We start from the raw sequence: 71,200 nt of genomic DNA on the forward strand, positions 1-71,200 counted from the left end.
ATTAGTATTAGATTAGATTAGTGATTGCACCATTGCGCATTGGCTAAACATCTATCAAGGTGGGAACATCTTGTAAGACCAAATGTAAGCCGGGTCAGAAAACCCCAAATCAAACAGACTCTAGTGCTTATTAACGTGAGCTCTAAAAGTAACACCACAACTATATATAATTCCCATAAAAAAAACACATAGAACTATAATTTACATTAGGAGTACTTCTATCACAATTCACAACGGTTCATGACGTTTTTAGATCCCCCACACATAGAAGACTGATTTACCTAGATTATCATACACAAAAGTGGTAACATCACTCCAAATGTACTTGTGGGGATCACCACAACTAAGCCAGAAGCTAACCTAGAAGCTACATGGACAACCGAAGGTTGGATAACATAAGAACTAGTAGAAACTTGATAAAGAGCTGAACTTCATCTCGGACTTGGTTTTCTTACATCTCAAAGAGGCCTTGCCCTTGGTCACTACCACCAGTCGTCAGCTCCATCCCCACCATCATCATCGTAGCCACCGTCAAAACCCCCCGCGACGTCATCGTCGTAGTAGTCATCACCGTCGAAGAGGTCATCACCAATCCCAGCACCGCCTATGTCGTCATCACCACCCCCTCCGTTGCAATCATTGCCGATCTCATCGCCCTTGCCGTCTTCATCACACAGAAATTCAGCATCGTGCTGGCCTCCATCATCCTCATCTCCGCCCTTGTCCATGGACAAACCAAGGTTCTCCTCCTCATCGTAGTACTCATTCATTTTCTCCGCCGCCTAGACGGACACACATAACGCAAAGTGTTAATTGAGTCGTGGCATTCCACAAAAATGCATAACGGTGGTGGTAGTTAAGTTCGCCGGCTTACCGTGTCAAAGGTGCCATGGTCAGTGGGAGAGAATGACACACCGTGCTCAGACGAACAGTCGTAGTATTCATTCGTGGCATGCACGTCCTAGATAAAAATTCATAGCGGCGCATAAGCCGTGACATTACAAAGTGAAAGAGAATGCGTAACGGTGGTCGAGAAGTTTGCCGGCTTACCGTCTCGAAGGTGCTATGGCCAGTGGCAGAGAATGGCTGCGCGCCGCCCCAGCCGCCACCGCCCGCTCGACCTGCTGCTCCCTTGGCACCTCCTGGGCCGGCCCTGCCCGCGCCCACCGCGCCTCCTCTCGGGCCGGCAGTGACCACGCCTCCCGAGCGCTTAGCATTGCCGCCGCCGGCGACCTTGGCCTTCCCTTCCCCGGCGGTGGCCGCCTTGGAAGAAGGCGTAATGGCTAATGATCGGTAGGTTTGCCAGCTTACCGTCTGGATGGTGCTATGGTCGGTGGCAGAGAACGTCGGCGCGCCTCCCCATCCCCCACCGCCCGCGCCAGCTACTGCCTTCGCGCCTCCCCCCGGTCCGGCCCCGCCAGCGCGTTTACCGTTCCCGCCGCGCATGGCCTTGCTCTTCCCGGAGCCGGTGCCGGCGATGGCCGCCTTGTTCACTCCCAGCTTCTTGTGGTAGCCCTTCCCCATGAACGGAGTACCGCGCCACGCACTCGATCGATCTGCTTCCTTGGAGTCTGCTTCGATCGCGTTTCCAAGGCTAGGGGGTGCGAGATCCGCGGAGGTCGTGAATGCGGTTGATTGCGGGGAGAGGAGGAGGTGGAGAAGAGAGCTCCGAGTAGAGACGAGACGGTAAACACTATTTACCCACCCACGATCTATATTAAAACGCTGAGGAGAGTTTCTCTATGCGCGCCGCTTGTTGCATGCATGGCACGGAGGGGCCGTGCGTGGCTTCTCGGTCGATGGACACGCATGACACGTACCGTACCGGCGCATGCATGGACTGATCCACTTTGGGCAGAGACAGCTGAGAGGTCACCATGGTCGATAGGACTTGGGACTGACCACCGACCAGGACATGTCACGTAGCCATGGATAGAGATCTCTGCAACAAGGGACGCTGACTGAAGGCACTGATCACTTACATACATCGGATTAGACTAGCAAGCAAAGCAGGCACTGTAACTCTACATGGTGCCTTTTGTCATTTATCCCGCGCGCCGCGTCATTAGTTTTAGCGAGGCCACAACAAGTTCACTTTGCTTATATCCAGTCTACTATTCTGATCGTAGCATAGTTTACCTAGTTTGATTCTTCTACAGTTAAAGATACGTATGCTGTCACACACACACAGAAAGAATTACTTGGCATATCTTCAATTCATCATCAACTTCATCTGCGACCGTTGTTTGTACCGAGATCAAGCCTATAAGCTGTAACTACTTATTATAGATGTAATTGTTTCTTCAACTTGCTGGAATATGAAAGTATTAATTATTTGATTCTAGGTTGTTCAAGATTTTCTTGAACTATGACCCTATTTCTTGGAATTTCTATCCCATCCCTATTAGACAGAAATGATCGATGAAAATACATAATTCGGACATGATAGCCATCAATTTTCACTACGGGCAAAACTTGCCAGACCAATGCCGGATCTAAGATCCAACGGTCCAGGAGCCCGTTTCACGGTAACAATGTGAAGCCTGGTATCACCTAAAACTTCCCCTGCCACATGGAGGCGGAAGGCCAACTGTTGATCCACACTATTTATTGAGGAAGAATTAATGTGGTATCTCATAAGCACTAGGTGTCGTATGGACGAAATGCAGACAATTGCCATCTTACATTTATCTTTGAAGTACATTTATGGCCATGGTTTGTATCAAGATCACATGTATAGACTAGCTTACAATGGCAGGCTTTATAGCCCGCTTACATGACAATTTGGCATATGTGAAGAAGAGAGATATATAAAAAAAGTAAGTGAAATTGGGCTCTAAAATGCAAGAATCTAGTTATACGTGTTTTTAAGGAAAATACAATAAATGTGAAGAAAGAGAAAGAGAGAAGGTAGAAAAAGTACCAAGGGAATCTCTGATGCATACCCTCAAACCACATGCAACCGTCCGGACCGAACTGTCTGGTTGTTCGAAATCCCGCAAACCGGAAGCTGGCGAAGGGGGCTTTGCAGGAGTCTGAACCGCCTTCACATAGGACTCCGACACCCCGACCCACTAAAAGATGAGGCGGAGCTCATGCATTTGGAAGAATGAATTTGTGGCATTGATATTACCCTTTAAGAAGACATAAAATAAATAAAAACTAAATAAAAATAATTTATAGTCTTCTATGAAACAATGAATTAGTGCATTAGTATTACCCTCTAAGAAGAAAGAAAGTGAAATACAAACCAAATAAAAAGATAATGAAGTTTCTAAGAAAGAATGAATTAGTGGCATTGATATTGCCCTTAAAGAAAAAACCTAAATCAAACAATGACAAAATTTGCATGCAATATACATAGAAATTGCGCTTTTTTGTATTATGCAAGAATAAACATATGATGGTCATTTTTTCTAAGAAGAAATGAATTAGTGACATTGGTATTACCGTTAAAGATTAATCAAAATAAAATAAAAGCAAAAGCAAACTTAAACTAATGTATTTATCTGAGGAAGAATGGATTTGTTGGCATTGATATTACCCTTTAATAAGAATGAAAATGAATAATAATACCAAAACAAAATTAAAATAATGAAGTTTGTTAAGAAAAATGAATTAGTAGCATTGGTATTACCCTTTCTGAACAAAAAATTGAAATGGATATAAATCAGATAATGAAATAATTTGTACACAATATGCACAAAAATTGGAATTTTTAAAAATATGCAAAATAAGCATATACTAGTTACATTTTCTAAAAAGAAGTTTCCTAAGAACAGAATAATTAGTGACATTAGTATTACCTTGAAAGAAAAAGGAAATAAAATAAAAACTAAAACAAAATCAAAATAATGAAGTTTTATAACAAGTGACATGAGTATGACCCTCCAAGAAGAAATAAAATCATTATAATAAAAAAGAACTTGCACACGAATTAGCATTGAAATTGCACTTTTTTGGATGCAAAAAATAATCATATAATAGTGCAATTATTGCACATAGTGTATGGTACTCGAGAGCGGCGTTGCGAAGGCCGAGCGTCAGATAGCTCGGTATCTCCTTCGTGGGAATGGGCCTCGTGATTGATTCTTGTAAGGCGTTTTCAAGGTATACGGGTCAGTATACATCTGCGTGAACAGTACAAATCGTATGTGAGTTGCACATTGTCAGGCCCTGCTCGCACAGGTTAAATGGATGGGGGCATGTCTGGGTTTCGAAATAGCACAGGATAAACCTGCCACGGCTGCAGAGTTGCAGCTGCAATAATTGTTGAACCGGCCCAACGTAAATGCAGCTTCAAAAAGTATCACTTTTCTATTCGCAATTTTCTGTGTATGTACTGTATGCTCATCTTTTTTCACATACACTAATACTCAAATTAGTGTGTAATTTGCTACTGATTGCAAATAATTAACTAACTATGCCTCTTTTTTAAGAGCTCTCTTAAGATGGTTCCCTCTTACCCCATAAGAGGCAAGAGAAATATTTTATTTGAATCGTCTCATCAAGGATATGTTTGACCACACTAAAAAATGTAACACGGCAATTACTTTTCAAAAACAAATGTTTAAAATGTTTCCTACATCTACTTTTAATATAATAAAAGTTCGCATTCGAGCCCCGTACGTATATGTTGTATCTGCCATATGAAGACAAATAATTCTCGTGTTGTAAAATATGATGCATATTCATGTGATCGTAAAAATATATACACGCACTACAAAATACATTATTATTATTCGTCATCATCGGTATCTGTATTTGTATTATTATGGGAGAGCCAGTAAACAAAATAAATTTACACATGCAATGTTAGGAACATGTATGACTTTCTCTTGTGTGAGGAATATACAAAACCTTCTCCATTATACATTTTCTTCTCTAACAAAAAAATTGTGCAAGAACACTGGTACATATGGTAGCTTTGTTACAGAAAAATTCTGATGGTATTTTGACTGCTTTTTGCTACGATTTTGTTGACTAGTATTCATTTTTGGTGTTTTCTAAAAACAGATTCTATGGATTTTCTATTGTTTAGGTCCCAAACTGACAAATCAAAACATGCATAGACATATAGGACAGAACATAACAAAATTCTTATTTCGTTTGTTAGACATAATGATAAGGTGCTGAAAAACAAATCAATCATGAATCCAATGGTATTGATATGGTGGCGTATATGTTAATATAGTTTTTCACAAACTTGTTGAAAGTTTATAAAGTTTGGATTTAGAAAAACCTAATATACGAAGTAAATAAGAAGGGAGGGAGTAATAGTTATATCAGCCTTGAGAAGTTAAAATTAAACGGTCTATGTTGCTTTGAACCACCTTGAAATTTCTCTAAAAAAAGTTGTGCAGTCGATCGGGTGCTAATAACACATGTTCATTGTGGATTTCTCGATTTCTATGAAACTAATCCTCAAATTAGTGTGTGATTACCTACTGTTTTCTGAACAAAAAGTAGCTAATTGTGACTCTTTTCTTAAAAAAATGTTGTCGCACAGGATTTCTCTGTTTCTACAAAACTAATCCTAAAAGTAGTGTACAATTAGCTACCTTTTTAGCAAATAATTAGATAACTGTGCATTTTTTTCGATGCTAAAAGCACACTATCATCAGGTCGTTTTTCCCATCCTTAACAAAGCTCGACTTAATCCATCGTCTCGAGTGTATGCACAGATTAAACACAAACACATAGGAGTACACGTGATGATGTGATGTGACATGTTCTGCAAAAAAAAAAATGAAGGCGCAGCAGTATCATGTGCCTGTCGCCAGCCCACCTGTTTCTTAAATGTACAGCATGGGGCCTACTCTAAAATACGGTGATATACAAGGCTGCAAATTGCAATACATGTTGGCGCATGCATCCCCGTGCTTGTTCGGCGGGGTGGATTAGGAGCTATCTGCAGACCGGCCTCTGCAATGCTTTTTTGATGGTACTCCTTCTGTAAATTAATATAAAACGTTTTAGATCACTAAAGTAGTGATCTAAAACGTCTGATATTAATTTACAGAGAGAGTATTTGTGTGTATATATTTACACTCATCAAACATCCCAAAAATTCCCACAAAAAACCTGACTTATAAAGAAAAATAAAATGCGAAAGCAAAAACACGTAAAAACAGAAAAGACACACGGAGAGAGGGGAGGGCTGGGTGTTCAGAAGGCTACAAATAGCTTGTTGGGTCGCACAACTTATTGGACCAGCCAATTAAGGAATTGGCAGACCCAAAATAGAGAGGCCAGTCAAAATTTTCCAGTTCAAAACAAGACACATCACACAGCATGAAAAAAGAAGCACAAATCTTAAACATGAATCAACATCCAGAGAAATTGACTGGCCCAAATTTAATTTTAAGGCAACTTACATCTAGCTAAACCGGCTATATATTATGCGTGAGAACATGTACGTAACCGCATCGGCACTATCAGCACAATTTGACACTAGTTAGCAAAAAAATTCAAGATCTGACCCTTTTTGATGACGCCACCCATCGTGATGTTTTCGTTGCACAGAAGACGTCAAATTTTTCCCTGACTGACAACCTGGCGTTGCCATTCGTTCAGTGTCCGACTTGGCACCACATGAAACGCAGAGGATCATGGCGTTTACCTCGTGACAAAAACGCCAGAGGTTCTAGCGTTTTGCCCCCGGATGGAGACGCCACAGACCGTGGCGTTCACGTGTTCGTTTGTTTCCGCCGATACATATGGCTGTGTGTGTGCTGGATGCTCGTACGTGTGGATGCATGGCAAGCGACCTAGTGGCGCACCTTCCGAGGCGGTCTTGTGCGTTTCTGCCTTGTCTACACACAGCTAATCAAACAAAGAGTCTAGAATCTCAACAACATAAGGTTTGTGAGATTCACACATAATCAGTAGCTGCTTCTCTGTCATCCAAGAGATTACTTTAGTGTTGAGTTCTATTTTCTTTCTGAACTTTGTTTCATTTCAATGAAGATGGAACAGGGATGATGCCTCGATGCTTTCTGGTTCTAAAAAGATAAGTTGAAAAATTAGCATTAGAGAAGTGATTGCACCATGCGCATTGTTAGGCAGTTAGACCATCATTTACATCGTTCATTATAGGACAAGACGAAAATCTTTGTTAGCCGAGCGTAAGCCGGACCAGAACCCCAAACCGAAGAGGTCATAAAGCTTAACATGAGCATTGCAGGAACAACATACAAATATAATTTACATTATTAGCTGTACTGTTGCCGCAAGGGTTCAGGATATTGTTAAGATCCCCCATACCAAAGACTGATTTACCTAGGCTATCATACAAAGAATGGCAATACGTCTCCAAATCTCCTGGCGGGGAACCCATGCACACGCAAAAGCTAAGCTAAATGCCAAGTGGACAAGTGAATCTAAGATTATAACATAAGAACTAGCAAACCCGATAGCGAGACTTCATCTTGACACCAAGACTTTATAGATGCCTCAAGTTCCTTGGTCCTCGTTCCTGGATCACTACCACCAGTCATCAGGACCATCCCCAGCATCACCGTAGAAATCGTTGAAACCCCCGGCAATGTCGTCGTCGTAGTAGTCATCGTCACCGAAGTGGCCATCACCACTCCCGGCGTCGTCATCACCACCACCATCTGCATCAGAAACAAGTTCAGCATCCTCCACGCCCTCTTCCTCGTTGTCCATGGATAAACCTAGTTTCTCCTCCTCATCGTAGTGCTCATTCATGGTCTCGATGGCCTAGAAGAACACATAACGTATGGTGTCAAGACGTGACATTGCTTAAGAGGATAATGCATAATGGTGGTGGTCGATCTTACCTTTTCGAAGGTGCTATCATCGGCTGGAGCGAATGGGGAAGAACAGTTGTTCTCCTCCTCCTCTTGGTAGTACTCATTCGTGTCATTCACGGCCTAGAGACGAAGAATGCATAGCTGCGTCAAGCCGTGACATTACCCAGAGAATGCATAAAGGTGGTGGTCGACTACTGGTAGTTGAGTTCATCGGCATAATTACCATCTCAAATGTGCCATCGTTGGCGGGAGCGGATGGCGGGCCGTCGTCGTCGGACGAGCAGTCGTTCTCCCACTGGTTGTAGTACTCGTTCGTGACATTCACTGCCTGCATACCATGACATTATATTACTAGTACTCATAGGACGCGGGGTGTTGGCCGTGAAGTTCGCCGGCTTACCGTCTGGAAGGTGATATGGTAGGTGGCAGAGAACGTCGACGCGCCTCCCCAGCCCGCACCACCTGCTCCCTTGGCGCCTCATCCCGGTCCGGCACCGCCCGCACGGGCTGCGCCTCCCGAGCGCTTAGCGTTGCCGCCGCCGGCTCCCTTGCCCTTCCCTCCGGCGGGGGTGGCCGCCTTGTTCACGCCCAGCTTCTTGCGGTAGGCCTTCCCCATGAGCGGAGTGCCAAGCCACGCACTCGATCTTTGATCTGCGATTGTCCTTGGGGTTTCGAGGAGAAAAATTGTATGAGACCGGGTCTCATAGACCAGCTTGTGAGACCCTATCGGATGAGCGACATGTGGCATCGACAATCTCAGAGCACCCTAATCCCACTTCACGTCCCATCTCAATCCCAACTGCTGATTCCCGATTCCAGAACCCCACGTACGTACGTACATACTTCATCGCTCTAATAGGTACGTGGGACTAGGGTTTTCTTTATTTTCCTCGCGTCTATGGCGGCCACGCCCAAGGGCCTCGACGGCAGCGGCCAACCGGGACGACGCAGCAGCGAGGACCTCTCTTCCACGACCTCGCCGAAGAAGCTCGTCGGAGGCGGCCTGTCGGACAACTCGTCCATGGCGGATGCATGCCACGATGTTGGCCCGGCGGACACCATGTTCACGGCGGCCGTGCAGCAAGATGCATCCAGCTGCTATGTGATACCGCAGTCCTCCACGGCGGCGAACTCCCGGCCGGCCGGTGGCTCCATCTATGTGTAGTACTTTATTGAAAAAATCATCATGGCAATAAATGTATTTGTTTCACAAAATCATCATGGAGTTTGGGCAATGAACAATATAATTTCATGGGAATCAGTACATGGGTCGATCGGTGGGCACGAACTTGTGATATACAAGCACGTGACGGAATCCAGCTTGATACGTCTCGGCGCTGCTGTGGACAAAGCGAGTTGCTACGACCACTCACGGCGTCTTAGTGTGCAGCAACATGACCGTCGAGTCCGGCCAGAAAGCAATCATGGCATACTCCCGCCATGGTCGAGCCCAAGCAGTCCGTCTCGCCGCGACGATGGAGACAAGCAAGTGCACCGGCAAGGAGCAGTTAGACGCGTCTCTACGAGGAGTCAGTCCGGCCGTCCCCAGCGACGCCTTGACGCACGGCCGCCATGAACGTGCTGTCCGCCCGGCCAACATCGTGGCATGCATCCGCCATGGACGAGTCGTCCGACAGGCCGCGTCCGACGAGCTTCTTCGGTGAGGTCATGGAAGAGAGGTCCTCGCTGCTGCGTCGTGCCGGTTGGCCGCCGCCGTCGAGGCCCTTGGGCGTGGCCGCCATAGACGCGAGGAAAATAAAGAAAACCCTAGTCCCACATACCTATTAGAGCGATGAAGTATGTACGTACGTACGTGGGGTTCTTGAATCGGGAATCAGCAGTTGGGATTGAGATGAGACGTGAAGTGGGATTAGGGTGCTCTGAGATTGTCAATGCCACATGTCGCTCATCCGCTAGGGTCTTACAAGCTGGTCTATGAGACCCGGTCTCATACAAATTTTCTCCGGGTTTCGATCGCTTGGCTTTCTTGTTATTGTTGAGTTTGCATGCATGCACGACACGTTCGGGCCGAGCGTGCGTTGCATGGACGAAGGCCACGCGTGACACGTTCGGGCGCTTGGACAGACTGGCCAACAATCCAAAACATTAACGTGCACATCAGGGCATCTACAATGCAGACGCTTAAAGCAGGCGCTAAGAAATAAAATCCTAGCCGATCTGGCAACTACCTGTTTTAATCCCAGCATCGGCCGACAACTGACTGGCATCGCTGCCTTAAGAGGAGTCGGACGCTTAGGCTAGTTTGCTCGGGATTGTTGCTTTTTTAATACAATCCAAGCGGCTGTTTAAGCGGCCGTGCGTTGGAAGCTCAAACTTTTGCGGTCGGTGCCTAATAAGATCCCACTGTTTTTCCTCTTTAAGCGCCTACTTAAGAGGCTGTGCGTTGGAGATGCCCTCAAAGGCGCCTCCTTGCGCGTTCGCATGTACGAGTACGACAAGCATCAAAGGCGCCTCCTCGCGCGTTCGCATTCCTCGCACGTTCGCATGTACGACAAAAAAATGCATCCATCAGGCTCCCATCGGCATCGCTCATCCCCGTCTTTACTGTGGCGAAGTATAAAAAAAACTAGCGATGGATCCCTTCCTTCCCTTGAAAGGTAACTTCTACTTTTCTTTCGCCCCACATCGTCACATCAGCTCTCGCACGCAACCTCCAAAGCCTCCGCCGCCGCCGCTGCCGTCTCAGCCATTTCTCTCGTCTGCTCCTCCCCTTTCCCCTGCCCTAGCCTATTTCTAGCCCTCCGCCTCTCCCTTTCTTCCTCGAGTACGGCAGCGGAAGGGGGGCCGCGACGGGAGAGAGGTTCTCCACCCCTGACAGACGACGTCACCGCCTCCGACCTCGGCCTCGTCTGCAGCAGCAGCACGGACTTCTGCCCGTGTGTCTCTGTCTCGCTGCTCATCCTCCGGGAGGGGACTCGAAAAGGAGGGTCGTGCTCCTGGTTGGGATCTCCGTGCTCCCTCTCCTGCGCCTCCATCTGCGTTCGATCTCGTCACTGGTGAGTAGTGCTCTGCTCAGCGTGGGGATGACCTATGAGATTCTTAGTTTGAAATCTAATGTGAATCTCCTAAAAACCGATGCAAATCTGTCTTGAGAACATAACCTTCGAATCACGGAACCTTGAGATTTTCTGAAGCTTTATTCCCAAGCCTGAAAATGACTAGCTGGCTAGGTTAATCATCGCTCTGAGGAAATCAAAATCTTCTGTGGGAATGGCCCCTCTGAATGTTCTGAACCATCCCTTGATGCCGCCTCTAGGTCCGTCCAGGCCCTGCCGTCCACTTGCTGACTTCTTCTTGGCGCAATGGGTTGAGTACGTTGGTCTGTGTTGGTCTCGAGTTTTGGTCTTGTTGTAGAGGTCTTCGGCAGCGGTTGTGATGCGGCTCGGTTGCTCTGTGGCTTGCCCAATCGCCATCGGCATGAGGTTGGCCTAGGTGAAGCAAGTATTGTAGTACGCGTGGTGGGTGTGTTTGGTGGATGTGGATGCTAATTCCTGTGATTGGCATTGTAATGGCCAAAAGGCATTCTATCCGGCTTCTTTGCCGCTTCTTCTTTAATATATGATACGCATGCTCATGCTTATTCGAGAAAAATGTTCTGAACCATCCCTACCCATATAAAGAAAATGTGGGAGCGGGACGGCGGGATCTGCTCCAGGCCGTGCGGGACGCGCTACTGTCGCTCATGCAGCAGAACGGCGTCGACCTGATCTTGTGGAAGGCGGGTGAATTATTTCTGTTCTTTATTTTTTCCCTATTCTTAACATTGACAAACAATCTCAGGATTTCGCACATGTGCAATCTTCACACTCAATAATTTCTTGATATAGAGTCGAACCAGAACATGTATTAAGGGACCATGACATATCTAGCATCGGTATCTGAAGATGGCAAGATCTGGTCATGGCATCTGACTTTTGACAAGTCAGTATCTTCCAAGAAAATTAATCCTGCTCGGCCTCTTCGCGTGGTTCGTTGAGTGCTGGGTCGTGCCATTGTCTAACTGGGTGCCCCTCGCGGCCGCCGTCTGGGCGATCATTCAGGTAGCTGTTGTTTCTTTCCCCTGTGTTGGTCAGATCATAAATGGATTCATAGTTCGTTTGATGCCATCTCACTTTTAGTATAGCATGTATAATATCTTATCTTGGGCATTCACATGATACTTTGTAATTTCTGAAAGAGAAACAGAGTGTGAACTATAGCTTTTTATTTGTTAGGAAATTCTGATATGTTTTGTTTTGTTAAGTGCTAATAATGATTTTGAAAGTGAGATTAGCAGCAAACAACATTTTATCTAGGCCCCTAATGGTTATGTTTGTCTTCTTAGTTCTCACCCTTTTGTATCCGTGATGCAGTATGGGGCTGTAGAAGATTTGAACAAAAGATGGAAGCACCATATACTGAACACAACAGTACAGTATGTGATGTTTCCTTGCTCTATTTACGTTATTGTTTGTTTATGGAGATAGTCATGCTCATTTTACCTCTATAGTACCTTACAACTCCAATAAAGCCTTGGGAGGGGTTGAACAAACTTTTGATTGAAGTTCGGCCCAACTACATGGAACCGAAACTATCAAGGAAGTTCCAATCTACTGTCGAGGTGAGCTTCTGCCTGAAATTATATTTCGTGCTTGGATGCAACTTAGTAGTTGGTAGTTCAAAAGGTTTCGCAAATAACATTAGATTATACTATATGCATTTGATCCATGGAAGTTGATTATGTAGAATCAAATCATTTCAAAATTCCTTTTGATTTTGTTGATTTGAGGTAGACAGTACACCTGCTGCAGTGGACTTCGTCGTCTCATCGGCATGCTCGCCCGCGACAGTACACCTGCTGTAGCTCCGGTGAGATGCTGGAGCTCATGGCGGCGCTCACGGCGGTATACCTCATACTGTACCTCAACTAACATATTGATCTTCTACTTCTTTTCTGATCAAACTGGGAATCATACTATTCTCTTTCTGTCCAGTAAGCCCCACTAATCACTAGGTCTCATTACTCTTTCTATCCGACGTGGCATGTGAGAGCGGAGGATAGAGGCTGCCACGAAATACCCAACCAATGCACTTGTCGATCGTCTTGCTCTTATTAGGTAGTCGTTTCAATGAAAGTATATCTGCCGCCTGTTCATTTTTCAATTCACTTTCAATAGACAGTTTGCATTATCTGTTTTTTTTGTGGGAGTTGAAGCAAAGAATTTGTTATGTTTCCTTATGATGTGAATCTGAAGTGTTTCTTGCTAACTAAGAACCCTGCACAGCTAGATGCTGCACTGTCGGCCCTGAATCCTTGGATATTGGGAAGTTTGAAGAAGCATGTGGTGTAGGTATGTCTTTGCAATCAATATATATATTTACATGCTTCTGCAAATTATAAATCATGTATCCGCATGTGGTGTAGGTATGATTTGATAATGTGGTTGTTTGGATGCAAAAAGAATAATAAATCGATGCACATTTTTTATGATCAGATCGTGGAACGGCCAATGTTTTGTAATGGAGTAGCATCATTAATGCCCAATTGGACCTTTTTTGTGTGTGTGTGTGTATTGGGGGGGGGGGGGTGTCAAACTTTGTATTTATCAACTATTAGTGAATTGTCCTGCCTGTGAATCCAATGGATCGTACAGTGGACCTACGACATTGTACTATAATTGTTCTCGGAATGTTCTAAATGTTTGGTGCTTGATAAATATCAAACTTCTAGGCCCTTTCCGAATAAATTTCAGTAGTCAACAGTGTAAGTGTTCTAAAAAAAGTCAGAGGGCCAACCGATGGCCTAAAGTTACATATAATCAATATTTCATGTTCTCTATTACAATAACAGTGTTTAAAGAAATAGTAATACTAGAGTTGGAAAGCATAATGCGCCTTGGATCATGTCTCATGTCTTTTTTTCTCATTGCCCAAACACTGTTCGTTCTGCTATATGTCCCTTCTTTCAGTCATAAGGTTTATACATGTATTGATTTAACAAGATTAGATTCACAGTTAGTTCTAATGGTGTGACATGGATTGTGTTTGTGATCTTCCAGTTTTCCTGTTTCTTCCATGCATGTGAAGGACTCATATCTTACAACCTGAAAACTGAATGTACGTCGTACAAAGGCAGCTTGGCAGTTGTGGCGCTCTTATATAGTAGAAAAAAATGTTATTTGGTGAAAAGAAACATAGCCTGTGCAGTAATAAAAATAAATACACTGATCCACTTCATTTCTGAGATAAATGATTAGTGTTCAGATATAAGAGGAGATCATTTGAATTCGTCTATTGCAGCTACAAATCAATGAACAATTTCAAAAATGGAGCTGCACTATTGTTTAGTATTAGCCTTCACAATCTTTTCTTAGACAACGTTTGATTCTGCAACACAACTCCACGCTGTGACAAGCATTTCACCAATGAACACGTTTTACAAAAAATATCATCGGCCAAGCTTTATTGATTAGGGTTTAGCATAACCGGAACACAAAGAACTTTAAAATTGTGAAATCCAACGTATTCTGCAGTGGGCGTTCTGGACGGCAAGGTGATTGTTGAGGCCTCATATGGAGGCATGACCTTGTTGTTCAATTTGCAGATGGTGCCCACCGACGCTGCTACCTCCGGAAGGTCGCAGAGGAGGCCACCCGAGCTGGACGACGGGGCGTCTTTGGATGTGGAGGAGGTCCGACCAGAGGAGCGGCATGTTTGATGTATCTAAATATGTCTTTGTTAACAATTTTATTTGATAACTGTTATTTATGTTTGTTACTTCCATCCTGATGCTTCCAGACCAAAATTAACGAGCTTTACATACTGGTTTTCTCACTTTTCTTTGTAGAGCAGTCCAACTCATTACCATCTTATGTAGTATCTCTTATATTTGTGCCTTGTATCCTTAGTAGAGCTCAATCATTGATCTGCTTATATCTCCCATCCCCCAGTCTTTGATCCTTATGTTTTAATGGTTCAAATTCACATCGGGGATCATTACCTTGACCAATCTCAGTGACACACTCGAGGAAGATAAAATTATGATGGACCGTATAGCGTTAGGCATAATATACCATTGTTTTTCTGTGATTCCAAAGATGTTAGCTACTACTCCTTCCGACTAAAGTTGTACTAAACTAGCGACAAGTCTCAAAATCTTAGTTCAAGTTTCAGAACTCAAGAGGTATCCTATACTCTTGAAACTTTTATTAGGAGGTGCTCCCTTTAAATACATGCTTTTGCTCTACCCCCTTTTACTAGCAATTCGATGGTGCTGCTTGAATATTTTGTTCCTAATGCATGCAACACAATACATCCCTTATCTGCATATATCTACTTGGTCTTGAATCGGTTCAAATAAATATGATGCTGATTTGGTTCCTTCTACTTCTACAGGTTTGAATACTATGGTCAGATTTTTTTCCCCAAGAATCCACAACTTTTGCTGGTCTTGAAGAATGTATTAAGTTCATTGCAAACTTAAAGTTCAGAGAAGATATGCAAGGAAGGGCGCCGCCTCTCCCTCACCGTCCATCGTCTCAAGACACAACGTCGTCAGCAGCACCTGCTATCTATATGTATGAACTATCTATCATCTTTAGCTAATCTCTAGACACATCGCCATCAGCAGCACCTGCTATCTATATATATGAACTCTACTTTTCTTTGAAGATCGTTTTTCTTTTGGAGCATGTTAGACTTTGATTTCAATTCAATGTTGTGCTCTATCATCCACCTTGTAAGATTGTGACCTACTATCTTATAATATGCACCTATTACCTTGCTATGTCTCTTGAATGAACACTTTTCTCTAAGTTTTTGTGAACTGTACCCTGGCCTGCATATGCACGTGCACAACTGCACAGCCAAGGCAAGTGCGCACAAGAACGCACAGGAGACGCGCCCAGGGCGTGCCCCACCTACTAGTGGCTCTTCATTTCTGGCAGGGACGCAGAGGCCACTATGGATGTGACATGACTTGGACTGATCACTGACCAGGACGTGTCACATAGCACCGACTGCATCGGATCGATCAACAGGTGTGTGCAGGGTGGGACGCTTACTGGAGGCACTGACTAAGAGTATCCCTCCCGCAGAAACCGGTAGTGCAAAATCGTTTTATGGCTCCCTCTAAAAGGATTTTACGGAAACACGGAGGTTCCGGCAGAACAGAACCGTACTTGAAATTTTAAAAACTTCATCGTGCTACAAATAAAAGCATAGTTCATATATAGCACACCCAAAGCAAAACTAAATTGATGGACTCTCACAAATCTACGCCGAGGTAGTAGGCCTCGGCGGTCTTGCGGGGAGCGTTGGTGCGGGCATGCACCTCCTTGGCGGCGAGGAAACGACGGCGCCTTCTTCTCTGGTCGTCACCAACTGCGCCTTCTTGTCCATCCTCCACCGCGCGCCCTGCAGCGGCGAGCTCCTAAGCAGTGTCTCGACTGCTTGATGTGTAGGAAAAGATTGTTGTGGAGCTCGTTGAAGCCGGCCCACGGGTGGAGCTACGGGAGAGGCGCCTACTTGGACCGACGTGGCTCGACGGCGGGCCGTCTGGAGCTACCAACCTTAGCGTCGTGCCAGGCAAGCTTGTGCAACGGCGGCGACCCACCACGGTCGTGAGCAGCACCGACCATGGAGGAGGAGGAATAAACGGCGGATTCGAGTAGCGGCGAGGCGGGCAATTTTGCGGCGGAGGGATACTATTTGATAACCCTAAATCCCGGTCAGACCCATAGATATAGCGCTAGAAAGACGGTTTTAAGGGCTGCCTCTAAATTTTTTACGGGCCGGACTAAATTTCGCGGATCTATTCGAGACGAAAAAATGCAAGATCCCGCAAAATGACAAGAGTTTTATGGGCCATTGAGTTTTCGTGGAATCTAGAGATGCTCTAAATTGGTAGACAGTAATGGACTCATACCTCTAGAATATCCACATCCCATAGTTTACAAGCTACGGTACTTTCTCTAGGACAAGAAAGACTTAGCTTGGCTGAATTGATGAGTCCAAAATGTATGATAATTTTGAGAGTTATTTCGTGCCTACATGGTAGGTTTCGTGAAATTTTGTCGCGTTCGCGCACTTGTTTATATCAGTATTCCTCAGATAACGTCTTTTGGATTAAATGAGTTCCATGGAGGGAATCCTAGGAAGTTATGGTGGAATCACATCATTCAATGTAATAATTGACTACCATAAAAGGAATAAAGCAAAGGGAGAAAGAGGGAGCCCGTGCGGCCGAACCAGAGCAAAAGACATCCTAGCATGCTAGCCCGCGCGGTCATATGAAGCGCCGACGCTGCCTCCTCTTACACTACTTCCACCCAGTGAAATTGGATCGGGGAATAGACAGATATACACACCAGAAACACATCCAGAAGGCAAAACCCTAGCCTCTAGAGTCATCCGAAGGGGGAATTGACAAGGAGAAGATCGCCATCTTCACCACCACGCGTGCAAGGGGGATGCCAGCATCATCACCGTTGTCATCATCATCACCACCACTGTCATCATCATCATCATCCACATCCATCTTCACGTTATTGTAACATCAGGAGCCCTAGTGAATCATCTTGTGTGTTACTTGTGTAATTCATCCATGTTTATCATTACCGTTCTCATGATGCTTGTTGTCCCTATGTACAAGTAAACCCCTTAGTTCTCGGGCATATGGATGAACCTTGGTATGTATAGGATTTGAAGTGTTATATTTGATATGAAGTTCTCTGTTGAATGCTTAGTTTAATAAACTTCGTGAATGTTATGAAGGGTTCCCACTCAACATTATCATCGCAAATCAAACAGACAACATAGAAGCTTAACACGAGAACTGAAGGAACAACAACGATTTAAATCTACATTAGCAGCATTTCCATCACAAGGGCTTGGGATGGTGCTTAGGTCCTCCATACAGAAAATTTATTTGGCTTCCACAGTCTCATGGCATGATGTCAGTGGTGCCCATGCCCTTCCCTCCAGCGGTGACCTCCTTGTCCATATCGAGGCTCTTGTGGTAGCCCTTCCCCATGAGTACCACACATTGCTTCTTGGAGATGCAAACTTCCGATAACTTAGTGACAATGGTGTTGGCACTACAACCGCGGTGGTGCGTGTGTTGTTACTTGCATGTAGTGGGGAGGTGGAGGATATTTTGCGCGAGAACATGTCATTAAGTAACCACATCTGCACTATTTGCACCTAGTTAGATTTTTTTAAAATCTGACCCTTTTGATGGCGCCACTCATCGTGATGTTTTCGTTGCACAAGAGACGCCATGGTCAATGAAGTTTTTCCCTGGTGGACAACCTGGTTTTGCCATTCGCTGACTGTCCGACGTGCCACCACATGAAATGACGAGGAGATCATGGTGTTTACCCTGTGATAGAAACGCCAGAGGATCTAGCATTTGCCCCCGGACGGAGACGCCACAAACCGTGGTGTTAACGTGTTCGTTTGTTTCCCCTAATACATATGTTTTTTAGGAGAACCATGTATTCATTCATAGTAGTAGCAAGATACAACATACATGGCTTTTCTCTGAAAAAGTCCAAAGAGACAGCACGCAAGGAAATATACATCACCATCGCCGAAGAATCCAGCCACCGCTGTCGCCGAAGCGTTTGCCGGAGGAGAGAAACACAGGCCTCCAACTTACCAAGATTCAAGATAGTGCCAATAGCAGCCAAGCTACGTTATGAGCCTCTAAACAGGTTGGGGTGCGACCTTTGTGTAGGTACACAGTTTGGCGTGCGCCAATGGCGCATTCCCTGAGGCGGTCCTGTATTTCTATCTTGTCTACACACAGCTAATTAAACAAAAAGTCTACAATCTCAACAACATAACGGCTCCCAGCACGTTCATCATCAACATCAAATATTTTTCTACTATCTGGATGTTAAATGATTGATATCTCCCAATCGGAGATCACCATCCATCAGCTTTCTTTAGCATTTATATGTGTAATTCTTAAGGCATATCTAAATTTGCTTTACTAAAACCGTAATTTAATATATGGCCTTCGGCCTTTTTTTTTAGGAAAAAGGGAAAAACTCCCGTGGTAAGGTGAAGATCTCCATTCAAGTGCTACGACCTAGGACGCCTGAAGTTTGTGAGATTCACACATAATCAGCAGTTGCTTCTCTGTCATCCAAGAGATTACTTTAGTGTTGCTCTCATGGTATGTAAGCCTGGAGTTCTATTTTCTTTCTGAAGTTTGTTTCATTTCAATGAAGATGGAATAGGGACGATGCCTAGATGCTTTCTGGTTCTAAAAAAATAAGTTGAAAAATTAGTATTAGAGAAGTGATCGCACTTGGATGGAGATCCTCACATCGTTCATTACAGGACAAGATGGGAAAATCTTTTTTAGGCCAAGCGTAAGCCGGAACAGAACCCCAAATCGAACAGGTCATAAAGCTTAACATACTGAAGACTGATTTACCTAGGTTATCATACACAAGAGTGGTATAACGACTCCAAATCTGCTGGTGGGGAACCCATACACACACAAAAGCTAAGCTAGAAGCAAGCTCACAACTGAACCTAAGATTATAACATAAGAACTAGCAAACCTGATAGAGAGACTTCATCTTGACACCAAGGCTTTATAGATGCCTCAAGTAGTCAAGTTCCTCGGTCCTCGATCATTACCACCAGTCATCACCTCCATCCCCAGCATCACCTGGATCGTAGCCATCGTCAAAACCCCCGGCAACGTCGTCGCCGTACTAGTCATCACCGTCGAAGAGGTCATCACCACTCCCAGCCCCGGCATTGTCGTCATCACCACCCCCGCCACTGTCGTGGTCACCCTCTCCGTTTGCATCAGACACAAGTTCAGCATCCTGCACGCCCTCTTCCTCGTCCATTGACAAACCAAGGTTCTCCTCCTCATCGTAGTACTCATTCATTTTCTCCGCCGCCTAGACGGACACATAACGTACGGTGTTAAGCCGTGACATTCTTTAGAGAATAATAATGCATAATGGTGGTGGTCGTCTGAGTTTGCTAGCTAATTAACCGATCTTACCGTTTCAAAGGTGCCATGGTCTGCGGGAGCAAATGGGGACGAACAGTCGTTCTCCTCACCGTCATAGTACTCATTCGTGGAATGAACAGCCTAGAGACGATTGCATATATAGTGGCGTTAATCTGTGACATTAACTACCCAGAGAATGCATAATGGTGTGGTGGTTATTGAGTTCGCTCGCCGGCTTACCGTCTGGAATGTGCTATGGCTGGCGGGAGTGAATGTTGGGCAGTCTTCCTCGGAGGAACAGTCGTTCTCCTCCTGGTCGTAGTACTCATTGGTGGCAGCCACTGCCTGGAGACGAATAAGCTGTAACATTACTAAGATAAGATATGCATAATGGTGGTCGTGAAGTTGGCCAGCCGGCTTACCGTCTGGAAGGTGCTATGGCCGGTGGAAAAGAATGCCGACGCGCCTCCCCAACCCCCACCGCCAGCACCACCTGCTCGCTTCGCGCCTTCTGTCGGGCCGGCACCGCCCACGCCAACTCCGGCTATGCCTCCTCCCGAGCGCTTACCGCTCCCGCTACGTGTGGCCTGGCCCTTCCCGCCGGCGGTGGCCGCCTTGTTCACGCTGAGGATAATTTTCTCCCTTGTTTTCTTTTTGTTTGAGAACATATTTTCTCCCTGGTTGAGTGCAAGCGTGCGTGCGTGCGCGTGCTGTGGACCTCTCTGGTCGAGGGACACGCCTGACGCGTACGGGGCCCGGGCCCGGCTGCAGTTTCTTTTTCGAGTGGAAAAGAGTTTTATTCCATTTAATAGGACGAGGGACAGAAGTTCTTCTATTCATGGTTATATATGGTGGTTCTCTATATAACCATACAGCAGTACTACTCTATGAGCGGCTATACGACGCCAACCAATCTACTACCTTATTTTGCTCATGCTTAATTTTGATGGGCCCAACTGCAGTTAACAATGGGTTTTCACTTTTGGATGAGACAGAGACGTAGAGGTCAATGTAGATGTGATATGACTTGGGACTAACAACTGACGAGAGCGTGTTGTGGCACTGGCGATGCAGGTGTATGGAAGACACGTGTCACGGACGTGCCCGATCACTAACTGGAGGCATCGGATCAGACTGGCAAGCAACGAGGTGCCTGTTTCGCTACATGGTCTCTTTCGCAAATGTGGAGACAATGCGGCCACCGTGCTCGTCAACCATGGATATCATAAATTTTGCTTGTTGTTACTCTACATGCTGGTCAACCATGGATATCATGGATATCATAAATTTTGCTTGTTGTTACTCTACATGCTGGTCAATTCATTGAGTCCCTCAATGTCGCAACTTGATAATCATCATTGTATAGCCCGAAAGCATTGCCGTGTTGGACTGAGGGTAGACCATTTCGATTCATACAATGTTGGATGAAGCTCAAGGTGTACAATGTGTGGGAGGACTTGTGCCGATACTGATTCGAGTATCGTTGAATTCCAAAAACTTATCGAACATTTGGTTATCTCGGTTGCTATGTTTACATTTGAACTATTGTTGTTTTAGGGATATTTATTCATGGATGAGTTATGCTATTTACAATAATTATTTTGAGTGTTCGAACTTAAAAGAAAAAATAGGGCGAGCGTTTAGGGGACATGATTGGATGGTCGACTCCTGCACCCGCGTGTCTGCGGAAAAATAGAGTGTTTGTTTTGATGGTCGGCATTGGGAATGCCCTTCGCCCGCACTGATTATTTTAGAGCATCTGCAACCGGACCCCTCAAACGTCCAATCTGATAGCCCGAGCATTGTGCGAACAGAAAAGAAGGAAAAAACCACCCAAAAGGACCCCCACTTTTTCCTTGTTGTTTGCAAATCCCCGTATCCGCGTAGGATGCGGCCCACCCCAGACTACCTTTTGTTTCTTTATTCTTTCTTTTCTATTTCTCTTTCATTCCCCACCAATCATATGCATTTGACCGGACAATTTAGGGAGGATGTGGGGACATGGTTGCATGCATGCATAAATAGAGGGTTAAAATAAAGGCATCCGGTTAGTGATCGGGCACGTTCGTGGATGTTTGGGGTTTGATATTAGCCGATCCTGGTTGTAGATGCTCTCATCACCTTAATAAGCTTGTAAACTTGGAACACGATAAATCTGATGTCAGATTTTTTAGGCATGACAAATCAAACATTTTTTAGGGTAAATTATGTTTGTTGCGAGGATGATAATAACATAGAAGCTTCATAAAAACATGTGATTTGTGTGCCTAATGACTTAGCACATCTATGCGTAGATGTCATTTGGAGAATCCTTGCACCTTTTAAATTGAAGTTTTTTTTTCTTGAGATGTAGACCTCAATGTACACATACTAAGCATTCAAGTTTCATCGTAGTTATAGTAGCACATTTCATGTCCAACGAAGATTCTGATGACTTCTTTATCATACAAATATAGGTTTTAAATATAAAAAAACATGTATTCTCTAAAAATATGTGTAGAGAACGAACTATATATACTGAACATTCATTACATGAACCAGAAGTAGAAGCGCTACTCGAAATAGGCTTTCACCCCCACTTTATAAATAAAGCACCCATCATGTCCATACTATGAGTACCAGACCACCGAGATAAAAGAGTCTACTTAGGCAACAACACAAGCACGCCCAAAGAAAGCATAAGGGAACGATAGAAAAAGGACCACCAATTGGCCACATCATCAGGCGGTCCACAACGAAGATAGGCACATAGCGTAGCGCATCCAACATCTGCCCCAACCGATCGCGGTCCCGCTGCCTAGTCAGCGGGTGCCAGTGTTGTCTCGAGGTTGCGGGCAGCAGCCCGAATGCCCGCCTTCTCTGGGATCGTCAGCACACGCCTGCCCGACGCGACCCTGGATCGGCCAAGGCACACACTCTGGCGGGAGGCAATGGGCGCGCCCTTGCTTGGATGAAAAAATGTCATAAGGGGGACTCGTTTCACTTGATTCGTTCCGTCGCACCCGCACTATTCCTAAATTTCTTTTCTGTTTCTATTTTGAAAAAAAGGTACGGAGATGGAGACAGGCAAAGAGAGGGACGACCCTTGGGGTCACCCACGGGAGTGTCAGAGCGGGCCGTGGGCAGCCCCAGACCCACGGCATTTTTATCGTATAATCATGTCACTTCTATTTTTACGAGCATGGCATTTTTTTGTAGATCCTGGCATTTTTATTGTGCAATCATGGTACTTCTATTTTAACGAGCCTTGCATTTATTATAAAGAGCTTGCCGTTTTTATTTTCTGTAGATCATGACATTTTTGTTAGTAAGAGCATGCCATTCTTATTATTAAAGAACATGACATTGTTTTAGAGCATGGTTAGTTTACTTGAAAGAGCATGTCTTTTTTTTTATTGCTAAGTACATGCCATTTCTATTTTTTGTATAGCATGGCATTTTTTCAGCATATCATGGTAACTTTTCTTGCATGACAGTTTAGGTACACACATCACAGGGCACCATTTTAGACATATCACATATGGGCAAGTGTGTATAAACATACCCTACTATCTTGGTTGTTTTTGTATTCGTAAGGCATGTAATTTTCAATTATTTTTTCAAGGCATTTCTTTTTAAACATAACGGCATTTTATCCTAAACTGGGACATTTTTGGCCCAACTCAAGGACACGTGTTTTGTCGTACAGGCAGAGGGGTTCGTCGTGGGCGTTCGCTGGAGTTGTTGCACCCCTTGTGGGAAACTAATCGATCGCAGGACCGCCTCCCCGACGTTCTATCGCCAGATATTGGCTCTCTACTAGCTGCCACGTGATAAATTTGTGTCGTCCATCAGATATTCGATGGCTCGTGTTCGTTTTATTCTAGAAAAAATTCATCAGAGAAGCAGCTTCTACTTTGTACCACATCACACAGTTGATCTGCTTCCTTGGAGCTTCTCTTTGTTCTCGGTCAACAATGGTGGTGCGAACGTACTTGCTGTGGAAAGATAGTTGCATCTGGTCAGGTGAGGCGTGCTGGAGACGGTAGACTTGATTTTTGCGGTGATGCGCACGCACTTGCTGCGGGAAGATATTTGGTTCTGGTCAGGTGAGGCGTGCTGGAGACGGTAGACTTGGCTCTATCCGGCCCATGTTGCATGCATGCACGCGGGATTCAGGCCTCGTACCGTCGTACGTGCCGACGTACATGTCACCATAAAGCTTGAAATTTCTTGGGCACCTTCAGTGTACAAGTCAAGCATGCATGTACGTACCGCCCATGCACGTGGAAATTTTCGGTTAAGATGTCTAAATGGATGACGCGTGTCTAGTGCTGGCGTCACCGTGGCCGGAAAAGAGCCGTGAAATGTTGACCCATGACCATGCAGTCCAAGCTTGAAGCCCACCACATGCACGCGCAGGTTGTGATCATCTTATAAATTTCAGTTGAGATCGGATTCATCTGTCACAACTCACAACTTGCAAACACACGAAGCGAAATTCCTTAGGTGACACTACATTCCTTAGCTCGGACCCAGAGTCGCCAGGGAGAGCGCAAATGGAGGACACCTTCATCACGGTCTGCCTCGCCGTAGCTCTCGTTTCGCTGCTCATCATGATTGCGGGCCGCCGGCGCTGGGGGGCGCGTGGCGACGGCCTGCGTATGGCGCCTGGGCCGTGGCAGCTGCCGGTGATCGGCAGCCTGCACCACCTCGTCCTAGCCGGGCAGCTCCCTCACCGCGCGATGCGCGACCTGTCGCGACGCTACGGGCCGGCCGTGCTGCTCCAGCTCGGCCAGGTGAAGACGCTGGTGGTGTCCTCCCGGGAGGGGGCGCGCGAGGTGATGAAGAACCACGACACCATGTTCGCCACGCGGCCCCTCAGCACCACCATGCGCGTGCTCTCCTACGGCGGCCAGGACATCGTCTTCGCGCCCTACGGGGAGTACTGGCGCCAGCTCCGCAAGATCGCCGTGTCCGAGCTCTTCACAGCGCGCCGCGTCCTCTCGTTCCGCGCCATCCGCGAGGAGGAGGTCGCCACAGCGGTCCGCGCCGTAGACGAGGCCGCTGCGGCCACGCGCCCCGTGGAGATGCGCGCGGTGCTGTCCACGCTCGTGACGGACAGCACGGCGCGCGCCGTTATAGGCGACCGGTGCAAGGAGCGCGACGCGTTCCTCCGGGAGCTCGACCGCATCGTGCAGCTCGCGTCGGGGTTCAACCTGGCCGACATGTGGCCGTCGTCACGGCTTGCTGCGTGGCTCAGTGGAGCCGAGGAGTGCCGCCACACCCTGTACACCATGCTCGACGGCATCGTTGAGGAGCACCTGCAGAGGATGGACGGCGGCGGAGACCACGCCGAGGACCTGCTCGACGTGCTGCTCAAGATCCAGAAGGAGGGTGGTCTCAAGTTTCCCATCCACATGGACGCCGTCAAAGCCATCATCTTGGTAAGTACAGTATTCTCTTCGCATAGCGGCCGGTCTTACTTGCACATTTAGTATTGACAAAATATACGCAATGCATAAAAACATCTCCGTAGAAGCTAGCTAACACTGCTTGCTAAGTTAAAATGAACAGAGTTATCGTAAAACGCATGTTATCTCATGCGGGTCATTATATTCATCTAAAAATCTCATGTTTTATGGACAGGACGTATTCTCCGCGGGCAGTGAAACAACAACTACGACAATTGAGTGGGCCATATCAGAGCTGATGAACAACCCGATGGCCATGCAGAAGGCGACAACTGAGGTGCGACAAGCCTTCCAAGCCAGTGGAACCGTGGCCGAGCACGCCCTAAGCGAGCTCACATACCTACGCTTCGTCATTCGAGAGACGTTGCGACTGCACCCGCCCCTGCCGTTGTTGTTCCGCGAGTGCCAGGAACCGTGCCAAGTGCAGGGATACGACGTGCAGCAGGGCACGCAGGTGTTGGTCAATGCTTGGGCGCTAGGCCGCGACGAGCGCTATTGGCCCGACGCGCCTGAGGAGTTTCGACCGGAACGGTTCGAGGAAGAAGCAGCAAAGGCAGACTTTGGGGGTGGTGACTTTGCGTTCTTGCCGTTTGGCGCCGGCCGCAGGATGTGCCCTGGGATGGCGTTTGGCCTCGCCGGCGTCGAGCTCCCGCTTGCAAGCATGCTCTTCCACTTTGACTGGAAACCACCAGGGCCAGGCTCGGCGGAGCTCGACATGACAGAGACGTTCGGCCTCACCGCACGGCGGACGGACCAGCTCCTGTTGCGCCCTGTCCTTCGCGTACCTATTCCCGGAGTCTAGTCAATATATAAACTATAAGAAATGGACGTATAATGTAAAACTATAATTGTACCCACATAGAAAATAAATTGCAAAGTTCTACTGTTGCATAACATCATTAGTATTATGCAATAACTAGCGTAGTGGGGCTAGATCAATATGTGGTTCCTGAATATATTGTAAACCTACTTGAAATAATACCATAGTCGGACGTTTTGTTTCAATTGATACATGTTAATTACTTCCATCCAAAGTATTGTTTTATGTTAACATATTCCTACAATGAAAATCATAGAAACAATTTTTAGTAGTATGTGTTTAGTTTCACAACATACAGCATCTCCAACTAATTTCCTAAAAAGTTATACACTATTCATTAAATATTACGTTTGACATGAGCATAATTTATTTGATTCAAAATCTAAACACAAAAATTGCAGTGACTATACTTGTCTGTGGCATGTGTTGTATTGTCCCTGTACCCTTGTGCTCATTCCAACTTCTTCTGCCCATGTGACCTTTGTGTATTGGCAAAAGAAAGTAAAAAAGAAGATCAACATATGTGGCCGTCAACAAACTTGCCGGATTCAGAAGCCGCCATAATTCATACTCTCTCTGTAAAGAAATATAAAGAGATGTAGATTACTACTTTAGTGATTTGTAAACGCACTTGGTCTCTATGATGAGCAGGTTATAACTCGTTGGTATCATCTACGCATCTATACTATGTATTCATTGATCATCCATGAAAAGTTCAGAATTACTCTAGTTAGCGATGCCTAATATCTTATGGAAACGAGCTAACGATAGGCAGTTGAAGAGAGAGCTACCACAAGGCAGGAATTTGTGTCAGCTTAGAAACTCTGGGAGGCTAGAATTCAGCCACCGCTTCATCACAGTAGCTCCCCAGAGCACGACAGGTGCGATGATAAAGCTTGAGATTTCATGGGCATGCACGTCCAGCTTACGAGCACACACGTGCCGCTAGGGCTGCAAGAGGCGCGACCGCCACAACCCGCTAATCGTATAAGGGCATGTGCAATGTTCAGTTCAGTCGGCTACAGTCTGCTAACGTTGCATGCGTCCACATATGTGACATATAAAAGGCTGCTACAACTAATTTTGTAGGCCGGCGGTTGCGGCGCCCATACACAATTTTGTCATCAATTTCAATTTCAATATGTAGGTGTCGACACTTCATATAATGGAAGGAAGCATTGGTCAGGCCCCATAGCGCAAATGGAGGACGCCTACGTCGTCGTCTACCTCGGCATAGCTCTCTTGTCGCTGCTCGCCGTGCTTGCGGGCCGCAGGCGCTGGGGGGCGCGGGGTGATGGTGGCCACGGCCTGCGCCTCCCGCCGGGGCCGTGGCAGCTGCCGGTGATCGGGAGCCTGCACCACCTCGTCCTGGCCGGGCAGCTACCTCACCGCGCGATGTGTGACCTGGCGCGACGCCACGGGCCGGCCATGCTGCTCCGGCTCGGCGAGGTGCCCACGGTGGTGGTGTCCTCCCGGGAGGGGGCGCGCGAGGTGATGAAGACCCACGACAAGGCGTTCGCGATGCGGCCCGTGAGCGCCACCATGCGCGTGCTCACCAGCGGCGGCCGCGACATCGTGTTCGCGCCCTACGGGGACTACTGGCGCCAGCTCCGGAAGATCGCCGTCGTGGAGCTCTTCACCGCGCGCCGCGTCCGCTCCTTCCGCGCCATCCGCGAGGAGGAGGTCGCCGCAGCGCTCCGCGGCGTCGGCGAGGCCGCGGCGGCCGCGCGCCCCGTGGAGATGCGCGCGCTGCTGGCCGCGCTCGTGGCGGACAGCACGGTGCGCGCCGTGATTGGCGACCGGTGCAGGGAGCGCGACGCGCTCCTCCGGGAGCTCGACCGCTCCATGCAGCTCGCGGCGGGGTTCAACCCGGCCGACCTGTGGCCTTCGTGGCGGCTCGCCGCGCGGCTCGGCGGCGCCAAGGAGTGCCACGACACCGTGCACCGCATTCTCGACGGCATCGTCAAGGAGCACCTGGAGAGGATGGACGGCGGCGAGGACCTGCTTGACGTGCTGCTGAGTATCCGGAAGGAAGGTGGCCTCCAGTTTCCGCTCGACATGGACGCCATCAAATCCGTCATCATGGTAATTAAGTAGTCTCTTTGGCTCTTTGCATCAGTGCTATATATCGCCTATCGTGGTCATGTGATGTTCTTGTTTTGTTCTGGACGAACTATCTATTTCAAAGTGATTTTTCGGTCCAAATATGGATCGTACAAGAAATTAACCGTGCACAGTTTTAGGTTTCAAGAATACATATGTTTTTCGTGCGGATTGTTAACCTAAAAAATCCCATGTTTTGAGGATAGGACATATTAGGCGCAGGGAGTGAAACAGCAGCTACGACGCTGGAATGGGCCATGGCAGAGCTGGTCAAGAACCCGAGGGCCATGCACAAGGCGACGGCCGAGGTGCGGGGAGCCTTCCATGCTTGCGGCACTGTGTCCGAGCAAGATCTAAGAGAGCTCACATACCTACGCCTGGTCATTTGGGAGACATTGCGGCTGCACCCGCCCCTACCGCTATTGTTCCGCGAGTGCCAGGAAGCGTGCCAGGTGCTGGGGTACGACGTGCCGCGGGGCACCCAGGTGCTGGTCAATGCCTGGGCGCTGGGCCGAGACGAGCGCTACTGGCCCGACGCGCCCGAGGAGTTCTGGCCGGAAAGGTTCAAGGGGGAGGCGGCGGTGGCCGACTTCGGGGGCGTCGACTTCGGGTTCCTGCCTTTCGGCGCCGGCCGCAGGATGTGCCCTGGGATGGCGTTCGGCCTCGCCAACGTAGAGCTCCCGCTCGCGAGCTTGCTCTTCCACTTCGATTGGCAGCGGCCAGGACCACGCTCGGCGAAGCTCAACATGACCGAGGCATTCGGCCTCACCGCGAGGCGGAAGGACCAACTCTTGTTGCAGCCTGTCCTTCGGGTGCCTATTCTCGGAGTCTAGTCGACATAAATTGTAAGAATTGGATGTATATTGTAAAATTATAATTATTCCCACGCTAGAAATAAACTGCAAAATTTCACAACATGAGATTTCATGGATCGAGAGCCAGTTCCAATAGACTTGTGAAATGTTCCCGTTCGTGTGCATCCAGCTGGAATTGAACCCGCAAGTTTATCAATTATGAGTTGGGCGCTTTAATCATTCAGCCATGAATGTTTAAGAGGGATCATTGTAGATCATAAATACCAACTTTCATATATATATTCGAAGATGACTATAAAAACACTTTTATGGATCCTCGAATTGAAAGAGAGATTGCAATGAATGACACAACAAACCAATGCTTGTAAACGCAGAAGCAGTGGTACATTCTACATATAGGATAAAGACCTATACATATATGTATGACATGTGGTCGCCAATCAAGATGGAATTCAACATACAAAATAGCACTCCCTGCATCGCAAATTACTTGTTTTAAATTTATCTAGATACGGATGTATAGAATACTAAAAGGGATTAAAGGAGTATGTCGTTATATTATCATATATTATCGTGTGTGTATCATGACATGGTCGTGACTATGATAATTTGACAGGGACGTGACTTACCAACCCCACACTGTCTAGCGATCAAATATACCAAATGTGGTACAGAGCCGGACCAGAGAGAATTAAACTTGGTGAAAAAATAGAGAGAAAAACATTTGCGGGAATTAAATTAAACTCGTGCAACGGAACAATTCAGTAGTTTTGCAAAAAAAAGGAACAATTTTGTACACTAGTATAGTACAGAAGTACATGACGTACATACAACTGATAAAAATATTTTTATATGGGAGTTAAATTAAAGGAAAAAGCTTGGCTTCAACCGGCGGATCCGCCGGCTCGTTCATGTGACTCGTGTCCTACCTGGACGGTTTCATCTTTTTCTTTCTTTCGATCAACGTGACTGCTGAGCGCTGTTCACTATCCTTTACAATATTCTCTGCAACATATTGTAACAAGACTTATGTTGCAGAAACATATTGTAAAAAAAATTAAATTGCAACAAAAACTCTGTTACCAAAAAAAAAACTATAAAAAGACATGTGCTGTAAAAAAAAGTGCAACTTGACATACATTGCAAAAATTCTGTAACATGACCCGTGATGCAGAAAATTTCCTGCAACACGACCTATGTTGCAATGATAAAAAGTGACGCTTGGTCGCTCAATCCACTTGATCCGATGGCTCGTGAGCCGACAGACCTTTTTAAAAGATTCACCGGCCTACGCATAACAGTCGTTGGATCGCCTTGATCCATGCGTCGTCATGCACGCTCCACACATACTCCGTTATTTCTCTTGTCAACCATGTGTCCTCTATCTTATCCTGCAACAATGGTGGTGTTCCGAACCATAACAACGAACGACGACTGCAACTTAGACAATCTTTTGTAATATCAACTCTGTTGCAAAAAAAAACTGCAACAAAATCTCTATTGCAAAAAAACAAATCTACAACAAAAACTATGTTGCAAAAAAAATCCTGCAACACATCATATGTTGCAAAAAATATATTCTACGACATAATATTTATTGTAAATGTTTTCGCAACAAGACCTTTGTTGCGAAGTAAAGAGAGACGTTGAGCCACACGATTATGCCACATCCAACGACCGGCGAGGCGGCGGATCTTTTTAAAAGATCCGCCGGCCGTCGCGTAGTGGCCTCCTAAATTAAATCCGTAGAACAGAAGAGTTAAGAAAAGTAGTATCACCTGGTTGGCTCCGTGTATGGTGGTACTCCGGGTTTGCCACGACTTGGACTTGGCGTCAAATTCGCCAAACCTTTCCCCTGATCGAGAGACAGCGCTGGCCACGTACCGACGCGTGGCTTTTCTCCTCTCCCTTCTTCTGGTGATTAGGGTTTGTCTCTCGGTTCCACCGCCGCCACCGCTCATCCCAAAGACCACTGGCCCGCTCCCAGAGAGCCTCTTCGCAAATTGTTAGAAGTAATTCATAAGAAGATCAAGAAGTTGCAAGAACAACCTCCTGCAAAGCTTCGAAAACCACTTCCTATTCAAGACTCGGAGCCTAAAAAGAAGAGGGGGGGGGGTCGCCGCCATCGTAAAACGAAAGAAAGGTAAGTGTTTCTAAAAAGAACATATTGAACAGCCTCATGCTTAGTTTTGTCTTAACTACTTACTAATTGGCGTTCTATGCTGAAGCTTAATTCATCACATACACGGCATGGTATCTTGTCGTGATTTTTGGAACTTGGTTCTGCAGATATGCGATGACTGATATGAAGAAGCTTGCAAACCGAATGCAGTTTGGTATACCAGAGGAGAGCTCGTTAGGTCAGTTGGTTTTCGAAGGATGGTTTGAATAGCATTTTGTTAGTTATGTAGTTTAGTTTCACTATACCTTAATATTGACATGATCACCATCTTGGTATCACCAGGTGATGGTTTGGGGGAAGGCTATGGCATGCTTGGGCAGGCCGGAAGTGGGAAGCTACGTGTCTCAGCTGCGCAAAAACATACTTGCTGCTAAAGCGGCAAAAAAGTATCCTTTCTTTATTCTTCCCACAGTTTCTTATTTTCTTACTTCCTTTTCCTTGCCGTTCGATGTCAACAGATAAAGCACATTACTACTACTTAGCCCCTTCTGCCCTTTACTCCCCAGAGCATAGTAAAACTTGTAGTGTAATGTGTTCTTTCTGACTGTTTCCAAATTCAACACGAGCTTGTTCAAAACTTCAAATTATTGGAGGAAAAAGCATAACACATTGGAACTTAGATGATCCTCAATTTTAATCTGTCAAGGCATACAACTAGAACTAGTTTGCACAGCCTTCTCGTCATTGTGTTATACCACCTTGATTCCCAGAGCATAATATTTAAATGTAGTGCTTTATGCCTATGCTTACCTGCACAAATCTTAGGTCACGTGCATTTTGTATGTTAGGGAGTATTTGCACCCTGTACCAGTTCTCTTAGTTATCCTCACATTGTTGTTTCTATTTCTATTTGTACCTCTTTCATGATATCATGCACTGCTATATCTCTTTGATTCCTATTACTTTCTTATGTCAGATTTAAGGAGAGGCGTTATGGTAGCAGTGGTGCAACATCTGGAATGACATCTAGTTTGGCCTTTACACCAGTTCAGGTGAGTTTACTTTTCTCTGGTTCACTTCAAAGCTAGGTAATCAGGGTTATGCATGATCTTAAGCCGATCCAGTTGTTTAACATGGGATTATGGCTGCTACTCTTGATCGCTACATAATTTTTATCTTGTACATGGGATCATGGCTTAGTTGTTGCTTGACCTGCACATGTGGAGGAGTCAGAAAAGGCAGTGCATCCATTGTTTTTTTGTTTTTGTCTTTTTGCTGCACTAGAAGGCCCTAGATTTTGCTTGTGTGAAATCATCGAACAAGATACTTTTGTTATGTTGTTAGTTTTACCCGTGCTACGATACAGGACTAGTTTGATGTTAGTTTGTATGTTAGGAGTTAGGGTTCTACCGGTTCTAGGGCGTAGACTGTAGGGAAAAGATGGAGGAAGACGAGGCCGAGGGCGCGGCGGCCGGCGGCTGGGCGCCGTCCTTGCGTGGTGGAGAAGAGGCGACGGCGGCTCAAGGGGCGGCTAGGGTTAGGTTTCCCGGCTCCCTAAGGGAAGCCGAACAAATACTGGTTGCTTCTTGCTTGATTAGATTGATACATCTCCTCTCCTTATATAGAGAGGTTTACTTGACTCCTAGGCAAACGACCCTAATAACGATAAAATAATTAGGCTAAGCCCCTAATAACGATAAGATAACTTGGGCCACAACCCACTGGGCTAAGCTCCGCCAGCCGGCTCCCACGTATCGGTAGTCCGAATCGAAGGAGGCAGAACTCGCGAAAACGCTCCCATGGGGGCATGCGGCCCTCGTCCTTCTCGAGGGCGTAGTACCACGTCTGTGCAGTGCCACGGGGGTGATAAGAGGCGAGCCAGGTGCGGTCCGACGCGAGCGTCCGTTGTCCCCGGAAGAATTGCTCACACTGGTTGAGCCAGTTGAGGGGGTCCTCGGTGCCGTCGTAGGTGGCGAAGGTGAGCTTGGCGAAGCGCGGTGGTGTCTGAGCATGACCGCCGTGAGTGTACGGCTCGGCGGTTCGGAGCAGTGAAGAGGATGGCATTGGTCCGGTGTGCACAGGTGGTCCGCAGGGATGCGGTGGTCCGTCGAAGCCAGCGTGCGAACCCGCGGAGCCGGAGGGCCCGTCGTACGGCAGGCAGGGCGCCGGCTGGTCCACGACCATGGTGTAGACTGGCGGCGGTGACGTCCCGACCAACCAGGCCGGAAGCTGGGACGACGAGGGTGGGAACCGCACTTGCTGAATCGGCACGCCCGCCGCCGCGGTTGTAGTCAGCCCGGTGCTGGGCGGCGGAGGCGCCGGCGGCGGCAGCCTGGAAACGGCAGAGGGGGCAGGCACGGCGATGGCCGTGGCCGACCATTGTGGCCAGATTAGAGCGGTGGCGGGGGCTGGCTGTAGATGCAGCAAGGGCTGCAGCGGCCTGACCAGCGTCGTGGTGGCCCCGGGGCGCGGCGGCTGCCAAGGCTGCCAGGGCGGTGCCGGCGAGGACCCAGGTGGCGTGGGTGATGCGGCGAGGGCCGGCGCCGGCCACTACGGCCATTGGGGCGCGACGGCGGGTGGCGGCTGAAGCGGCCAGTGGTGGTGTAGAGGCCCGGTCAGCGCCGCGGGTGTCGAATACCACGACAGGGCGGCTGGCCCGGACGAGGCGGCTGGCGGCCCGTAGTGGCCGGCTAGGTATAGCCATATCCCCTGGACAACGGTGATGGGATCGTTGAGGACCCCGGTGATCTCTGCCGGGGAGTAGACGGTGGCCGGTGGTGCGGTGGAGGGCGTCGTCATCTGGGTGGTGGCGTGCTACCTCTTGAGCACTGTGTTGGTTTTCCTTGAAGAGGAAAGGGTGATGCAGCAAAGTAGCGTAAGTATTTCCCTCAGTTTTTGAGAACCGAGGTATCAGTCCAGTAGGAGACTACACGCAAGTCCCTCGTACCAACACAAACAAATAAGAACCTCACAACCAATGCGATAAAGGGGTTGTCAATCCCTTCAGGTCACTTACGAGAGTGAGATCTGATAGAGATACTAAGATAAATATTTTTGGTATTTTTATGATATAGATTAAAAGTAAAGATTGCAAAATAAAAATAGATTGCAAAATAAAAATAGATTGGAAACTTATATGATAAAAGATAGACCCGGGGGCCATAGGTTTCACTAGTGGCTTCTCTCAAGATAGCATAAGTATTACGGTGGGTGAACAAATTACTGTCGAGCAATTGATAGAAAAGTGCATAATTATGAGAATATCTAGGCATGATCATGTATATAGGCATCACGTCCACGACAAGTAGACCAAAACGATTCTGCATCTACTATTATTACTCCACACATTGACCGATATCCAGCATGCATCTAGAGTATTAAGTTCATAAGAACAGAGTAATGCATTAGGCAAGATGACATGATGTAGAGGGATAAACTCAAGCAATATGATATAAACTCCATCTTTTTATCCTTGATGGCAATAATACAATACGTGCCTTGTTGCCCCTGCTGTCACTGGGAAAGGACACCGCAAGACTGAACCCAAAGCTAAGCACTTCTCCCATTAAAAGAAAGATCAATCTAGTAGGCCAAACCAAACTGATAATTCGAAGAGAATTGCAAAGATAACCAATTATACATACAAGATTTCAGAGAAGACTCAAATATTGTTCATAGATAAACTTGATCATAAACCCACAATTCATCGGATCTCGACAAACACACCGCAAAAAGAATTACGTCGAATAGATCTCCAAGAAGATCGAGGATAACTTTGTATTGAGATCCAAAGAGAGAGAAGAAGCTATCTAGCTAATAACTATGGACCCGAAGGTCTATGGTAAACTACTCACACATCATCGGAGAGGCTATGGTGTTGATGTAGAAGCTCTCCATGATCGATCCCTCCTTCGGCGGAGCTCCGGAAAAGGCCCCAAGATGGGATCTCTTGGATACAGAAGGTTGCGGTGGTGGAAATAGGGTTTCGTGGTGCTCCTGGATGTTTTTAGGGTATATATGAGGAAGAAATAGGTCGGTGGAGCCGCGAGGGGCCCACGAGGATGGGGGCGTGCCTAGGGGGCAGGCGCGCCTCCCTGGCTCGTGGCCGCCTCGCTTCTTTCTTAACGTCTACTCCAAGTCCCCTGGATCATGTTTGTTCCAGAAATAACTCTCCCGAAGGTTTCATTCCGTTTGGATTCCGTTTGATATTCCTTTTCTGCGAAACACTGAAATAGGCAAAAAACAGCAATTTGCACTGGGCCTTGAGTTAGTAGGTTAGTCCCAAAAAATATAAAAGTGTATAATAAAGCTAATTAAACATCCAAAATAGATAATATAATAACATGGAACAATCAAAAATTATAGATACCTTGGAGACGTAGCAAGCATCCCCAAGCTTAATTCCTGCTCGTCCTCGAGTAGATAAATGATAAAAACAGAATTTTTGATGTGGAATGCTACCTAGCATAATTCTCAATGTAATTTTATTTATTCTAGAATGAATATTCAGATCCGAAAGATTCAAGACAAAAGTTTAATATTGACATAAAAATAATAATACTTCAAGCATACTAACTAAGCAATCATGTCTTCTCAAAATAACATGGCAAAAGAAAGTTCATCCCTACAAAATCATATAGTTTGGTAATGCTCCATTTTCGTCACACAAGAATGCTCTCATCATGTACAACCCCGATGAGAAGCCAAGCAATTGTTTCATACTTTAGTTATCTCAAACTTTTTTCAACTTTCACGCAATACATGAGCGTGAGCCATGAATATAGCAATATGATGGAATAGAATAATATGATGGAGGTTATGTGGGGAAGACAAAAAAAGAAAGTCTCACATTGACGCGGCTAATTAACGGGCTAAGGAGATACCCATCAATTAATGTCAATGTAAAGAGTAGGGATTGCCATGCAACGGATGCACTAGAGCTATAAATGTGTGAAAGCTCAACAAAAGAAACTAAGTGGGGGTGCATCCAACTTGCTTGCTCACGAAGACCTAGGGCATTTGAGGAAGCCCATTGTTGGAATATACAAGCCAAGTTCTATAATGAAAAACTCTCACTAGTATATGAAAGTGACAAAAGAAGAGACTCTCTATCATAAAGATCATGGTGCTACTTTGAAGCACAAGTGTGGAAAAAGAGGATAGTAGCATTGTCCCTTTTTATTTATTCTTTTTTTCCCTTTTTGGGTTTTTTATTTGGCCTTTCTTTTTTTGAGACAATGCTCTATTAATGATGGTCATCACACTTCTATTTATTTACAACTCAATGATTACAACTCGATACTAGAACAAAATATGACTCTATATGAATGCCTCCGACGGTGTACTGGGAAGGGCAATGAATCAAGAGTGACATGTATGATAAATTATGCATGGTGGCTTTGCCACGAATACGATGTCAACTACATGATAATGCAAAGCAATATGACAATGATGAGGCGTGTCATAAATGAAATGGTGGAATGTTGCATGGCAATATATCTCGAAATGGTTATGGAAATGTCATAATAGGTAGGTATGGTGGTTGTTTTGATTAAGATATAAGGAGGTTTATGTGTCATAGAGCGTATAATATCACGGAATTTGGATGCACCGGCGAATCCGTAGCGCCGTCAGGGGGTCAGGGAGAGTGGTGGTGGGAGTGGCGGAGGTGGAGAGGCAGTGATGGAGAAGGAGTTGCCGCCGTCGCCCGGCGGGTCGCCAGGCAGGTCACGAGAGCCCTCCTCCTCCATGACCATCTTTGTTTCGCTGAGCTCTATATCAATATACTTTGTTATATGTTAGTTTTACCCATGCTACCGAACAAGATTGGTTTGATGTTAGTTTGTACCATCTTTGCATACATTTAGCACCTTCTGTATAGATGGTAATCAGTACCTAGGATGTACCCATCTTTGACACCATTATATCGTTTCAGTTAGTCTGATTGCCCTATTTTGTATTTTTAAACAGGTTAACTCATAAAATGGTTGGCATCGCTCCCATGTTTCTAACATTCCATTAATTGTTTTCACTTGCAGGGAATAGAGCTGTCAAACCGACAGGCCCACGGTAACCTTCTTCGAAGTGGAACCCAGAGCACCTACTTCTCCGAGACGGGCACATTTTCTCGGATCAATAGAGGTTAGAATCTGAAAATGAAAGGACCCGATGATTGAGATCAGAAGAGAGGATTGTTTCTTGGTCCCAGCGATTTCATCCCATTCCGCACACAACTCTCAAGAACTCTTGGGATGCACTTGCACACAACCTTCTCAGTTGTATCGCGTGGTTTGTAGTGTAAGTACATTTAGCGCACTACAACACCACAATGTATGAAGTGAGGCAGTACACAACATTTACCAATGCTTCGAGTGTGGAATTTTTTTTAGAAAACCTACTGGAATTACCTTCTCTGAAACTGTTGCATTCCAAACATTTGGCATTATGTGTTACACGTTACACTGATGGATCCTTCCATACCATTCAACCGTGTTGAGCTCCACACAAGATGGATAATTGTGATTTACTACATTTTTTAGGGAAATAGTTATTCTTCCTGTTCATCATCATGATGTTGTGATCTAGATAAAACCATGAAAAGTTAATGGTGCTCTTACGTTGTGGTATTTTGGTAACGGTAGATCACGAAACCTCTTAGTTGTGTCGTAGCTGAGATAGGACAAAATGCTACTGCATCGCCATAGACACTACATGAAGTTGTCATCACTATTATCATTAGCCTCCTTCCCAGCTAGATCTTGATGATTATTGGGTCTAGATGTGACCAACAATGTTTGTTGGACATTAAGTCCTCATCATTATGGTACCATTTGTTAGAGGTTGCAACACCCATAGATGATTCATCACTCTTATCAGATCTAGTATTCTTTGAACTACCACGAGTAGAGTCTAGATGTGACCTGCAATCGTTTGCTAGGCATTAAGGTCATCAACCTCATCGTCGTTTGCAGAACCCTTACCTGAGCTTGCACTGCCCTTTCGATGATGTACTGCCCATTCGATCCATGCCATAGTGTATGCATCCACCCAGAGTTATGGATAGTGTCATGAACTCTGCATCTGATGGGTGCCGCTACACAATTAGAACTATGACACGACCTTCTAATTGAATGAATATGTAATATCTCATTTACATTAACATGGGACCAACGAAAAAAATAGCGCTCTACAAAATATAGTGAGGTCCTTCAAATGCTACACAAGTTATAGCACGCTATATTTCAGAATAGCGTATACAGAAAAAAAGCCAAATATATGCGAAAATAGCGGCTCGGTCCCATTCATACCAAGATTCTTCGAGTCCATGCCCGTTCCTCCATTCAGATCACTACCATCTCCCACATCTCCCAAAATATTCTTCCGGGGACTAGATGTTGTGTTGTATCATTAAAATCTTCCTCGTAGAGACCGGCATTGCCAGATGACCTCTTCCTTAGAACACTTTCACCGCCTCCTCGCCCAATTCCTTGAGATGGCCCACGACGGTGCCTACCTGGACCTCCAAGACCTGGTTTCACCGATGAATGTTTTTTTAGAACATGGAACGGACGCTTTCGAGTTGTTGTTTATCTTTTTTTAGACAAGGCTCTTGTTTATCTTTTTTTAGCGAAAGGCTCTTGTGTATCTTTTTTTAGTGGTAAACCAAAACTTTATTGGGAAGTAAAAGCTTGGTTTATAGGAATAACAAACTGGTCATGGGGTAAACCCAGCCACAAATGGCAACCAGCATCTAATGAAGTAGAAAATTTATCTCTTTTTTAGCAAAAGAAAATTTATCTAAAGACAGACAAGGAAGGCAGCCTGGACTCAGCCCAAGACCAGTCCAGGCCCAACAGGGAGAGGCGACCCAAGCAAGCAATCACACATGTCCGAGTTTTGGGCCGAGTCCAGGCTGGACTCGGATCAAGTGATGCGGCCGACCGAGCCCAAGCCCTTATAAGCCGGAAGCCGGCGAAGGAGCACGCAACCGTCGGCCCTTCCACAGCTCCACTGACGGAAAAAAAGAAGCAATCACAGTCGTCACCTTCATCTCCTAGCTCGGCTCTCCATCCCCTTCCCCTCTTTCTTCTCCATCAAGTCTCGCACCCCAGCCCGTCCCCAGCGCCTCCAGCGATGTCGGCCGCGGCCGTCGCGAGCCCGCCGGCATCTCTCCCTTTGCTGTCCCACGCCGCCGCCGATGTGATACGAAGCTCGATCTAGGATATATTGTTCACTCAAATGCTATGAATCTGGGATACAAGATACAGGTAGTAGCAGCAAGAAGGGGGTTCGGGGAATCGAGAGCCAGGGGGTGGGAGAGGGGAAACGCCCAACGGCGGCCGGTTCAGTCCTCAGTTCTTCAATGTCCCTCTCTTAGAGATGAAGTGTAGTTTATATAGGCAGGTCACTCTCCCTTGGGCCTTGTGGGCTGGTCTTGGGCTCCTCATGGCAAGTTATTCCCGTGACATACCTTCCTCCTTTAAAAATCGGCTTGACCACAAGCCGACGCCCACACTGGAGAGTTTTTTCCCAGGGTCCCATGGCACTGCTAGAGTGGTTGTAGCCTTCACGGTAGTAGCCAAGGTCGAGGTAGATTTGATCTTGGTACAAAGTGTGGATGATGTGAATCTTGTCCACGATGGCATTGAGGTAGTAGTGGTGTTGGGCGGAGGTGGGCACCATGATACTCCGACCTGTCATTGCACAATTTTTGTGCTGATGTGGCTGGACTAGAAGCTCGTGTGGATTCCATTGCTTCAAAGAATGGGTTTCTAGACTTGTAAGCATCAGCAGAACAGTGTACCATTACAGCTGCAGAGCATTCTAGCAGAAGGCACAAGCGCCACTGACATTGGTGAGAACCCCAAGGATAGATCCTTCCAGGAGTGCAAAATAGAATTGTGTGACACAAGAACCAGGAAAGCTTCCATTGGTGTCCCGTGCAAGTATAGTTCAGTTGAGATCGCATGAGTAGCAGCATAAAAGCATCATCCTCCAGACCAAATGGTTCACGAGCTTCAACAATGCATGTGGACCATGCTAGTTCATGACCTGTTACAAGCTTGCCCTTTGTTATAAACATTTGTAGCTGCAGATAGATGTTAATCATTCTTATGGCTGATGGTTGGATACACTGCTTGCACATCTCCCCCTGCTGAAACAATATTCTCCTGTCAAAAGGAGTTGACAACTGAAACCAAGCATTATAGAGCTCCATTGACACAATGAGAACTCCCCACAGATGCTCAGACCAAAGAATTCCATAGCAGATGGACCAGGAATGATTTGTACTCTGGACTGGAAGTTGTTTGAGACAAATAACAAGGATATATCGAGCACATATAACTGCCGCTGAGGCAATGCTCTCTCGACACATGTGACAATTATTTGCTTGTTGTCCCGGCTTCATCGCAATGCCAAAAATTCATAACGTGTAACACACTGAGATATCACCACGATATTCGACAACCCGATCTTGCTATCCCCTGGATTCCATGGTGATGTGTCACACAGAGCTCTTGGAACAAAATTTGGCAACCTAAATTTTTCTTCCAAAGAGGAGCATTTCCAAGCAAGCCAAGGCTTCAGGACCACTAATGTCCCCATCAATTCCAATAGTTTATCTTCCTGTATAGCCCCATTCTTGGCATTTTCTTGATGTGACAGAGGCCACAGCTGCAGCAGCTCATGTTGCAAGAATTGCCTAGACCCAACTGACTGTAGCAGTACTATACTACCCCGTAATAGTTCATCTCCAGGAATAAGTCCTACAAGCTTGATCAATAAAGGGCTTCCAGGAACAACTTCATGGACCTGTAGCATTCTTTTATACATAGAGCAAAGTGCTAATTCACTAGTTGCAAGAAGACTATGGCTCCCTTCACTCTCTTGTTTGTGAACTTTATATATCCCAACTTGAGTGAAATATTTTATCGGCATCGGCGGTCGAAGTAGTGCCACTAGGTAACAGTCATGTAGGTGATAGAACAGCCAGGCTACCTTCCATTGAAACCGAGAAGAGCAACAAAGAAAGATACAGAATGCACTTGTCCGCCAAAGGAGTGATGTGTGCAGAAGCTCATATCCACTTTCAAGAGATGTAACAGGAACGTTGTACTTTGGCTTCTCATTCAAGTCCTCCTGTAGTAAATTTGGTCATTAGAAAACTGGGTGCAACACCACTCCAAAATATCCTAATTCTGTGTCGTTCCCAGCAAGGAGGAGCTTCAAATACTGCATTTGTTAGCTGCACACATTGAAGACAGAAAACCAATGGCAGATGGAAATTGTCCTGCATAGAACCCATCATGTATGTAATGCGAGATTGTGCGGTCAGCAAGGAAGTTCCAGGGTCCCATGGCTTCTCATGATGGAAACCACTAATCAGGTCCCACCCAAGCACTTGAACAGTAGGCAAGAATTCTGCCTTGTTCGCCTCATAGCCTTGAGCATGGATTAATGCAGATAAATATATTGCTGGTTGTCCAGGATCCCATGGCAATGTCAGGAAATCATAAAATGTAACATCGGAAGGTAGGATTCTGACTGTCACTACTAATGATGGGCTTGTGTCACAAGGATACTCCAAAGTGGGCAGGAGCTTGAGCAAGGCTGTTGAGTCCATCTCCGTCATGACCGCTGGCAGGTTGCACATCACAGAAGACACAGATTTCAGAAACTGCGGATTGAACGGGAGCACGACCGCCATGTAAAGGGGTACCACGGTAGCCTGGATGGTGCCAACGGAGGTGCCCAGACCTGAGGTCGAGCAGGTGTTGTGCGCTGTGTCGGAGCAGACACTTGTTGCAGGGAGGGTGTCTTCACGCACAACAACGACATCACTTGTTGTAGGTATAACCTCCGTAATGGCTGGGGGACTGCTCGTTGAACCCCTGGTGGACAGAGAAGCAATGAGATCAACGATAGTGCTGTCGACTCCTACAACAGGGGTGATGCTGGATGATACGTCTCCAACGTATCTATAATTTTTGATTGCTCCATGCTATACTATCTACTGTTTTGCGCAATATTGGGCTTTATTTTCCACTTTTATATTATTTTTGGGACTAACCTATTAACCGGAGGCCCAGCCCAGATTTGCTATTTTATGCCTATTTCAGTGTTTCGAAGAAAAGGAATATCAAACGGAGTCAAAACGGAACGAAATCAACTGGAGAAGTTATTTTTGGAACGAAAGCCACCAGATAGACTTGGACTCCACGTCAGGAGATACGGGAGGTGCTCACGAGGGTGGGGGCGCGCCCACCCCCCTAGGGCGCGCCCCCTGCCTCGTGGGGCCCCCGTGGCTCCTCCGACGTACTTCTTGCACCCATATATATCGTCATACCCTAAAACTTCCATAACACAGAATAGATCAGGAGTTCCACCGCCAGAAGCTTCCGTAGCCACCAAAAACCAATCTAGACCCGTTCCGGCACCCTACAGGAGGGGGCAATCCTTCTTCGGTGGCCATCTTCATCATCCCGGTGCTCTCCATGACGAGGAGGGAGTAGTTCTCCCTCGGGGCTGAGGGTATGTACTAGTAGCTATGTGTTTGATCTCTCTCTCTCTCTCTTGTGTTCTTGATTTGGCACGATCTTGATGTATCGCGAGCTTTGCTATTATAGTTGGATCCTATGTTTCTCCTCCCCCTCTTCTCTCTTGTAATGAATTGAGTTTCCCCTTTGAAGTAATCTTATCGGATTGAGTCTTTAAAGATTTGAGAAAACTTGATGTATGTCTTGCCGTGCGTATCTGTGGTGACAATGGGATATCACGTGATTCACTTGATGTATGTTTTGGTGATCAACTTGCGGGTTCCGCCCATCAACCTATGCATAGGGGTTGGCACACGTTTTCGTCGTGATTCTCCGGTAGAACTTTGGGGCACTCTTTGAGGTCCTTTGTGTTGGTTGAATAGATGAATCTGAGATTGTGTGATGCATATCGTATAATTATACCCACGGATACTTGAGGTTGTTGGAAATATGCCCTAGAGGCAATAATAAAATGGTTATTATTATATTTCTTTGTTCATGATAATTGTCTATTGTTCATGCTATAATTGTGTTATCCGGAAATCGTAATACATGTGTGAATACATAGACCACAACACGTCCCTAGTGAGCCTCTAGTTGACTAGCTCATTGATCAAAAGATAGTCATGGTTTCCTGACTATGGACATCGGATGTCATTGATAACGGGATCACATCATTAGGAGAATGATGTGATGGACAAGACCCAATCCTAAGCATAGCTCAAAGATCGCGTAGTTCGTTTGCTGTAGCTTTTCTGAATGTCAAGTATCATTTCCTTAGACCATGAGATTGTGCAACTCCCGGATATCGTAGGAGTGCCTTGGGTGTGCCAAACGTCACAACGTATCTGGGTGACTATAAAGGTACATGACAGGTATCTCCGAAAGTGTCTGTGGGTTGGCACGAATCAAGACTGGGATTTGTCACTCCATATGACGAAGAGGTATCTCTGGGCCCACTCGGTAATGCATCATCATAATGAGCTCAATGTGATCAAGTGGTCGATCGCGGGATCATGCATTACGTTACGAGTAAAGTGACTTGTCGGTAACGAGACTGAACAAGGTATTGGGATACCGACGATCGAGTCTCGGGCAAGTAACGTACCGATTGATAAAGGGAATTGTATACGGATTGATTGAATCCTCGACATCGTGGTTCATCCAATGAGATCATCGAGGAGCATGTGGGAGCCAACATGGGTATCCATATCCCGCTGTTGGTTATTGACCGGAGAGTCGTCTCGGTCATGTCTGCATGTCTCCCGAACCCGTAGGGTCTACACACTTAAGGTTCGGTGACGCTAGGGTTGTTAGGAAGACTTGTATGTGATTACCGAATGTTGTTTGGAGTCCCGGATGAAATCCTGGACGTCACGAGGAGTTCCGGAATTGTCCGGAGGTGAAGATTTATATGTAGGAAGTTGTCATACGGTCACCGGAAAGGTTCGGGGGCGTATCGGTATTGTACCGGGGCCACCGGAGGGGTTCCGGGGGTCCACCGGGAGGGGCCACCTCTCTCGAAGGGCCTAATGGACTGTAGAGGAAAGGGAACCAGCCCTACATGGGCTGGCCGCATCCCCCCCTTGGGCCCATGCGCCTAGGGTTGGGGGGGGGGAACCCTAAAGGGGCGCCCCCTTGCTTGGGGGGCAAGCCCCCTCCCCTTGGCCGGCCCCCCCTCTAGATCTCATCTAGAGGGGGCCGGCCCCCTTCCTCCTTCCCCTATAAATAGAGGGGCAAGGGGAGGGCTGCACACAACATCCAAGGCGCAGCCCCTCCCCTCGCCAACACCTCTCCTCCTCCGTAAGAGCTTGGCGAAGCCCTGCCGGAGTACTGCAGCTTCACCACCACCACGCCGTCGTGCTGCTGTTGGAGCCCTCTTCCTCAACCTCTCCCTCCTCCTTGCTGGATCAAGGCGCGGGAGACGTCCTCGCTCCGTACGTGTGTTGAACGTGGAGGTGTCGTCCGTTCGGCGCTAGGATCTTCGATGATTTGGATCACGACGAGTACGACTCCATCACCCCCGTTCTCTTGAACGCTTCCGCTCGTGATCTACAAGGGTATCTAGATGCACTCCTCTCTCCCTCGTTGCTAGATGACTCCATAGATTGATCTTGGTGATGCGTAGAAAATTTGAAAATTCTGCTACGTTCCCCAACAGTGGCATCATGAGCTAGGTCTATGCATGGTTACTATGCACGAGTAGAACACAAAGCAGTTGTGGGCGTCGATATTGTCAATTTACTTGCCGTTACTAGTCTTATCTTGATTCGGCGGCATCGTGGGATGAAGCGGCTCGGACCGACCTTACACGTACGCTTACGTGAGACTGGTTCCACCGATTGACACGCACTAGTTGCATAAGGTGGCTGGCGGGTGTCTGTCTCTCCCACTTTAGTCGGATCGGATTCGATGAACAGGGTCCTTATGAAGGGTAAATAGAAATTGGCAATTCACATTGTGATTTTGGCGTAGGTAAGAAACGTTCTTGCTAGAATCCTATAGCAGCCACGTAAAAACTTGCAACAACGATTAGAGGGCGCCTAACTTGTTTTTGCAGCAAGTGTTTTGTGATGTGATATGGCCGAAGGATGTGATGAATGATATATGTGATGTATGAGATGATCATGTTCTTGTAATAGGAATCACGACTTGCATGTCGATGAGTATGACAACCGGCAGGAGCCATAGGAGTTGTCTTTATTTATTTATGACATGCGTGTCAACATAAATGTCATGTAATTACTTTACTTTATTGCTAAAGCGTTAGCCATAGTAGTAGAAGTAATAGATGACGAGACAACTTCAAGAAGACACGATGATGGAGATCATGATGATGGAGATCATGGTGTCATGCCGGTGACAACGATGATCATGGAGCCCCGAAGATGGAGATCAAAAGGAGCAAATGATATTGGCCATATCATGTCACTATTTGATTGCATGTGATGTTTATCATGTTTTGCATCTTATTTGCTTAGAACGACGGTAGCTTAAATAAGATGATCCCTCGAAATAATTTCAAGAAAGTGTTTCCCCTAACCGTGCACCGTTGCGAAGGTTCGTTGTTTCGAAGCACCACGTGATGATCGGGTGTGATAGATTCTAACGTTCGAATATAATGGGTGTAAGCCAGATTTACACACGCAATACACTTAGGTTGACTTGACGAGCCTAGCATGTACAGACATGGCCTCGGAACACAGAAGACCGAAAGGTCGAGCATGAGTCGTATAGAAGATACGATCAACATGAAGATGTTCACCGGTGTTGACTAGTCCATCTCACGTGATGAACGGACACGGCCTAGTTAACTCGGATCATGTTATACTTAGATGACTGGAGGGATGTCTATCTGAGTGGGAGTTCATTGAATAATTTGATTAGATGAACTTAATTATCATGAACTTAGTCTAAAATCTTTACAATATGTCTTGTAGATCAAATGGCCCACGTTGTCCTCAACTTCAACGCGTTCCTAGAGAAAACCAAGCTGAAAGACGATGGAAGCAACTATACGGACTGGGTTCGGAACCTGAGGGTCATCCTCATAACTACCAAGAAAGATTCTGTCCTAGAAGCACCGCTAGGTGACGCACCCGTCCCACAGAACCAAGACGTTATGAACGCTTGGCAGTCACGTGCTGATGATTACTCCCTCGTTCAGTGCGGCATGCTTTACAGCTTAGAACCGGGGCTCCAAAAGCGTTTTGAGAGACACGGAGCATATGAGATGTTCGAAGAGCTGAAAATGGTTTTTCAAGCTCATGCCCGGGTCGAGAGATATGAAGTCTCCGACAACTTCTTCAGCTGTAAGATGGAGGAAAATAGTTCTGTCAGTGAGCACATACTCAAAATGTCTGGGTTGCATAACCGCTTGACTCAGCTGGGAGTTAATCTCTCGGATGACGCGGTCATTGACAGAATCCTTCAGTCGCTTCCACCGAGCTACAAGAGCTTTGTGATGAACTTCAATATGCAGGGGATGGAAAAGATCATTCCTGAGGTATATTCAATGCTGAAATCAGCAGAGGTAGAAGTCAAAAAGGAACATCAAGTGTTGATGGTGAATAAAACCACTAAGTTCAAGAAAGGCAAGGGTAAGAAGAACTTCAAGAAGGACGTCAAGGGAGTTGCCACGCCCGGTAAGCAAGCTGCCGGGAAGAAGCCAAAGAATGGACCCAAGCCCGAGACTAAGTGTTTTTATTGCAAGGGAAGTGGTCACTGGAAGCGGAACTGCCCCAAATACTTAGCGGACAAGAAGGCCGGCAACACGAAAGGTATATGTGATATACATGTAATTGATGTGTATCTTACCAGTACTCGTAGTAGCTCCTGGGTATTTGATACCGGTGTGGTTGCTCACATTTGTAACTCAAAGCAGGAGCTGCGGAATAAGCGGAGACCGGCGAATGACGAGGTGACGATGCGCGTCGGGAATGGTTCCAAGGTCGATGTGATCGCCGTCGGCACGCTACCTCTACATTTACCTACGGGATTAGTTTTAAACCTCAATAATTGTTATTTAGTGCCAGCTTTGAGCATGAACATTGTATCAGGATCTCGTTTAATTTGAGATGGCTACTCATTTAAATCCGAGAATAATGGTTGTTCTATTTATATGAGAGATATGTTTTATGGTCATGCTCCGATGGTGAATGGTTTATTCTTAATGAATCTCGAGCGTAATGCTACACATATTCATAGTGTGAATACCAAAAGATGTAAGGTTGATAATGATAGTCCCACATACTTGTGGCACTGCCGCCTTGGTCACATAGGTGTCAAACGCATGAAGAAGCTCCATGCAGATGGACTTTTAGAGTCTCTAGATTACGAATCATTTGACACGTGCGAACCATGCCTCATGGGTAAAATGATCAAGACTCCATTCTCAGGAACAATGGAGCGAGCAACCAACTTATGGAAATCATACATACTGATGTGTGCGGTCCAATGAGTGTTGAGGCTCGCGGTGGCTATCGTTATGTTCTCACCCTCACTGATGACTTGAGTAGATATGGGTATGTCTACTTAATGAAACACAAGTCTGAGACCTTTGAAAAGTTCAAGGAATTTCAGAGTGAGGTTGAGAATCAACGTGACAGGAAAATCAAGTTCTTGCGATCAGATCATGGGGGAGAATAATTGAGTCACGAATTTGGCACACACTTAAGAAAATGTGGAATAGTTTCACAACTCACGCCGCCTGGAACACCTCAGCGTAATGGTGTGTCCGAACGTCGTAATCGCACTCTATTAGATATGGTGCGATCTATGATGTCTCTTACCTATTTACCGCTGTCATTTTGGGGCTACGCTTTAGAGACTGCCGCATTCACTTTAAACAGGGCTCCGTCAAAATCCGTTGAGACGACACCGTATGAATTATGGTTTGGGAAGAAACTTAAGCTGTCGTTTCTAAAAGTTTGGGGATGCGATGCTTATGTCAAGAAACTTCAACCTGAAAAGCTCGAACCCAAGTCGGAAAAATGCGTCTTCATAGGATACCCTAAAGAAACTGTTGGGTATACCTTCTACCTCAGATCCGAAGGCAAGATCTTTGTTGCCAAGAATGGGTCCTTTCTAGAGAAAGAGTTTCTCTCGAAAGAAATAAGTGGGAGGAAGGTAGAACTTGATGAAGTATTACCTCTTGAACCGGTAAGTGGCGCAGCTCAAGAAAATGTTCCTGAGGTGCCTGCACCGACTAGAGAGGAAGTTGATGATGATGATCATGAAACTTCAGATCAAGTTGCTACTGAACTTCGTAGGTCCACAAGGACACGTTCCGCACCAGAGTGGTACGACAACCCTGTCTTGGAAATCATGTTGTTAGACAACTGTGAACCTTCGAACTATGAAGAAGCGATGGCGGGCCCGGATTCCGACAAATGGCTGGAAGCCATGAAATCTGAGATAGGATCCATGTATGAAAACGAAGTATGGACTTTGACTGACTTGCCCGTTGATCGGTGAGCCATAGAAAATAAATGGATCTTTAAGAAGAAGACAAATGCGGATGGTAATGTGACCATCTATAAAGCTCGGCTTGTCGCTAAGGGTTATCGACAAGTTCAAGGGGTTGACTACGATGAGACTTTCTCACCCGTAGCGAAGCTGAAGTCCGTCCGAATCATGTTAGCAATTGCCGCATTCTATGATTATGAGATATGGCAAATGGACGTCAAAACGTCATTCCTTAATGGTTTCCTTAAGGAAGAATTGTATATGATGCAGCCAGAAGGTTTTGTCGATCCTAAGAATGCTGACAAGGTGTGCAAGCTCCAACGCTCGATTTATGGGCTAGTGCAAGCATCTCAGAGTTGGAACATTCGTTTTGATGAGATGATCAAAGCGTTTGGCTTTATGCAGACTTATGGAGAAGCCTGCATTTACAAGAAAGTGAGTGGGAGCTTTGTAGCATTTCTCATATTGTATGTGGATGACATACTGTTGATGGGAAATGATATAGAATTCTTGGAAAGCATAAAGGCCTACTTGAACAAGTGTTTTTCAATGAAGGACCTTGGAGAAGCTGCTTATATATTAGGCATCAAGATCTATAGAGATAGATCGAGACGCCTCATTGGTCTTTCACAGAGTACGTACCTTGACAAGATATTGAAGAAGTTCAAAATGGATCAGTCAAAGAAGGGGTTCTTGCCTGTATTGCAAGGTACGAGATTGAGCACGGCTCAATGCCCGACCACGGCATAAGATAGAGAAAAGATGAGTGTCGTCCCCTATGCCTCGGCCATAGGGTCTATCATGTATGCTATGCTGTGTACCAAACCTGATGTAAACCTTGCCGTAAGTTTGGTAGGAAGGTACCAAAGTAATCCCGACATGGAACACTAGACAGCGGTCAAGAATATCCTGAAGTACCTGAAAAGGACTAAGGAAATGTTTCTCGTTTATGGAGGTGACGAAGAGCTCGTCGTAAGGGGTTACGTCGATGCTAGCTTTGACACAGATCTGGATGACTCTAAGTCACAAACCGGATACGTGTATATTTTGAATGGTGGGGCAGTAAGCTGGTGCAGTTGCAAGCAAAGCGTTGTGGCGGGATCTACATGTGAAGCGGAGTACATGGCAGCCTCGGAGGCAGCACAAGAAGCAGTCTGGGTGAAGGAGTTCATTACCGACCTAGGAGTCATACCCAATGCGTCGGGCCCGATGACTCTCTTCTATGACAACACTGGAGCTATTGCCCTTGCCAAGGAGCCCAGGTTTCACAGGAAGACCAGGCATATCAAGCGTCGCTTCAACTCCATTTGTGAAAGTGTTCAAAATGGAGACATAGAGATTTGTAAAGTACATACGGACCTGAATGTGGCAGATCCGTTGACTAAACCTCTCCCTAGAGCAAAACATGATCAACATCAGAACTACATGGGTGTTCGATTCATCATAATGTAACTAGAATATTGACTCTAGTGCAAGTGGGAGACTGTTGGAAATATGCCCTAGAGGTAATAATAAAATGGTTATTATTATATTTCTTTGTTCATGATAATTGTCTATTATTCATGCTATAATTGTGTTATCCGGAAATCGTAATACATGTGTGAATACATAGACCACAACACGTCCCTAGTGAGCCTCTAGTTGACTAGCTCATTGATCAAAAGATAGTCATGGTTTCCTGACTATGGACATTGGATGTCATTGATAACGGGATCACATCATTAGAAGAATGATGTGATGGACAAGACCCAATCCTAAGCATAGCTCAAAGATCGTGTAGTTCGTTTGTTGTAGCTTTTCTGAATGTCAAGTATCATTTCCCTAGACCATGAGATTGTGCAACTCCCGGATACCATAGGAGTGCCTTGGGTGTGCCAAACATCACAACATAACTGGGTGACTATAAAGGTACATTACAGGTATCTCCGAAAGTGTCTGTTGGGTTGGCACGAATCGAGACTGGGATTTGTCACTCCGTATGACGGAGAGGTATCTCTGGGCCCACTCGGTAATGCATCATCATAATGAGCTCAATGTGATCGAGTGGTTGATCACAGGATCATGCATTACGGTACGAGTAAAGTGACTTGCCGGTAATGAGATTGAACAAGGTATTGGGATACCGACGATCGAGTCTCGGGCAAGTAACATACCGATTGACAAAAGGAATTGTATACGGATTGATTGAATCCTCGACATCGTGGTTCATCTGATGAGATCATCGAGGAGCATGTGGGAGCCAACATGGATATCCAGATCCCGCTGTTGGTTATTGACCGGAGAGTCGTCTCGGTCATGTCTGCATGTCTCGCGAACCCGTAGGGTCTACACACTTAAGGTTCGGTGACGCTAGGGTTGTTAGGAAGACTTGCATGTGATTACCAAATGTTGTTTGGAGTCCCGGATGAGATCCCGGACGTCGGAGGAGTTCCGGAATGGTCCGGAGGTGAAGATTTATATGTAGGAAGTTGTCATACGGTCACCGGAAAGGTTCGGGGGCATATCGGTATTGTACCGGGGCCACCGGAGGGGTTCCGGGGGTCCACCGGGAGGGGCCACCTCTCTCGGAGGGCCTAATGGGCTGTAGAGGAAAGGAAACCAGCCCTACATGGGCTGGCCGCATCCCCCCTTGGGGCCATGCGCCTAGGGTTGGGGAGGGGGGAAACCCTAAAAGGGGCGCCCTCCTTTCTTGGGGAGCAAGCCCCCTCCCCTTGGCCGCCCCCCCCCCCCCTCTAGATCCCATCTAGAGGGGGCCGGCCCCCTTCCTCCTTCCCCTATAAATAGAGGGGCAAGGGGAGGGCTGCACACAACATCCAAGGCGCAGCCCCTCCCCTCGCCAACACCTCTCCTCCTCCGTAAGAGCTTGGTGAAGCCCTGCCGAGTACTGCAGCTTCACCACCACCATGCCGTCGTGCTGCTGTTGGAGCCCTCTTCCTCAACCTCTCCCTCCTCCTTGCTGGATCAAGGCGCGGGAGACATCCTCGCTCCATACTTGTGTTGAACGCGGAGGTGCCGTCCGTTCGGCGCTAGGATCTTCGGTGATTTGGATCACGACGAGTACGACTCCATCAACCCCGTTCTCTTGAACGCTTCCGCTCGTGATCTACAAGGGTATGTAGATGCACTCCTCTCTCCCTCGTTGCTAGATGACTCCATAGATTGATCTTTGTGATGCGTAGAAAATTTTAAAATTCTGCTACGTTCCCCAACAAAGGTGACATTGGAGTATCCTCAAGAAGCCTCCGTAGCCACCAAAAACCAATCTAGACCCGTTCCGGCACCCTGCCGGAGGGGGCAATTCTTCTCCGGTGGCCATCTTCATCATCCCGGTGCTCTCCATGATGAGGAGGGAGTAGTTCTCCCTCGGGGCTAAGGGTATGTACCAGTAGCTATGTGTTTGATCTCTCTCTCTCTCTCTCGTGTTCTTGATTTGGCACGATCTTGATGTATCGCGAGCTTTGCTATTATAGTTGGATCCTATGTTTCTCCTCCCCCTCTTCTCTCTTGTTATGAATTGAGTTTCCCCTTTGAAGTAATCTTATCGGATTGAGTCTTTAAAGATTTGAGAACACTTGATGTATGTCTTGCCGTGCGTATCTGTGGTGACAATGGGATATCACGTGATTCACTTGATGTATGTTTTGGTGATCAACTTGCGGGTTCCGCCCATGAACCTATGCATAGGGGTTGGCACACGTTTTCGTCGTGATTCTCCGGTAGAACTTTGGGGCACTCTTTAAGGTCCTTTGTGTTGGTTGAATAGATGAATCTGAGATTGTGTGATGCATATCGTATAATCATACCCACGGATACTTGAGGTGACATTGGAGTATCTAGGTGACATTAGGGTTTTGATTGATTTGTGTCTTAAGGTGTTATTCTAGTACGAACTCTAGGGCTGTTTGTGACGCTTATAGGAATAGCCCAACGGATTGATTGGAAAGAATAACTTTGAGGTGGTTTCGTACCCTACCATAATCTCTTCGTTCGTTCTCCGCTATTAGTGACTTTGGAGTGACTCTTTGTTGCATGTTGAGGGATAGTTATGTGATCCAATTATGTTATTATTGTTGAGAGGACTTACACTAGTGAAAGTATGAACCCTAGGCCTTGTTTCAACGCATTGCAATATGGTTTACGCTCACTTTTATCATTAGTTACCTTGCTGTTTTTATATTTTCATATTACAAATACTATTGTCTACCATCCATATACCACTTGTATCACCATCTCTTCACCGAACTAGTGCACCTATACAATTTACCATTGTATTGGGTGTGTTGGGGACACAAGAGACTCTTTGTTATTTGGTTGCAGGGTTGCTTGAGATAGACCATCTTCATCCTATGCCTCCCACGGATTCATAAACCTTAGGTCATCCACTTGAGGCAAAATTTGCTACTATCCTACAAACCTCTGCACTTGGAGGCCCAACAACGTCTACAAGAAGAAGGTTGTGTAGTAGACATCAAGCTCTTTTCTGGCGCCGTTGCCAGGGAGGTGAGTGCTTGAAGGTATATCTTTAGATCTTGCAATCGAGTCTTTTAGTTTCTTGTTTTATCACTAGTTTAGTTTATAAAAGAAAATTACAAAAAAATGGAATTAAGTTTGTCTCATACGCTTCATATTTTTAATATCTTTCGTGAGTATGATGGAAAGGAAAATTGTGCTCAAGTGCTAGAAGAAGAAATCTATAAAATGTTTGGCACTAAATATTTGAATGATGAGCATGATTGCAAGGTTATTAGTATGAATTCTTTGAATATCCATGATGCTAATGATGATTGCACTAGTTATGATGAAAATGCCTCCTATAAACATGTCAATTTTTGTGGAGTAGACTGCGTTTGTAAGTACACACCAAATAGGGAAGATAGATATTGCATGAGGCATAAGTACTTAGAAACTAAATTGATGCAAGAAAGGCTAGATGATTGTGCTGAAAATTTAAATTTTCTTGGCCGTACTTGTGGACTTTGCAATGAAAGTGGTCATTTAGCTATCCAATGCAAATTGTTTCATGATCTAATCGTGTCCAAAAATTGTGATGACTTGATTTCCCTTGCACACTATAATGAACTTAGTTTGCTTATGGGCTATGAAGAAATGAAACGTATAACTAACTATCTTCCGGAATTTGCCCGTTATAAACTTCTTGGTTTTGATCTAGAGGAAATTTATATGTATTGTGCAGTGAATTGTATTGAAAATCCTTATATTGCCAACTACATAAAGAAAAGAAAACAAATAGAAGATGAAGAGAATACTAATGAAAGGGAAGATATTTCCCAATATCCTCCTATTATTTCCTCTGATGAATCAGGTAACGAGGAGGAGCCTCCTATTCAACCAATCTCATTAATAAGGAGCTCCAAAAAGAGGATTGAACCCACACATGATGTGGTGAAGAAGAATAAAAGAAAAAGGAAGAGAGGTAAAAAGATATCTCTCCCAAATAATGCTGCTCCTATTACTATTGTGCCTCATGAAAATATAATTGTGGAAGATAATGATACTTCTTATGATCTTGAAAATCTTTTTGGCACTTGCTTGGAAGAATATGATAATTGCTATACTATTGGTGCTATCCATACTATTGATGATGAAAGTGATTATGCTTATGATATGAAAAGGCCCAAGCTTGGGGATGCTATGTTTGATGAAGATGATGTTTTTGAGAATATATTTGCTGCAATTAATGTTTGTCCCAAGCTTGGGGAAGCTGTGATTAATGAAGATGATATTTTTAGTCTCTCAAGTTTTGATATGCAAGTTTATAATGATGATAGCATGCCTCCTACTTATGATGATTATTGTGATGATACTTATGCTATAAAAAGTAGTGATTATATTTATAAAAATTGCCATGGTTATGATTACCCCTTCTCTGAACATTACTCTTTTAATGTGGAAACAATTTATAGTATTCAAGTTTCCTATGATACTCCCACTATTCCGAATAAGAAGAATTTTGCTTATGTGGAGAGTAATAAAAATTCTATGCTTGTTGACCATGAAAAGAATGCTTTAGGTGCTGGTTATATTGTTGAATTCATTCATGATTCTACTGAAAATTATTATGAGGGAGGAATATATGCTTGTAGGAATTGCAATAATATCAAGTTTCCTCTCTATGTGCTTAAAATTTTGAAGTTATGCTTGTTTTGCCCTCCTATGCTAGTTGATTATTGTTCCCATAAGTTGTTTGCTCACAAAATCCCTATGCATAGGAATTTAGTTAGACTTAAATGTGCTAGTCATATTCTTCATGATGCTCTCTTTATGTTACAATTCTTATCCTTTATGTGAGCATCATTGAAATCATCATGCCTAGCTAGGGGCTTTAAACGATAGCGCTTGTTGGGAGGCAACCCAACTTTATTTTTATTCCTTGCTTTTTGTTCCTGTTTAATAATAAATAATTCATCTAGCCTCTGTTTAGATGTGGTTTTATGCTTTTAATTAGTGTTTGTGCCAAGTAGAACCTTTGGGAAGACTTGGGTGAAGTCTAGTTGATCATGCTGTAAAAAACAGAAACTTTAGCGCTCACGAGAATTGCTGCCATTTTTATTTGGAGAGTGTTATTTAGTTAACTATTTTTGCAGGTGATTAATAGATAAATTCCTCAGGTCCTCCAATTTATTTGAGAATTTTATGAGTTCCAGAAGTATACGTTTGATCCAGATTACTACATACTGTTCTGTTTTTGACAGATTCTGTTTTTCGTGTGTTGTTTGCTTATTTTGATGAATCTATGGCTATTAAAATAGTTTATAAACCATGGAGAAGTTGGAATACAGTAGGTTTAACACCAATATAAATAAAGAATGAGTTCATTACAGTACCTTGAAGTGGTCTTTTGTTTTCTTATACTAACGGAGCTTACGAGTTTTCTGTTAAGTTTTGTGTTGTGAAGTTTTCAAGTTTTGGGTAAGGATTCGATGGACTATGGAATAAGGAGTGGCAAGAGCCTAATCTTGGGATGCCCAAGGCACCCCAAGGTAATATTCAAGGACAACCAAGAGCCTAAGCTTGGGGATGCCCCGGAAGGCATCCCCTCTTTCGTCTTCGTTCATCGGTAACTTTACTTGGAGCTATATTTTTATTCGCCACATGATATGCGTTTTGCTTGGAGCGTCAATTTATTTTGTTAAGATTTGATTTCTGTTATTTATAACAATGTTTTGCATCTTTTATTTCAATAAAAGTGGCATTGATAGCCTTTACTATGCCTATTTTAGAAGCCCACATGTTGCTGTTTGAAAACAGAAAGTTTACCGCTGTTGCAATAATTCCCTAGAAAAGTCAGAATATGATAAAACGTTGAAACCTTTTGCATATTAAGCTCTGATAAATTTACTACAGTGGAAATTTTCTTTCATAATTTTTGGAGCTAGCAAAGTATGGATGTTGCAGCATTCTTTACAGACTATCCTATTTAGGCAGATTGCTGTTATGTTTGCATTGTTTGCTTCTTTAATGATTCTATTTGAGGACAGGACTATTAAATATGCAGAGGCATTTAGTATGCAATGTTGAATACTAATTTTAGTGATTTGCTACAGTAGAGTATGATAAGGTTTTGCAATGGTTTATACTAACTTATCTCACGAGTCCTTGTTGAGTTTTGTGTGGATGAAGCTTTTGAGATTTAGGGAGACCGTGATATGAGAGGAATTAAGGAGACACAAAAGCTCAAGCTTGGGGATGCCCAAGGCACCCCAAGATAATATTTCAAGAAGTCTCAAGCATCTAAGCTTGGGGATGCCCCGGTTGGCATCCCACCTTTCTTCTTCAACAATTATCGGTTAGTTTCGGTTGATCCTAAGTTTTTTGCTTCTTCACCTAATGTTTGCTATTCGTAGATGCCATTTTGTTTTGCTTTGCTTGCTGTTTGAATAAAATACCAAGATCTGAAATTATTAAATGTTAGAGAGTCTTCACATGGTTGCATAATTATTCGACTACTCATTGATCTTCACTTATATCTTTTGGAGTAGTTTGTCATTTGCTCTAGTGCTTCACTTATATCTTTTAGAGCATGGTGGTAGTTTTATTTTGAATAAATAGATGAACTCCCATGATTCACGTAGATTATTTTGAGAGTCTTAAATAGCATGGTAATTTTCTTAAAATACTAATATTCTAGGTATACAAGATTAATAATAAAATTCTCTTATGAGTGTGTTGAATACTAAGAGAAGTTTGATACTTGATGATTGTTTTGAGATATGAGGATGGTAATATTAGAGTCATGATGGTTGAGTAGTTGTGAATTTGAGAAATACTTGTGTTGAAGCTTGTGATTCCCGTAGCATGCACGTATGGCGAACCGTTATGTGATGAAGTCGGGGCATGATTTATTTATTGATTGTCTTCCTTATGAGTGGCGGTCGGGGACGAGCGATGGTCTTTTCCTACCAATCTATCCCCCTAGGGGCATGCGCGTAGTACTTTGTTTTGATAACTAATAGATTTTTTCAATAAGTATGTGAGTTCTTTATGACTAATGTTGAGTCCATGGATTATACGCACTCTCACCCTTCCAGCATTGCTAGCCTCTCTAATACCGCGCAACTTTCGCCGGTACCATAAACCCACCATATACCTTCCTCAAAACAGCCACCATACCTACCTATTATGGCATTTCCATAGCCATTCCGAGATATATTGCCATGCAACTTTCCACCGTTCCGTTTATTATGACACGCTTCATCATTGTCATATTGCTTAGCATGATCACGCAGTTGAAATTGTATTTGTGGCAAAGCCACCATTGATAATTCTTTCATACATGTCACTCATGAGTCATTGCACATCCCGGTACACCGCCAGAGGCATTCATATAGAGTCATATCTTGTTCTAAGTATCGAGTTGTAATTCTTGAGTTGTATGTAAATAAAAGTGTGATGATCATCATTATTAGAGCATTGTCCCAGTGAGGAAAGGATGATGGAGACTATGATTCCCCCACAAGTCGGGATGAGACTCTGGACGAAAATAAATAAAAGAGGCCAAAGAATCCCAAATAAAAAAAAGAAAGAAAAGAGGCCATAAAAAAGAGAAAAGGCCCAAATAAAAAATAAAAAAATGAGAGAAAAAGAGAGAAGGGACAATGCTACTATCCTTTTACCACACTTGTGCTTCAAAGTAGCACCATGATGTTCATGATAGAGAGTCTCCTATGTTGTCACTTTCATATACTAGTGGGAATCTTTCATTATAGAACTTGGCTTGTATATTCCGATGATGGGCTTCCTCAAAATGCCATAGGTCTTCGTGAGCAAGCGAGTTGGATGCACACCCACTTAGTTTCTTTTGTTGAGCTTTCATACACTTATAGCTCTAGTGCATCCGTTGCATGGCAATCCCTACTCACTCACATTGATATCTATTGATGGCCATCTCCATAGCCCGTTGATACGCCTAGTTGATGTGAGACTATCTTCTCCCTTTTTGTCTTCTCCACAACCACCATTCTACTCCACCTATAGTGCTATGTCCATGGCTCACGCTCATGTATTGCGTGAAGATTGAAAAAGTTTGAGAATGTCAAAAGTATGAAACAATTGCTTGGCTTGTCATCGGGGTTGTGCAAGATTTAAATATTTTGTGTGGTGAAGATGGAGCATAGCCAGACTATATGATTTTGTAGGGATAGCTTTCTTTGGCCATGTTATTTTAAGAAGACATAATTTCTTAGTTAGTATGCTTGAAGTATTATTATTTTTATGTCAATATGAACTTTTGTCTTGAATCTTTCGAATCTGAATATTCATATCACAAGTAAGAAGAATTACATTGAAATTATGCCAACTAGCATTCCACATCAAAAATTATCTTTTTATCATTTACCTACTCGAGGACAAGCAGGAATTAAGCTTGGGGATGCTTGATACGTCTCCAACGTATCTATAATTTTTGATTGCTCCATGCTATATTATCTACTGTTTTGGGCAATATTGGGCTTTATTTTCCACTTTTATATTATTTTTGGGACTAACCTATTAACCGGAGGCCCAGCCCAGATTTGCTGTTTTATGCCTATTTCAGTGTTTCGAAGAAAAGGAATATCAAACGGAGTCGAAACGGAACGAAATCAACTGGAGAAGTTATTTTTGGAACGAAAGCCACCAGATAGACTTGGACTCCACGTCAGGAGATACGGGAGGTGCTCACGAGGGTGGGGGCGCGCCCACCCTCCTAGGGCGCGCCCCCTGCCTCGTGGGGCCCCCGTGGCTCCTCCGACGTACTTCCTGCACCCATATATATCGTCGTACCCTAAAACTTCCATAACACAGAATAGATCAGGAGTTCCACCACCAGAAGCCTCCGTAGCCACCAAAAACCAATCTAGACCCGTTCCGGCACCCTGCCGGAGGGGGCAATTCTTCTCCGGTGGCCATCTTCATCATCCCGGTGCTCTCCATGATGAGGAGGGAGTAGTTCTCCCTCGGGGCTAAGGGTATGTACCAGTAGCTATGTGTTTGATCTGTCTCTCTCGTGTTCTTGATTTGGCACGATCTTGATGTATCGCGAGCTTTGCTATTATAGTTGGATCCTATGTTTCTCCTCCCCCTCTTCTCTCTTGTTATGAATTGAGTTTCCCCTTTGAAGTAATCTTATCAGATTGAGTCTTTAAAGATTTGAGAACACTTGATCTATGTCTTGCCGTGCGTATCTGTGGTGACAATGGGATATCACGTGATTCACTTGATGTATGTTTTGGTGATCAACTTGCGGGTTCCGCCCATGAACCTATGCATAGGGGTTGGCACACGTTTTCGTCGTGATTCTCTGGTAGAACTTTGGGGCACTCTTTGAGGTCCTTTGTGTTGGTTGAATAGATGAATCTGAGATTGTGTGATGCATATCGTATAATCATACCCACGGATACTTGAGGTGACATTGGAGTATCTAGGTGACATTAGGGTTTTGATTGATTTGTGTCTTAAGGTGTTATTCTAGTACGAACTCTAGGGTTGTTTGTGACGCTTATAGGAATAGCCCAACGGATTGATTGGAAAGAATAACTTTGAGGTGGTTTCGTACCCTACCATAATCTCTTCGTTCGTTCTCCGCTATTAGTGACTTTGGAGTGACTCTTTGTTGCATATTGAGGGATAGTTATGTGATCCAATTATGTTATTATTGTTGAGAGGACTTACACTAGTGAAAGTATGAACCCTGGGCCTTGTTTCAACGCATTGCAATACCGTTTACGCTCACTTTTATCATTAGTTACCTTGCTGTTTTTATAATTTCAGATTACAAATACTATTATCTACCATCCATACACCACTTGTATCACCATCTCTTCACCGAACTAGTGCACCTATACAATTTACCATTGTATTGGGTGTGTTGGGGACACAAGAGACTCTTTGTTATTTGGTTGCAGGGTTGCTTGAGAGAGACCATCTTCATCCTATGCCTCCCACGGATTGATAATCCTTGGGTCATCCACTTGAGGGAAATTTGTTACTGTCCTACAAACCTCTACACTTGGAGGCCCAACAACGTCTACAAGAAGAAGGTTGTGTAGTAGACATCACTGGATTGGTTGCTTTTGGCAAACATAGGATGTACCCAGTCATCATCGTGGACAAGGCATTCTGTCTAACACCTTGAGGGCGCCCTGGTGGAGGAGCTGCTGGTAGGGAACGATCTGGTGGCGATCTTGGTGAGGTGCCCTAGAATATCGCTGATGTCTGTCTGCAGCTTGCCCACCATCGTGTCCACCCCAGAACGCCAGGCGGGGAGCTCGTTGACAGCCGGCTCGAGGGAGGTCGGCACCGGCTCCATCTTGGTGACCGTCAACTGCATCTTGTTGAGCGACTTCTGGATCGCAAGGAGCACGGTGGTGATGCTACTCCGCTGCTGCGTAGCCTCCACCAGCAGCTTCTGCAGGTCGTGCTCTGCCATGATTGCTTGAGGAGGGTGGCGTGGTGGGGGAAAATAGGCTCTGAATACCAAATGATACGAAGCTCGATCTAGGACATATTGTTCACTCAAACGCTATGAATCTGGGATACAAGATACGGGTAGTAGCAGCAAGAAGGGGGTTCAGGGAATCGAGAGCCAGGGGTGGGAGAGGGGAAACGCCCAACGGCGGCCGGTTCAGTCTTCAGTTCTTCGATGTCCCTCTCTCGGAGATGAAGTGTAGTTTATATAGGCAGGTCACTCTCCCTTGGGCCTTGTGGGCTGGTCTTGGGCTCCTCATGGCAAGTAATTCCCGTGACATTCCTTCCTCCTTTTAAAATCGGCTTGACCACAAGCCGACGCCGACGCTGGAGAGTTTTTTCTCAGGGTCCCATGGCACTTCTAGAGTGGTGGTAGCCTTCACGGTAGTAGCCAAGGCCGAGGTAGATTTGATCTTGGTACAAGGTGTGGATGATGTGAATCTTGTCCACGATGGCATTGAGGTAGTAGTGGTGCTAGGCGGAGGTGGGCACCATGATACTCCTACCTGTCGTTACACAATTTTTGTGCTGATGTGGCTGAACTAGAAGCTCGCGTGGATTCCATTGCTTCAAAGAATGGGTTTCTGGACTTGTAAGCATCAGCAAAACAGTCTACCATCACAGCTGCAGAGCATTCTGGCAGAAGGCACAAGCGCCACTGACATTGGTGAGAACCCCAAGGATAGATCCTTCCAGGAGTGCAAAATAGAATTGTGTGACACAAGAACCAGGAAAGCTTAAATTGGTGTCTCGTGCAAGTATAGTTCAGTTGAGATCGCATGAGTAGCATCATAAAAGCACCATCCTCCAGACCAAATGTTTCACGAGCTTCAACAATGCATGTGGACTATGCTCGTTCATGACCTGTTACTAGCTTTCCCTTTGTTATAAACATTTGTAGCTGCAGATAGATGTTAATCATTCTTATGGCTGATGGTTGGATACACTGCTTGCACATCTCCCCCTGCTGAAACAATATTCTCCTGTCAAAAGGAGTTGACAACTGAAACCAAGCATTATAGAGCTCCATTGACACAATGAGAACTCCCCACAGATGCTCAGACTGAAGAATTCCATAGCAGATGGACCAGGAATGTTTTGTACTCTGGACTAGAAGTTGTTTGAGACAAATAACAAGGATATATCGAGCACAGATAACTGCCGCTGAGGCAATGCTCTCTCGACACTTGTGACAATTATTTGCTTGTTGTCCCGGCTTCCATGGCAATGCCAAAAATTCATAACGTGTAACACACTAAGATATCACCACGATATTCGACAACCCGATTTTGCTATCCCCTGGATTCCATGGTGATGTGTCACACAGAGCTCTTGGAACAAAATTTGGCAACCTAAAATTTTCTTCCAAAGAGGAGCATTTCCATGCAAGCCAAGGCTTCAGGACCACTAATGTCCCCATCAATTCCAATAGGTTATCTTCCTGTATAGCCCCATGCCTGACATTTTCTTGATGTGATAGAGGCCACAGCTGCAGCAGCTCATGTTGCAAGAATTGCCTGGACCCAACTGACTGTAGTAGTACTATACTACCCCGTAACAGTTCATCTCCAGGAATAAGTCCTACAAGCTTGATCAATAAAGGGCTTCCAGGAACAACTTCATGGACCTGTAGCATTCTTTTATACATAGAGCAAAGTGCTAATTCACTAGTTGCAAGAAGACTATGGCTCCCTTCACTCTCTTGTTTGTGAACTTTATATATCCCAACTTGAGTGAAATATTTTATCGGCATCGGCGGTCGAAGTAGTGCCACTAGGTAACAATCATGTAGGTGATAGAACAGCCAGGCTACCTTCCATTGAAACCGAGCAGAGCAACAAAGAAAGATACAGAATACTTGTCCGCCAAAGGAGTGATGTGTGCAGAAGCTCATATCCACTTTCAAGAGATGTAACAGGAACGTTGTACTTTGGCTTCTCATTCAAGTCCTCCTGTAGTAAATTGGTCATTAGAAAACTGGGTGCAACACCACTCCAAAATATCCTAATTCTGTGTCGTTCCCAGCAAGGAGGAGCTTCAAATACTGCATTTGTTAGCTGCACACATTGAAGACAGAAAACCAATGGCAGATGGAAATTGTCCTGCATAGAACCCATCATGTATGTAATGCGTGATTGCGCGGTCAGCAAGGAAGTTCCAGGGTCCCATGGCTTCTCATGATGGAAACCACTAATCAGGTCCCACCCAAGCACTTGAACAGCAGGCAAGAATTCTGCCTTGTTCGCCTCATAGCCTTGAGCATGGATTAATGCAGATAAATATATTGCTGGTTGTCCAGGATCCCATGGCAATGTCAGGAACTCATAACATGTAACATCGGAAGGTAGGATTCTGACTGTCACTACTAATGATGGGCTTGTGTCACAGGGATACTCCAAAGTGGGCAGGAGCTTGAGCAAGGCTGTTGAGTCCATCTCCGTCATGGCCGCTGGCAGGTTGCACATCACAGGAGACACAGATTTCAGAAACTGCGGATCGAACGGGAGCACGACCGCCATGTAAAGGGGTACCACGGTAGCCTGGATGGTGCCGACGGCGGTGCCCAGACCTGAGGTCGAGCAGGTGTTGTGCGCTGTGGTGGAGCAGACACTTGTTGCAGGGAGGGTGTCTTCACGCACAACATCGACATCACTTGTTGTAGGTATAACCGCCGTAATGGCTGGGGGACTGCTCGTCGAACCCCTGGTGGGCAGAGAAGCAATGAGATCAACGACAGTGTTGTCGACTCCTACAACAGGGGTGATGCTGGATTGGTTGCTTTTGGTATTGATCCTCCAAGAGGGGTGCTGCTCTATGGTCCTCCAGGCACTGGTAAGACCATGCTTGCTAAAGCTGTGGCACATCACACTACTGCTGCTTTTATCAGAGTGGTTGGCTCAGAGTTTGTGCAGATGTACTTGGGTGAGGTAAGATGCGGATAGTTGTAACCTTGTTTCTGCATTCGGTTGTCCTTATACTATCACAAAAACTATTGCATGCATTAAGCTTTGACCATGCAATAGATTCCTAGTTTGTTATGTGTTGCTTAGATTTCCTTTATTATGCGCAAGATTCCCAGTTCGTTAAAAAAAATAGCACTTGTTTGAACTGAAGCATACTGTGAACATCTGACACACGTTCCTTTTTGTTTATATTATTATGATGCATCTTATATGCAAACCATATTTAGTTACTGTATGCATTACCAACGCAAATAAACTACTATGTGATGCATCCAAAAACATATTTAGCTTATTATTCATGCTGTCAGTGATGTTATGTGATGCTTCTTAATATTCTGGTATTTAAGTCTTTCATACATTCCTCTTAGGGTTTACACAAGAATTTGCTACTATGTGAAGTTTTTCTTTGGTTTGCTACTTATCAGGTCTTTTGTTGATGCATTGTATCATTTATCTCATCTTAGGGCCCAAGGATGGTTCAGGATGTATTCCGCTTGGCTAAAGAGAATGCCCCGGCTATAATATTCATTGATGAGGTTGACGCCATAGCCACTGCTCGATTCGATGCTCAGACCGGGGCTGACCGAGAAGTTCAGCGAATTCTGATGGAGCTACTCAATCAAGTAGGTTTGCTGGAACTCAAGTTGTTTGCCACTTCTAACCCTAGACAATAATGCATTTGGAACATGCATATAGATGTAAATAAATAAAATAGCTGTGACTTAGATTGTAAAGCTCAAGCTCTTAGTGTCCAATTTTACAAAATGTATACATGCTCTTAGAATTGGTATCTGTAGTTTTTTTAAGGATAGGAAGTAACTTTCTGAAAAGGCTATTGTTAAGATTATTGTGTGCAACTTTCTCATGCATTGGCTGGTCCGAGTATTTATTATTGTGAATGTTGTATGCCATGCAGATGGATGGATTTGATCAGACAGTGAATGTGAAGGTTATAATGGCGACCAATCGGGCGGATACTCTAGATCCTGCTCTGTTGCGTCCAGGAAGGTTGGACAGGAAAATTGAGTTCCCTCTGCCGGACCGGAGGCAGAAGAGGCTTGTTTTCCAAGTAAGTTATGCACTTGCATTCATTGTCTTTGTTTGGAAAGATGTTATTGATAGTCCTTGTTTGGAAAGCCTTTAAAAGAAATTGGTGTTTAACAAGGCACACATTTTTTGTGGCATGTATTATGGATAAATTGACCTATAGCTCCAATTAAGTAATTAGTTGTAAGCTTGCATTTATGAACTAATGGAAATCTTTGTTTATTGATCCTTTTTGAAATTATTGCACCTTATAATTATGACGGCTTCCTTTCTTTCAGGTTTGTACTGCTAAAATGAACTTGAGCGACGAGGTTGATTTGGAAGATTATGTCTCCAGGCCCGGATAAAATCAGTGCTGCTGGTGTGAGTGCCATCTCACTGTGTTAAACGGTCTTTTGATCTTTGCTCGTACTACTGCAGCATAAGAAATTTCATCTCCTCAGATTAGTTAGTCCATGATAATTTCCTTAAATCATTTAGTCTTGAAACTTATCCATAACAAGTTTCAAAGAGTAACATTGTGTCAAGTCTTTTACAGATCGCTGCCATTTGCCAGGAAGCTGGCATGCATGCTGTCCGCAAGAATCGGTATGTTATCCTCCCAAAGGACTTTGAGAAGGGTTACCCAACGAACGTCAAGAAGCCTGAAACAGACTTTGACTTCTACAAATGAGGCAACTAAGTGTTAAAAAGAGAATGCTTTGTTTTCAATCAAGTCCTCTGTATATGCTAGTACTAGTGTAAATTTTAACCCTACATGTTCCTTCAATGCTCACTCATGTTGAGATTTGTTGTCAGTTTGATTTTCGGTGCTCCGGTCCGGCTTGCTTACTACTCCCTCTGTCCCATAATGTAAGACGTTTTTTGACACTGGATGGAGGGAGTATTGGGTTTTGGTCTGTTTGATCGCTCTGGTCAGCGAGGTTATGAGCATGCCGTTATACACGTGACAGAGAATATCGATCGAGACGAATAGAGCTCCACCCTAAGAGCCGAGACAGTGCCTCCCAGCAAGGAAGATATGTGGTTCCAATCTGAGTTGGCGATGGTGTCTGTACTCTACTGATGCTTCTATCTATGTTTACAAGAAGGCCATTGATAGGCGCCAATTGGCCGGCCGAAATTTTGGCCGGTCACCGCGCTGGCCGTATTTGCGAATTGTCTTCCTGTCCAGAGAAAAAACAGGGCCGCGCGTCTCTGCCGCAGATCGCCTGTGACGCTCCACCCCCACCAAGCTGCGGTTGCCAGCTCCAGCAGCTTGCCCCTTTCCCCGTGACAGCACCACCATGGCCTCACAGTTACGGTTGCAGCACGGCGTTGCTTCCTTCGTCGCTGCTGCCCGCAGTTGTATCAATTGCCGGTTCCAGCAAAATTGACCCATGGTTCCAGCATCGTCGCTGACGGTTGCAGCACGGCGTTGTTTGTCTGCGACGCTGACGCCCCACGGGTTGCAACTCTGCAAATCACCGGTCCCAGCATCCCGGTGAGTCGATTCCAGCCCATGTATTGCCGGTTGCAACACCATGCTCGTCGATCACAGCACCAGAGCTCGTCGTCGTTGCCGTGGGCACTTCCAGCGCGACGAACGACCCTATGTGCTTCCAGGTGAGCGCTTGACCTCGGCTTGCAGCGGCCCTCGTCATCCTTTGCAGCTGTGATGTGTGACTCCCGCGGCAAGTGGTCGGGCAGGGAAGATTGGCTCGGATTTGACGACGGCCATCTCCGGCGAGATGCTGTACGGTGGTCGACTGGTCGGGCAAAGGAGGAGGAGAACGTGCGGTTGGTCACAGGAATTTGTTTGTTGTACAAGTTATTATATGCTACACTAGTTGGCTATGCAAGGATAATTACAGTTTTTACAATATACATCCAATTCTTACAGTTATATATCAACTAGACTCCGGGAACAGGCACCCGGAGAACAGGGCGCAACACGAGCTTGTCCCTCCGCCGCGCGGTGATCCCGAATGCCTCGGTCATGTCGAGCTCCGCCGACTCTGGCCCCGACCACTCCCAGTCAAAGTGGAAGAGCAGGCTCGCGAGCGCCAGCTCGACGTTGGCGAGGCCGAACGCCATCCCGGGGCACATCCTCCGGCCGGCACCAAACGGCAGGAACGCAAAGTCGCCACCTCCGAAGTCGGCCGCCGCCGCCTCCCCCTTGAACCTTTCCGGCCGGAACTCCTCGGGCGCGTCGGGCCAGTAGCGCTCGTCGCGGCCCAGTGCCCAGGCGTTGACTAGCACCTGCGTACCACGCGGCACATCGTATCCCAGCACCTGGCATGGTTCCTGGCACTCGCGCGGGAGCAACAACGGTAGGGGAGTGTGCAGCCGCAGGGTCTCCCGGATGACCAGGTGTAGGTAAGTGAGCTCACTTAGAGCATGCTCGGCCACGGTGCCGCGGGCATGGAAGGCTTGCCGCACCTCCGTCGTCGCCTTTTGCATGACCCTCGGGTTCTTGATCAGCTCTGCCATGGCCCACTCCAACGTGGTCGCCGCCGTCTCGCTGCCGGCGCCAAATATGTCCTGCATGCAAAACATGGAATTTCTAAGGTGACCGGTCTGCATACTTTCCCGATGAACGGCGAATTTATTAGCTAGTAACAGAGAATACTCCTTGAAGCATAGGCGAATTCTATTTCGAAATGAAAGAAAGCATAAAAATGGCGGAAGCGAAATCAATCCTTAGATTACACTAATATTTTTCCACTAAAAAAAAGAAAGATTACACTGACATTTTGATACAGGCTTACACGTTTCAACTACTTTGGATAGATAGTTCGTCAACAAAAGATGATAGATAGCACCGCTGCATGGTTCGAAAAAGTCAACAAAAAAGTCACATGGTCACGAGTTCACGATAGCAAAATTAACCATTTCTAGATCATAGTAACATTTTGATAAAACCGTACACGTCTCAACCACTTTGAATGGATAGTTCGTCAACAAAATACGTCACATGATCACGATAGCACGGAAGCCACTAGACGAGAACACTTACGAAGATGACGGATTTGATGGCGTCCATGTCGAGCGGAAACTGGAGCGCGCCCTCCTTCTGGATCCTCAGCAGCACGTAGAGCAGGTCCTCGTCGTGGCCTCCGCCGCCGCCCATCCTCTCCAGGTGCTCCCGGACGACGCCGTCGAGGATGCCGTACACGGTGTCGCGGCACTCCTGAGCGCGGCGCACGGCGCTGCTGAGCCGCGCGGCGAGCCGCGAGGATGGCCACAGGTCGGCCGGGTTGAACCCGGCCGCCAGCTGCATGGAGCGGTCGAGCGCCCGGAGGAACGCGTCGCGCTCCCGGCACCGGTCGCCCAGCACGGCGCGCACCGTGCTGTCCGCCACGAGCGCGGCCAGCAGCACGCGCATGTCCACGGGGCGCGCGGCCGCCGCGGCCACGGCGACGCCGCGGAGCGCGGCGGCGACCTCCTCCTCGCGGATGGCGCGGAAGGAGAGGACGCGGCGCGCGGTGAGGAGCTCCGCGACGGCGATCTTCCGGAGCTGGCGCCAGTAGTCCCCGTAGGGCGCGAAGATGATGTCCCGGCCGCCGTTGGTGAGCACGCGCATGGTGGCGCTCAGGGGCCGCGTCGCGAACGCCGTGTCGTGGGTCCTCATCACCTCGCGCGCGCCCTCCCGGGAGGACACCACCAGCGTGGGCACCTCGCCGAGCCGGAGCAGCATGGCCGGCCCGTGGCGCCGCGCCAGGTCGCGCATCGCGCGGTGAGGGAGCTGCCCGGCGAGGAGGAGGTGGTGCAGGCTCCCGATCACCGGCAGCTGCCACGGCCCCGGCGGCAGGCGCAGGCCGTCGGCGGCACCATCACCGCGCGCGCCCCGGCGCCTGCGGCCCGCGAGCACGATGAGCAGTGACACGAGAGCTAGGCCGAGGTAGACGACCACATAGGCGCCCTCCATTCGTGATCTGGGGTCCGAGCACGGCGAGGAGCCAGCGTTGCTTCCGGATTTAGTCATGTAAGTTACGTACCGAATTTCTCTTCCGGAGTACACGTGATGACAGTGATGTGGATAACGAAGTGCTTGGAACTACCGACAGATAAATCCTGTCTCAACTGATTTGTGGAAATTTGTGCACCTCATGGACGGATGAAATTGAGTATACTAACTTGCACTGCATAGACAACACGGACGCGACTAGGGAGCACACGTGTGCTCCTTAGTGTTTCCGGGCAAACAGCCAAAAATGGAAGTTTTTGTCCTAATGTTATGATGCAAAATCCATTTCAAGGAAAGAAAGATCTTCTCCCATGTCGAAATTAAGCTTCGTTTTCACAGTTAGGTTTTTGGTTATGAGCTCTTCAAAACTAGATTTCATATAGGTATGTTTCGATGAACTTTTTTTTCTCAGGCAACTTTGGTGCCACGGCGAGGCAAGTTTTGTATTACAGCAATCAACTTTTGTTTAGCCTGCATATCATGGTCACGTATCATCCCGATGTTCTTTTGAGTTGGCTACGATGACTACCAAATTGCGTGGCATCATCTGTAAATTGCCTATATTTGGTTGGTGGGCGAGGGTGTGGGTCGTGGGTGTTTTTCCTCCTGCGCGGCGCGATCTAAATCGAACGACGCTCGCGGGTGTGTGCTCGCAACCGCCAAAAGTGCAGCTGCACTAATTAGAATTTGGTTTGATTCAAAGTTTTTTTATAAGAATTTTGGAGGATTAAAAATCTTTGTAACTTTCTATATCTGGTTGGAATTCTCTTGAGAAATCCATTGCACCAGATTTCATATAGAATTTTTTTTCATCCGCACAAACAGTTCTTTGTTTTTCCTGCTGTGCAATCAAACACGCTTTGGCGTAAACAAAATCTTGTAGGACTTGTGTGGACATGCTACTGCAATTTTCCCTATTCCCACTTTTTTGCATGATAAGATTACTTAGATCATGATAAGAATTCCTTAAATCAGTATTGCCATGACAGTTGTTGAACAGATGAAAAGTTTTTCCTGCAAAAAAAGCCTTATTAGGCCATGTTTGGCCATTTCTCAGCGCTTATCTCTTAGCACATTACCATATGCAAAATATTGTTGTATTTTAAGAGGAGAAAGGGGAGATGTATGTTAATGAAAATACGGCTCTTAGCTCGTTTCTCTATGAATTATAATTAATAATTTGACCCCGTGTGGCTTATTTTCTTATATTCCATGTATTGATTTTTTAATATTAATTTTTTATAACAAATTCTGAAAATATATAACCTAATTCCAAACTTTCACTTGTATGACCAGGTCATCCTCATGTAGAAGGAAGAGGGACTCTTCCTCAGTGCATTGGCCGAAGAGGAAGTCTTCGTTCTTGTGGTGGCCGAAGACAACTCTTCGGTCGCCTTTGGAACGAAGATCAGCGGGTCTTGGCCGAAGAGGCGTCTTTGTTGTGTAGTGGGCTGAAGAGATGATCTTCGCCAGCGTCCCGACCAAAGAGGATGTCTTCATTCACCACACGGACGAAGAGTTCAGGATAAGGATCCTGACCGTCTTCTTCCTCCCGATCGTGCTATTCCTCTTTCTCCCTCTTCCCTTCGCCATTTTTACCGGTTCCAGCTCCTTTTCATACCATATACACTGCTAACCACCAGATCATGGCAATTGAGAGGCTTGCAAACAAGTGGAAGGTAGCGAGACCAAACGATAGCATGAAGGCATATATCAAGCAAAGCTAGTATATCCAAGGTAATGATTATCCTTGCCTCAAATTCTACTTTGAAGAAGACCGAACCCATGAAGTGTAGTCAAACAAAAAGTACGTAGTCAAACGAATCCTCGCACTCCATGTCTCCGTATCATTACCGAAGCTAACGAGAAGAGGCAAAACCTGATTCGGAAGGAGCAGCTCTCCTATGTAGGGTGGGATCTATGGCAGTTTTTGGAGCCTTCGATTTTGATCGGACGGCTCCAGGTCAGTCGGGTGGTCTACTGAAGAAACTGAAGATGTTTAGGGTAGTTTGGGGTTGATTCGAACTATCTGATCACGATCAGTCGGTTCGGGTTGGGAAAAGTTTTCGGACTAGGTTGCGTGTGGGTTTAAATATGTGGGCTATGTTAGAGAAGAGAGGGAAAATGAAAGGCCCGGTTGGGATCTACCAAACGATTTATGAGTTTATTTTATAAAAACACCCGAATAAAATCCGGCATAGCGTCAATGGACTGTCGATACAACGTGGATAATGCAATAATGAATGCAACGAATAAATAATTACAGCACACATATAATAATATATTACGCCAAAGAATCCGGGGAACCGGTCTCTGTCTGTTACATGATGACTTCGCACCATGTTGCACAAGACATACGGGAAGGAGCTGAGGAGCCCAACAGTACATCCTTTCCCGCCGAGGAGGTGGAGGAGGAAGTGACGAACCAACCGCTGTCGGAGCCTCGGATGGGGGAGGCTGTGACGAGCACACGTCGGGGCAGAGCTTAGTATCAAGCGAGCATCGATTTGCGTCACATCAAAAGGTCGCTGGCGACACAATGGTCAGGAGCCATCGAAGAGATGGAACATCACCTCCACACTCATCGAGCCGTTGAGGGATCTGGGTGACCACCGCCACCGACATGGGAATTTCAGACCGTGTGTGTGCCGGTGTGTTGGGGAATTGGGTTTGGGTTTGACCTGGTTAGGACGACGGGA

The 71,200-nt window shown here is 45.8% G+C and overlaps 4 protein-coding genes, 1 long non-coding RNA gene and 2 pseudogenes across 5 annotated transcripts; 4 read left to right on the top strand and 3 right to left on the bottom strand.

Moving 5' to 3' along the window:
* Positions 1-167: 167 nt before the first annotated feature.
* On the bottom strand, positions 168-1,686 carry LOC123181348 (alanine and glycine-rich protein-like). The gene is made up of 3 exons (XM_044593608.1): positions 1,051-1,686; positions 875-961; positions 168-782 (listed from the first exon to the last, which is right to left on the bottom strand). The coding sequence occupies exons 1-3, from the start codon at positions 1,522-1,524 to the stop codon at positions 483-485; spliced, it is 861 nt and encodes a 286-aa protein (XP_044449543.1). The 5' UTR covers positions 1,525-1,686; the 3' UTR covers positions 168-482.
* A 5,580-nt stretch (positions 1,687-7,266) lies between these two features.
* LOC123181357 (uncharacterized) lies at positions 7,267-8,642 on the bottom strand. The gene is made up of 3 exons (XR_006491651.1): positions 8,179-8,642; positions 7,806-8,106; positions 7,267-7,725 (listed from the first exon to the last, which is right to left on the bottom strand). It is a non-coding gene; the product is annotated as an uncharacterized lncRNA (long non-coding RNA).
* A 15,551-nt stretch (positions 8,643-24,193) lies between these two features.
* LOC123181362 (desmethyl-deoxy-podophyllotoxin synthase) lies at positions 24,194-26,219 on the top strand. The gene is made up of 2 exons (XM_044593625.1): positions 24,194-25,187; positions 25,390-26,219. The coding sequence occupies exons 1-2, from the start codon at positions 24,300-24,302 to the stop codon at positions 26,014-26,016; spliced, it is 1,515 nt and encodes a 504-aa protein (XP_044449560.1). The 5' UTR covers positions 24,194-24,299; the 3' UTR covers positions 26,017-26,219.
* A 1,015-nt stretch (positions 26,220-27,234) lies between these two features.
* LOC123181367 (dolabradiene monooxygenase-like) lies at positions 27,235-29,044 on the top strand. Its single transcript, XM_044593626.1, has 2 exons — positions 27,235-28,119; positions 28,344-29,044. Exons 1-2 carry the CDS (start codon positions 27,235-27,237, stop codon positions 28,968-28,970), a joined length of 1,512 nt encoding a protein of 503 aa, XP_044449561.1. The 3' UTR covers positions 28,971-29,044.
* A 2,234-nt stretch (positions 29,045-31,278) lies between these two features.
* Positions 31,279-37,220, top strand: LOC123051332 (U4/U6 small nuclear ribonucleoprotein Prp31 homolog; annotated as a pseudogene).
* A 25,866-nt stretch (positions 37,221-63,086) lies between these two features.
* LOC123051403 (26S proteasome regulatory subunit 6B homolog) lies at positions 63,087-65,225 on the top strand (annotated as a pseudogene).
* A 1,092-nt stretch (positions 65,226-66,317) lies between these two features.
* Positions 66,318-68,507, bottom strand: LOC123068069 (dolabradiene monooxygenase). Its single transcript, XM_044490575.1, has 2 exons — positions 67,551-68,507; positions 66,318-67,075 (listed from the first exon to the last, which is right to left on the bottom strand). Exons 1-2 carry the CDS (start codon positions 68,460-68,462, stop codon positions 66,446-66,448), a joined length of 1,542 nt encoding a protein of 513 aa, XP_044346510.1. The 5' UTR covers positions 68,463-68,507; the 3' UTR covers positions 66,318-66,445.
* Between the last annotated feature and the right edge of the window lie 2,693 nt (positions 68,508-71,200).

This window comes from Triticum aestivum, chromosome 1A, assembly GCF_018294505.1.
Source record: "Triticum aestivum cultivar Chinese Spring chromosome 1A, IWGSC CS RefSeq v2.1, whole genome shotgun sequence".
NCBI lineage: Eukaryota > Viridiplantae > Streptophyta > Magnoliopsida > Poales > Poaceae > Triticum > Triticum aestivum.

What these genes read in the sequence shown, in the direction of transcription:
- LOC123181367 (XM_044593626.1), top strand. Translation starts at nt 27,235, where the DNA reads ATGGAGGACGCCTACGTCGTCGTCTACCTCGGCATAGCTCTCTTGTCG. An exon ending in CCATCAAATCCGTCATCATG is followed by an intron (nt 28,120 to 28,343) that starts GTAATTAAGTAG and finishes TTTTGAGGATAG; the next exon opens with GACATATTAGGCGCAGGGAG.
- LOC123181362 (XM_044593625.1), top strand. Translation starts at nt 24,300, where the DNA reads ATGGAGGACACCTTCATCACGGTCTGCCTCGCCGTAGCTCTCGTTTCG. An exon ending in CCGTCAAAGCCATCATCTTG is followed by an intron (nt 25,188 to 25,389) that starts GTAAGTACAGTA and finishes TTTTATGGACAG; the next exon opens with GACGTATTCTCCGCGGGCAG.
- LOC123068069 (XM_044490575.1), bottom strand. Translation starts at nt 68,462, where the DNA reads ATGGAGGGCGCCTATGTGGTCGTCTACCTCGGCCTAGCTCTCGTGTCA. An exon ending in CCATCAAATCCGTCATCTTC is followed by an intron (nt 67,076 to 67,550) that starts GTAAGTGTTCTC and finishes TTTTGCATGCAG; the next exon opens with GACATATTTGGCGCCGGCAG.
- LOC123181348 (XM_044593608.1), bottom strand. Translation starts at nt 1,524, where the DNA reads ATGGGGAAGGGCTACCACAAGAAGCTGGGAGTGAACAAGGCGGCCATC. An exon ending in GCCATAGCACCTTCGAGACG is followed by an intron (nt 962 to 1,050) that starts GTAAGCCGGCAA and finishes ATTTTTATCTAG; the next exon opens with GACGTGCATGCCACGAATGA. An exon ending in ACCATGGCACCTTTGACACG is followed by an intron (nt 783 to 874) that starts GTAAGCCGGCGA and finishes GTGTCCGTCTAG; the next exon opens with GCGGCGGAGAAAATGAATGA.